At 39.9% G+C, this 72,089-nt stretch overlaps 2 protein-coding genes and 1 pseudogene across 2 annotated transcripts; all 3 read left to right on the top strand.

The window, feature by feature from the left end:
* Window positions 1-26,352: 26,352 nt before the first annotated feature.
* Window positions 26,353-26,901, top strand: LOC119733062 (alpha-protein kinase vwkA-like). The gene has a single exon (XM_038206642.1). The coding sequence runs from the start codon at window positions 26,353-26,355 to the stop codon at window positions 26,899-26,901; it is 549 nt and encodes a 182-aa protein (XP_038062570.1).
* An 11,627-nt stretch (window positions 26,902-38,528) lies between these two features.
* LOC119733061 (caspase-8-like) lies at window positions 38,529-42,701 on the top strand. The gene is made up of 3 exons (XM_038206641.1): window positions 38,529-38,633; window positions 40,756-41,027; window positions 42,301-42,701. Exons 1-3 carry the CDS (start codon window positions 38,540-38,542, stop codon window positions 42,658-42,660), a joined length of 726 nt encoding a protein of 241 aa, XP_038062569.1. The 5' UTR covers window positions 38,529-38,539; the 3' UTR covers window positions 42,661-42,701.
* A 6,260-nt stretch (window positions 42,702-48,961) lies between these two features.
* On the top strand, window positions 48,962-66,856 carry LOC119733414 (annotated as a pseudogene).
* Window positions 66,857-72,089: the final 5,233 nt, after the last annotated feature.

Raw genomic sequence — 72,089 nt, 5'->3', positions numbered from 1 at the left:
AGAGACGGCAGTACAGTAATAAAAGTGAGTACAATGTGTACATTTTTGTAAACAGGAATAACGGGCAAGGATCAAAAAGGTTACAATACATGGAAAATCATGAAATTGACAATCTCTAAATTTGGTTACGTTGGACCTCCCCACATTTTGACTCGTGGTATTTAGACTTGGTTTGCTCGGACTCGGCTAGTGACTGACTCAGACTAGCTGTCGGACTCAAATCGAGTCCAAAAATGGAATGTTCAGTCTTGAGAAAACCTTTAAATTGTTTCAAATTGTTCCGTCTCAGTTTTCTGATCACTTTAAATTCTTGCTTTGGAAAGTCTCACTTAGATATGGCATTAGGCTTTAGATTAAATGCTTCGACAGTCATTATAATTATTTTCAATCAACTTGATCGTGCGCCCTGAAAATTATTTACCCACTCCCAGCTATGTCCCAGTTATGCCATCATTCTACTATTGACTATAGTGTACGATATAATTGTTTATACAGACTTGGTCGATATATTTATGTTTGCTGTTATAATACGTCTTCACCACTGGACTCGGACTTGGCTCGGACTTGACAGTTTGGACTCGGTCTTCAGCCGCAACTCGGACAAAACTCGATTCGTACTAGGCTTCAAATTGGACCTGCTTGGACTCGGCTCGACTCGGACGAATTAGACTCAACTACATCTCTGGCAAATACTGTTATGTTTCGAAAACAATAGCGTACATGAGCAACCAAAATTCCACATGTAAAAATAGCCCTTTTCCAGCAGCTTCGCTTGAATGATGGATAGTATTCAGACCCGTACTCAGGAAAACTACCTGAATGTAGTCTACAGGGGTCTCGTGTTGTGCAAGTTCTTTGCCTCAGCTGATTCTGAAGTGTTGCTTCACGAAGATTAGCTGCCCTGCCGTGTATGCTTCTATAAATAGAACACTGGAAAAAACCCGGCAAGTACAAAGTTGCAAAAGGCATGCACCACTTTTTTTTAAAGGGGTGATTTTCAAACGGATCATCGTAACTCACAACAGTTCGAAACATTTCAAAAGATTGCCTTGGATTGGGAGATTTAGTATGTTTAAAAACATTGTTCATATTTAAATGATTTTGTTGCGAACAAAATAATTGAAGTTAATTATGGTCTATGGCAGTCTCTGTCCAGAATGATGTTCATAAAATGAACACACTGTTTTAAGTCTGATAGTGTTCAATACAATACGGAAAGTTGTTGTGAACTTTTCATCCCCACCGCCCAAATGGAATTTTCAGTAATAGAGATTTCAATGGACCCAATTAAAGTGAGTCCGGTAACCGACCACCGCACAAAGCTTCGAAATCAAATTGCACTGAACACTGTGATACACCTTTTTTTTAAGTCCGAGTTCTTTTTGTCTTTAAATCATCAAGGTACCGGTGATAAGGGCCTATACTCCGGGAAAGTTTTTCACGAGACGTAAGTTTCACATAATTGGCTGTTTAAACAGCCTTTGTTTTTGTTGAGATTTTTTCCAGTCATTTTTGCCATTGCATTTGTACACCATTTGTATACCTGGCACACACTTAGACCACAACCAAAGTGTGCTGATCATCGACGTCCTCATGGCGTCTATGGCGTCACAGTTAGTGTTCATATTTTGAAGGCCTATATCTCCAAAACTTCTTGTCCGAGGTGACTTCATGTTGACGTCATCATGGGTCACGGGACGTCACGTTGAATATTAATAGATGTAATCTTTGAAAATTAATATAAAATCAACTGTGAGAGACCTGAACATGACTTTTGTGGCAATTGAAAGAATAAACCAGTGTCTTCATTTTCGATATTACATGCAAAATCACATGACCCTTCCTTCCGCTTGAAACCGGAAGTGCCTTGTATTTTAAAATTAACGCTGAAGTCATCAAATGTTAGAGCTAGCGTCAGGTTGAAAAAAAATGTTTAAAATGAATAATCAGTTAATGAATTTGGCGAAGTTTGCTGAAATCATTTGCATAGGTGACGTCATTTAAGTATCAGATTACAAGCAAACAAAGATTTCTATATCTAACTTTAAAAATTAATATAACATCAACTGTGAGAGATCTGATTTTGCTTTTTACGGGATTTGATAGAATAATCCAGGATCATCATTTTTGATATTACGTTCAAAATTACGTGCAATGTTATTAATTAAACTACAGGTCCGATTGGGTTGAAAGTACCTAGACCGGGATGTGTTGTAGATGTAATTTGGTGGGAGGTTAGGATGACGTCTACACGTTACATGTGACGTCATAATTCAAAGTTCTATATGGGAATATAATCACTACTTATATGCCAGCATTTATTATAAACAGAACTACACATCCTTCCTGGATTGAACTTATAGAGGAATCCCACAACGACAAATTTAGCGTCGATCTGCGCACTTCCGGGTTTGAAAACTTGGCTGGCTGTGTCAGCAGAAACTACGCGTTTACCGTCACATGCACAATGTGCGCTCCCTTCATGTGATCTACGGTCTGTGTTTGCTATAAAGTACAACTTAAAGTATGATTGAATCTTGTCGAGATACATATCATAAAAAGTAGTGTTAATGAAAAAAATGTCAGTCTAAATCAAAACTAAAAGTCTTATTTGGAGTAAAAAATGCGTACGTTTTCGTGAATCAAACGTCTACATTCATCATGCTCAAGATCTTTGACTTGTGCTGCATGTAACACGACATTCAAATGAATATTCAAAACAAAAGGGATTTTTTGTGTATGGTTGTGGTTAACCCGTAAAAGATGAAATTGAGATCCATTGATAGCGCCACGTGTTCTGCGTACCCAAAGCCGTTTCAAAACATTCGAAAGTACCCGTGCGTGTGTCTTTTTTTTATGTTTTACCATTAAGGTCACTAATGCGGCATGATGTCTGTCCTTAAAGCCAGAGTCCACCATTTGCAGCTATCCAAAAAGTAACTGTCGTGATTATTGTTGAAAAACATACTTTGTTGGAAGATAGTAAGGGGATTAAACACGAAACACTCACATCGCGCCGGTTATGGAAGGATATCGTGCCGCGATACACACAAATCGCGCCGGTTATGGACGGACATCGCGCCGCGATAAACACACACCGCACCGCTTTCCGGACATCGCGCTGCGATACACAAACACCGCGCCGGTTATGGACGGACATCGCGCCACGACACACACATACTGCGCCGGTTTCCGGACATCGCGCCGCGATACACAAACACCGCGCCGGTTATGGACGGACATCGCGCCGCGATACACTCACATCGCACCGGTTAAGGACAGACATCACCTGCATTAGTGCCCTTAATGGTACACCATAGTTTCTTCTCCTCACCATGAGATAAGTTGCGTTTTCTTTGAAACTTCTGCTGTGCGAATACGCAGACAGCGCTGATTGTCTGCGTAGAAGTAATTTTAAAACCACCTGCGCGCGTTTTTATGAATAAAAACGCTAATTACATGAAAGACTGTGCTGTGATTGACACCTAATGTTTCCAACAACTTCCATTATTTTCACATCGCGAAAAGATCGTCGCCATTGTAAAACATAGAGCGAGGAGCACAAACACGGTGTGACATTGTGACCTATACGCCCACTGATTGGTCGAGCTCCAGTATGACCTGCTTAATATTCATACGTCACTCATTGCACGTGAGCACGTGCTATTCACAATGTTTTCACGCGTACATGTGATTGGAAGTCATGAAATCTCGCAAAATCTTCATTTTTCAACCGATGATTTTAACCAAACGTTAGAAGTCTCCTGCACGTGTTTCAAATGAAAATGAAGCGTATACTCTCTTCTATCTACTAAGCCTTGCTGTTTCTTTCGGCCTTTTTTAAGAATCGAATGTACACCTAAAAACTATCGGCCCTCAATTTTGTTGATACAAAAATAGGATTTTGTTTGACAGGCCGTAACAACACTTTATATTTTTCAAAAGCAGTTATTTTTGGTATCAAAATAAAGCACACGATATCAACTTTGCACTTATTTAGCCATCTTGGCCAAACAGTGCAAACAGTGCATGTATCGAGGCACTTTTCGTGTTTTTCTGTATTCTCGAATTAATCTCGTATAATCCCGCGTACGCAGACCCAGAATACCGCGCGCATAATACCAACGTATTATTTGAAGTAGCAGACGACATCGTTGACAAACGACAAACGTCATTTTTACTCACTTTACAGGCCAACATTTGGTATGTTTCCACCACTGCTGCCCTCGCAACTATGCGCACGCAACATTTTCCTACACTCGGGAGTAGTAAGAGTATCACCATATGGAGTTGATTGTCTCCTTTATTTTTTTTGCGTCGTGCATCAACACTGCTCTTTCGCGCCGGGCCGGGACCCATTGAACTTCATTATAAAAAACAGTAAAAACCTAATGATATGCTTGCTAAAGATATTCACTTGCTGCACGGAGCAAGGAAAAACAAAAATGTGAAATCTCGAAAATTAATTTATATTTGTTTTCCCAATGCAATAAGTTTTTACGATGAATTATCTATGTGTTTAATCAATGACCTTTTTTGAGCCACGGTATATGAAAGAATACTTCATGAATATTCAATACATATTTGAATAAAAGGTGAATATGCAAATTTACATGGTACTCTCAAAAGAGGTTCACAGTGCCGTTTCGTTGGTCGCGTTTCGGGGACATCCCATTACCATACTGGTCATAGGCTGTTTCATTTTCTTGAATGATTTATTTAAAGAAATTAAACTGCCAACTTATTTTCACATGAGGATTATTGGAATTATCGTGCATGCTGCACAGTGCGAAAGCTTTGAAAAGTTTTTCATATGCATAGGGCCTGATTTGTTAGGCTTAGGTCTAAGTATGCGTGCTGGAGCAAAGCCAATGCAATTCACCCGAGAGTAGAATGGAAGTGACTATCTGATGACGCGCACAATGGATGCATGGAGTAACGTCGCTGAAAATAATGAAAGGTCGACAAGCACTCACTTGTGTTGCAAATTGATGCACTCTCTTTATGTCAATTAGCTCGCCGGCTTTGCACAATAAGGCTGTGTGTAAAGTAAATTGTCTCGGAATACATGGATGTTTCACATTTGTGTAAAAAAAATGGGTGGTTTCGTCACACATTTTCGTCTGTTTACATGCCAAATACATCGACATGTTACGTTATATGTTTATTATTTTTTAAAAAGTATATTTGATGATTCTACTTACACATCCTTACATTTTCTAAAGCATAAGTGATTGAATAATTATGAGGACATAGTAACGATCCAAAATGGCTATTATTATGCCCTAAAATTGCGCGCATTTACCTTGTCTCCAGATATCATCAAGTAATCTTGCAAACCTCAGTGTTGATGAGCTCCAAATTCAACTAGTTGCTTACTTTCACAGTTACCCTACTAAACATTTAAGCCCAGAAAACAAGAACGGGGGAAAACATGGTAACCGTTAATTGGGCTAAATAGTAGGTGAAGGGTTGTCTAACGTGGAAGACCTGAACAAGTTTCAGGAAATTCCCAAAATCATAAGTAAGAAAACATTTTGACGTTGACATAATTATTTTAACAACAATTATCTCTAATTTTGGGCGATTTTCTTGAACTTGTTCAAGACCTTCGCCTAATTTTTAGCCTAATTGAGAGCAGTTTTGTAACCAAGTCATTTTTTCCCAAGTCAAGTCAATTCTAAAGTCATTTTTGTCCCAAGTCAAGTCAAGTCTCAAGTCAAATTTTTTTAAGTCAAGTCAAGTCTGAAGTCAAATTTTTACAAGTTTCTTTGAAGACGATTCAAAATCTTTGAAACCAAAGGTCACCACCTTCAGACGCAAACTTGTCGGGGCAGACATGTTGACGCACGAAGCCTAGTCACGCGGTAACGTACGTACGTACATGTACACATGTACATGTGTGTTTGAGGCGTTAGTTTGCTCTAACGGTAGCATGGTTCCCGTCTGAATAGTCGCTAACATGCAGTGTGGGGCGGCAAGATGTATGGGAACCAGTTTACATAAGCGATTGCCGAAGTGTTCATTATGTTAGGAGAATTTAAGTACAGTTTTTATACTTATAAAACATTCTTTTTCCATACACATTTTTTTGTTGAGCAAAATGTCTTGGAGAATTTTTATCAGTTTTTAAATTCTTCTGAAAAACATTTTTTGAAGGAGCAAACCATTTCCAAAGCATTTTTTGCTTTGTAATGTGAATTCTTACCTCTCATAAACTATATCATAGTCGTTGTTCTAGTCGTTAAAACCTTTTGCAACAATTTTTTTGTTGAGCAAAATGTCTTGGAGAATTTTTATCAGTTTTTAAATTCTTCTGAAAAACATTTTTTGAAGGAGCAAACCATTTCCAAAGCATTTTTTGCTTTGTAATGTGAATTCTTACCTCTCATAAACTATATCATAGTCGTTGTTCTAGTCGTTAAAACCTTTTGCATCAACCTCAGTGTTGATGAGCTCCAAATTCAACTAGTTGCTTACTTTCACAGTTACCCTACTAAACATTTAAGCCCAGAAAACAAGAACGGGGGAAAACATGGTAACCGTTAATTGGGCTAAATAGTAGGTGAAGGGTTGTCTAACGTGGAAGACCTGAACAAGTTCCAGGAAATTCCCAAAATCATAAGTAAGAAAACATTTTGACGTTGACATAATTATTTTAACAACAATTATCTCTAATTTTGGGCGATTTTCTTGAACTTGTTCAAGACCTTCGCCTAATTTTTAGCCTAATTGAGAGCAGTTTTGTAACCAAGTCATTTTTTCCCAAGTCAAGTCAATTCTAAAGTCATTTTTGTCCCAAGTCAAGTCAAGTCTCAAGTCAAATTTTTTTTAAGTCAAGTCAAGTCTGAAGTCAAATTTTTACAAGTTTCTTTGAAGACGATTCAAAATCTTTGAAACCAAAGGTCACCACCTTCAGACGCAAACTTGTCGGGGCAGACATGTTGACGCACGAAGCCTAGTCACGCGGTAACGTACGTACGTACATGTACACATGTACATGTGTGTTTGAGGCGTTAGTTTGCTCTAACGGTAGCATGGTTCCCGTCTGAATAGTCGCTAACATGCAGTGTGGGGCGGCAAGATGTATGGGAACCAGTTTACATAAGCGATTGCCGAAGTGTTCATTATGTTAGGAGAATTTAAGTACAGTTTTTATACTTATAAAACATTCTTTTTCCATACACATTTTTTTGTTGAGCAAAATGTCTTGGAGAATTTTTATCAGTTTTTAAATTCTTCTGAAAAACATTTTTTGAAGGAGCAAACCATTTCCAAAGCATTTTTTGCTTTGTAATGTGAATTCTTACCTCTCATAAACTATATCATAGTCGTTGTTCTAGTCGTTAAAACCTTTTGCAACAAGTTATAAGTACACAGCATTTAAACGATATGAAGCAATGTTGAAGATACATATACATGTATGTTATCGGAGGATGATCAGACTATGCACAGAACCACGCGTGGCAGGTACAAAACTCCAGGTTCCGCGTTGAGTAGGCCGTCCGAGCTCAGCTTGGTGCGCGGTGGGATTTACGGACTTCTCTCCAGTCAAATTTCAATCAGTCATCAACCGATAATAAACTGGTGGGTGCACCAAAAATGTTTTTTGTAACTATGACAAAACTATTTTGTTAATGTCAATTTTGTCAAGTCAAGTCAAGTCACGAGTCTTTCTTTGTCAAGTCAATTCAAGTCTCAAGTCATTTTTTTCCAAGTCAAGTCAAGTCTCAAGTCGGAAAAATAGCAAATCGAGTAGTCAGCAACTCGAGTCAACAACACTGTTTGAGGGACACTTCATTCCTGCCCCCCGCCTTTCTTTTTCCGTTTTGTCTCAATATCAAGATGTTATAGTTTTTTATTATTATTTTTTTTTTACAAGATTTTCCATTTATTTTTTGTTAGGGTTACTGTGCCAGTAAGTAACCTGGTGAATTTGAAGTTCATCAATACTGAGGTTTGGCGAGACTACTTGATGATACCTGAGGAAAAGGTAAATGCGCGCAACTTTATGGTAGCCACTTGTATGATGTCCTCATCATCATCCAGTCTCTGATATGCTTTAGAAAATGTCATTTAGGTAAATATGTAAGTTGAATGCCCAAAATATATTTTAAAAAAAATAATAATAATACAAATATCCCCAAATGTGGTAATAAATATATTACGCGGCAGGTTCTAAAGATTTATGCAAAATAGGCACCCTTACCAAAATAATTTGAGGTGTTACCCATTCTGAATATCTTCTTTAGGGCTATAAGAATCTTTCTGAAAAGTTTGGTGCATTGAAACAGTCGGTCACGATTCCGACCATAAGCCACCTGACTAACGAGATTTTTTTGTCATTACGAACACCATCGACGAACGCCTTGACCAAGTCTAGTTCCGGTGCGGCAAAAGCAAAGCACAGGTCGACCTGAGGCCGGACTTGTCCATCCTCTGGTATAATACTCTCCCACCAGATGAAATAAAAAGAGCCTTGCTATTTCGCATACCTTTTCTGGTATTTTACTGGCACTCGCATCCTTAACTAATTTCCCTCAATCTCAACTCTTTTGTTAACATTTCCTTTCCCTTAGTCAAATCTACTGCCTTTGACAAATGTTGTGTCACTATTAAGTTGTGGATTTTTGCCCAGTTCCGAAATGGTGCGTTACACTTTGGCAACATATTTAAAGAGCCGTGTTTTTGGTTCTCTTTTCCAGAATTATTTCGTTCCAAGAAAACATGGGTAATGACCAAAGCAACCGCGCTCCAGTGATTGGATACAAGGATACCTACGTTGAGTTTGATAAACAAATGTACGCTGAAGGTGAATTCAGACGGGTTTACCTGGGTACATATCATGGAGATGACCGTGTGAACGGAAAACGGTGCGTGGTTAAAATCAACAAAGTACCTTATTCTTTAGAGCTAGAAGAGTATACCTGGCAAGCTGACCGCCGTGCCTATGAAAAAGCTGATGAGATGGCACAGTTGTTTTTAATGCAACTTATCAAACGAGCAAACCAATCGAGTTTGTTAAACCGGAATTCACCAATATTGATCCCAGTGTCGCCTCCGATTTTCTTGGTTACCAACCATTTGGTAAACGTGAAAATATGCCTAAACAAGTGACGGTTGCGGTCGAGAGGTTAATTGATGGAAACTATGAAAAATTCGTAAGCAATGTTGGGATGATGCGCCCAAAGAGAATTGCCACGCCCCCTGCGTTTTGTCATTTCACTTACCATGTAACAAACGGTGAAATTCTGGTTTGCGATATCCAAGGGGTGCGCACTAACTCAGCTTACACTCTGACGGACCCATCTGTTCACAGCGGCAGCCCAAAGCTGTGTTTGTACGGTCTTAGTGATTTGGGAATATGTGGTATACTGAAATTCTTTAACAATCACACATGCAATGCATTGTGTAAAGGGCTCAAGGTACCTCAGGTTGTTAGTCATACAAAAGGTGCAATGATGGAACTCGAGGAAATTGTAAGTCAAAAATTCACAGGTGCCCAGGATTTAATGCCCACTATTCAGATAAACAACTGTGGCGTACCCAAAGAAAAACTTGAAGAATTACAAACAAATGTCGAGATTGAAGCAGTTTCGTTCCACTGATATGCCAACACGTATAACCGCAAATCTCTATACATGTCTTTAGACATTTGACAAGGTACCTCGGCGACTTGTGAAACCGTTTCGGGGATGAAAAGGAATTCATATCGTTGAACGGTTGAGGATCTTCCTGTGCTCTAGTGGCCCGTTGGCAAGCGACAAAATCAAAAGCCACACAATTGCAAAAACATACTTAGCCTACTTTCTATCACTTACTTACTATCAGTTACAAAGGATGATACTTTGCATGAATGGGTAATTGAGTATTCTTCGCATGAGTGTGTTTAAAACTAAGCATACCTTATTTTTTTGAATTGTTTTATTGTGTAGTCACTGTCATAAATATTTTGAGATTGATACTTACCTACACAATTATGCATCCGGAAATATGCCCTAGAAAGTGCTATATAGTTTGATTCAAGAAGACGTAATATGAGAATGGTCACATTTTACGAAATTTTTTTTTTAGATTAACCCTAAAAAGGCCGGGTTATTTTGATCATCTCTCAGCCGGGGAAGTGGGCGGATTCCGCCCCCACCTAAGATCTCGTCCATCGAGTGTCGGAAAAATTTGAAACTCGGTACATGCATAGAGCAACACATCATAAACATACCCCAAAAATGTCATGACTATAAGTCAAAGGTTTTCGAATTATGTCTAATTAATTCTTCATATGTACGAATGGTAATTGTGCTCTGTGTACACGACGTATATGGGCAAATTCAGTTTTCACGGCGCGTAGCGCCGGACAATTTTTATGTTTTTGGTATTTATCCGATTGTTATGTTTTTGGTATCAAAAGATGCGCAAGGTTCGAGGCTAAAAAGTCGAAACAGCTCGGGTGGCGAAAATCCTCTTCTTTTTTTAAGGCTATCGTGGAAAAAGTTGGGGGGGGGGGCGGACCCCGGCCCTTTTAGGCTTAAAATTGAAAAATGAATACTGCAATGCGATGTACAGGTTGGTGAAGACATTTGATCATAGTAAAGACCATTGCATTCCATTGCGAAATTCAGGTGTTTTTTTTTTTTTGAAAGCTGAAATCCTTTGTAGCGTTTATTCGTAAATCTTTAGATCAGTACCATAGCGGTTAGGTGAGGACAAATAATTATAAGATCATTGCATTACATTAAATAGTAAACAGCTATGTCATACATTTTTATAAAAAAGAAGTACCTAGATCAGAGACTGCTTAAAAACTGTATGGGTTGAGCCCTCAATTATTGTCGGGCCGTAATTATTTCATTTTTAGATAACGTATTTATCCATTGGTATACTTGGATCGTTATTTCATTCTATGTCCTAATCCTAATTTAAGTGGGGAGGGGTTGACTCGATAATGATATAAACTTTTTAAGAACAGTTAAGGACTCCTTTGCCATGGTCACGAGGTGACCATGACAATTTTGGATATAAAACTCAATCTTAAAAGCAGTGATCTGCCACAAACAATGTCAAGAACGGTTGCTAAGAATCCCAGCCTTATAATGCTGTCGAAGAATTTCATAGAATAGCAACTGTATGCATGAACTGGCAGGAAGAAAAGAGAACTCCTGGGCTATATTCTGATGACAATGACTTTGAAATATCCACATCATACAAGTGTTCAACATAAAGGCTCAAGTAATAGGGCCAATGACCAAAGCAAAAATGCACACAGAAAGCTCATTATAAGAGCAAAACATGCTCATAAAGAGCACAATACAAATGCTCATAAGAGCAAGACAAAAATGCTTATAAAAAAGACTTTAGAGTACAATATCACTTAGGTACGCAAATTAAGTACCGACAATTGCAGTACTGTATGGCAAGATGTTACAAACTATGAAAGCCACCAGGATATCTGATGAGAAAAGCACCCGAAAAGCTCACCATGGAGCAAAAGACTGACCAAAATCAGTCAAAAAGTGTGCTTAAAAGCTCCACCGGAGCACAAAGCCACAACGGGCCGTAATGGCAAGGAGTTTCACTTATCAACCTGGAACCAGTTTATAAAAAAAACTGTAAGGGCTCCCCGGGCTCCACAGTATGTTTTGTTTTTGACTGAGAAACCAACGCACGATATAAGCTGGTAAATAAATTGCGGAGTGACCAGAAAAGGTTTATTGCTTTATTCTTACAAATGAAAGAACTGAAAAGGAGCCTCACTGTAGGCCTCAAATAAAGTAACATAAAAGAACGTTTAACAAGTTGCTGTGAAAAACATGACCACATATCAACGTGGAACCGTACCTCTCGCCATTATAGTCGAACGAAGTGACATTCCCAGGAGTCTCATTGGTGAAATATTTGTGAATGCAATGCAAAACGTAGGCCTATAGTTGTTGAAAATCATGTAAAAAAATACAAAGCACCAACCACGGACATGTCAAGTGCAGTGTGATTCGAAGTAGGCCTAGGCTGCTAAGCTATTCAGTCGGCATATTCGATTGTATTTTTTGCTTGTGGTTTCGCACAGGCTAATCTTTCATGCCTAGTGCCTTTCAATAAATGATAAACAAAACTCTGAACATTGACCAATAATGTTATTAGGCCCATAACTGCATAAGAGCAATGCTTCAAAGGCCTACAGCCGTATGGGCAGATCATGTCAGCACGAGTCTTGTGCCGTGCCGTGTTTCAACTAGCCAGCAGTTCGGCGGCACGGCCGAAGCAAACGTATTCAATACGGAAACAGCACGTTGGCACTGAACAAAAATTGCCCCAAAATACGGGCTGTTATTGAAAACTCCTCACCTCAAATTCCACCAATCTTGGCGCTATCCAAGCCACGATGAACCACAGGGGAGAAAACATCACAGAATAGAGCAGGACAGTTGTAGATTTGTGTAAAAACACCTTCAGTTTCGTGGGCAAAGAAATGTGCCTTTTCTCTGGTCAAGAGGTGGAATCGAGAATGACGCGACGCCAAACTACTGCGTGCTATTTACATGAACGCGGAAGAACTTTCCACCAATGACCGCCGAATATTCACGCGTTCAGCGTGTGACGTAAGCGTAAACATCCACATACGGGATCTTCTCAAAATTCTCGAGGTGTCAGCGAGTCCATAAACCTGATTAAACTGCGCTTTATCATCATTTAATTATCCTGCTGTCTCAGAACAATTATAACACTCAAAAACTTATTTTCAACACATCAGACCTCATATGAGTGGGTCACACAAAAGTGGCGGCAGATGAAACTTTCTTTCCTTTGGTGGTAGGCCTTCGTGTTGTTGCAAGGATTATCCCCCATCAAACAATTTGCAGTCCAGTTTTCAGCCTAATAATGTGACAGATGACTCAAGCGAACTCAGGTGTGAACTTTCAGGCTCTTTTTATTTGTCCCTTGATCATTACGTAAGGCAGTCAAACCGCTAAACATTAGTAATGAATAAATGTTAATAATGACGAGGTCGAGGCATCTTGTAAGGTTAGTGTTACCCGTCAATATTTACTACATGTCGTCCGCAGTAAAGATTCTCAATGCTTGATACATGAACCTAAAGTTTGAGCTGACTGGGAATTGCCGTTCTACACACATTTCCGTGTTGCCCATACCTTGGTCTTATTTTAAAAAACACAAGATATTGCTCAATGCTTTCTGGCCCTCTCCTACACTAACAAACTAAATAAAAAATCTAAGAGCCAAACGTGCATATATGAAAAACTGAGTGAGATGTATAAAAACAAAAATCAATTTCAAAAGAAGATGGTTTTCAATATACAAGTACATTACATAAAGTACCATTTGTTCTGCGTTTCTAAATAATGTAGAGATGTTAAAAAAAACTTATTTAATGTCAGCTAAGTGTTATCTGTTTCAACAAATTCTGATATATATTACTATGTTGTATACAATTTGTAAAACCTTAATTAATCATTTCTATTAGTTACCATGTTTCATGTAGTTAGAGGCTGCCAATGCAGTGCATTTTTTTGCCATATACATTATATCGACACATATTATTTCCTTACCTTGATGATTTGTTTGGGTCTAAACAAGTAACTAAATGACACACTTGTTTGTGTTTGTTACTTTGTGTGTCCATTTCCTAATAGCGAGTTTTTGCACACTTTATTAACAACTTTTCTTCAAAAAGCTTTTGACAGTCCTGACCTTGAATTAACCCATTGTCACCACTGTCCGTGATAGTTGTTATGTGGTTGTCTCGGAATTAGGCAAGTTAAAAGATAGTTATCATTTTTTTTGTATATGGATGTTATTTTATTTTCGTATGGTCGGTAGATTTGTTGGCAAGTACATTTGCAGTGCATTTTGATAAGTACAACAATTTTGGTCCACTTTCTAAAAGATTGAACTGTAGTGGCCATCCGCATCCACAGCGTGTAATCATGGGGGTCATGTTACCTCACGATCTGTGGAATTTACGGAAATATATAAAGGACGCAAGAATTGGAAAAACAAAATAATGAAAACAAATCTCGCCGACGACACAATACATCACTGTGATTAGATGATAAGTCTTCGCAGCGATGACCTGAATGTACTTATAGGCCCTAAATGACATACAGAAAGTGACCGATTTAAAAAGCAAAAAATACTTATAACTCGTCGTTGCAAAACAATAAAAAAAACGAGTAACTGTCTTGTTATGTACGGCAACTCCAGATTCGGTTACAAATCAATGCAGAATGTTCATCATTTGATTTTTATTTCTCTCTCTCTTCACCTATGTTTAAGTGCTTGGTACGTGCTGATTTTTTTTGTTTTTAGGTTTTCTGCATATAACACATCAACACACCACAAGAATCTGAGATACTGGACCAAATGTTCATATACAGTGAAATTTTGATAAGTCAAACCTCAAGGGATTAGAGGAACAGGTTCAGGTTGACTTAAGCGGAGTTGTTAAGTTACACATGGTTGTATATCATTCTTATACTGCAGAGGGCAATACATTAATTTCAGTTACCATAGTTTCACTTATCGTGATTTCACTGAAGTATAATTATGCAGTGACTGTTTCTGCGCATGTGCGCCTGAAGTTGAATCGGTCTATGATATGGTGTTTTTATACCTGAGTAATAATTTCACTGTAATCTACCCTTCACACCTAGAGCTAAATCATTTGTCAGTGTTACATTTTGTGACAGAATTAATGCTGTACATTTGGTGTTATTACTCAATGTTGGTTAATGCTTGTAGTCTTCCATGTAGCTTCTTGTAGTCGTAGCGCAGTGTTGTGATTAGCTATTTCAGAGGACCCTGTGATTCTGCCAGTAATTTAATTTCAGAGGCGTAGTCCCTAATTGTTTATGTTAATGGTGGCTATGCATTTAGCATCAATTAAGGTAATAACTAATTGAGTACAGAAATGATGTGTTTAACGGACTGCTATTTTCTCATCAGTGGCTTTTGCATGCCCCCATGTCTCTGAATAAATTTGAATTTAATTTTCAAAGAATGCTCAAACATCTAAGAAAGCCAGATGTGCTAACGTGTACATAAACTAATGTTTTGTTTTCTTTTGTTAAGAATTCGGGCAAAACCGATCCCGTTTCAAAATTGTGTTGATAAATCTTCTTTCTTTCTTTCTTTCTTTCCTTCTTTCCGTCTTTTATTTTTCCGGGCAATAATTCTTCATAGGCTTTCTTTTAAACGGTTTATTATTTAAACTTGTAACTTTCAACCAACATCAACCCTGATTCATAGGTGTGCATATTTCTTTGATGTCATGATGACGTCACCGGGTACCAATACAAGAGATTTTTGTTGAAAAGGGACATACTTTCTTGAACTTAAAACTTTTTAACACAATTTTTAATCGTGTTCATATTTTGTTAAACGATAGATCGTTGATTGATAAACACGTTTTGTCCTGCACGTAGAATCGCTTGACCTTCATTTGGGGGCTACCAGAAAATCAGAGTTGGGTGAATTGTAAATGCAGACAGAAGCTTCAAAATCAAAACGAACGAAATTTATTCAAAAAGATTTACGTGTTGGTGATAAAACCTGGTTGAACTTGAATCTCAGTCCAAAGATATGCAATGATTGGAGACATCATCATGAAGGTATCGGGTATCTAACAACAACCAATTTAAGGTCAACATTTGACTTATTACTTTGATTTAGGCCTGTAACCTTCCGGGTACTTTTTTGAGTTTTGCTGTCAGTTAGAACGATTTTGGATTCCAGGCACAAAGTCATTGAAATTTTATTTTCCGTGCTACTGGAAGCGCAATGAAAATTGAATATAATTTGAAAAGGAATAAACACTGCCGAGTGATCCAACATGATCAGTTTTCTTGCTTTCAGTGTTAAAATTCAATTCCTTTTGATGCGTGTCTACCGACCTGTTCGTACACTGTAAAAATGTTGGGCAAATAATTCGTTGGGCAAAATATAAACAACGCATAAACCAATATGTATGGGCAATTTTGCCCCATAGTTGAACTTTTCGCCTACCGTTTGCCGAGTAGTTAGCCCATTTTGCCCATTTTTTTTTTACAGTGTAGCACCAATAACGATTTGTGGTGTGTTGACATTGGACCTCCAAAAACTGTGACGTCATCAAACTGGAAGTTGGATGTTATTTATACATACATTTAAACATCCATTATTATTTGAATGTATTTTACAAATTATTCTTACTTTACGATGAATGTGTATCTTTTCTTAAAGGGGCACTAGGTCCTGAAATCCTCAAAAATGTTATGTTTTGGATTGTTCACTTATCCTATTTCAAACATGTTGTTGAAAGGAAACCAACCTAATGTCTTACCTTTCCCGGGAAGAGACGAGAAAAACCGGGTTGTTTACATCGGACACGAGGGGGTAAGAATAAGCTTTCCTGTCGTTTTCATTCAATGTCCGATATACACGTTGTGTGTGCGTGCTCGCAAACAGCTAGCGATAACCAATCACAAATGCACCCAAGCCTAGCACCAAAATAGCTCGACTTCTTGGGGTCGCTAAAGTGGACCACGAACGTCGTTTTTGCACGCATAATATAGGAATAACACAAAAACGCCCATATTTTAAAGGATAGATGTATGGATGTTCATTTCCTACTTTGAAATGTTCTTACCGATTAACATTATTTCGTTAAAGCGTTTTGTAGCCCAAGTGGGCTGTTCAAGGACGCAATGTCCCTAAAATCAATGTTCATTTTGCACATTGTGACTGAACACGTAATCACTCCGCAAAAACAGTGTATACGTGTATTCCGTATATGGAAATGTATCAAAACCCTGAGGATACTTATAATTTTTAATTTAAAGAAATGGTTCCAATGCGAGACGGAATTTTGTGATTTTATTTCGGTTCTTGGATGACTGTTCTGACAAAAAAATCACTAAAATTCACTGGGCAATGTCCAATGAAATAGTTTTCTGCCTGATTACTATGCGTTTGTGACTCAACAAACGGGAATCCCTGGTTTCATGTTTAGTTGCACCTTTGAAATATCCACGGTTGTGTGGTGAACTGAGTGTGCCCGTAAGCACTATCGAAAATAATAAAGAAAACAATTGAAACGCAGAAAAGTTGAAGACGGAGAAGAAACTTTCACTGAAGGAATAAAACTCGTGACAAGGATTATAGGGTCAGGTGTGTTTATTGAGAGCACCAACTAAAATCACTTGACAGAGAGAGAGACAGTGAACGGAGAAAGTAATTTAAAATAATCTTAATGATATCAACGGGTTATAAGTGGGGATAATGTAATTAAAGTTAATTGCGATTCTAAATCTGGGCTTACATTACTTTCATCTGTGAAAAAGAATATGTCCTCATTTTCAAAATAATGAGAAAAAAAATGAAACACAAAGAATAATATGAAAACCATTAATATGCATGTATAGCTATAGTAAAACTAGAATAAACAAATTAAATGCAACAATGAATAGAGAAAAATGCTGATAAATCGGGCAAATAATGAGAACACCTTATGTGTGACATTTAAACAAATAAAATAAGTATAAAATAAGCGAAATTGTTACAACCGAATTACTACAGGAACTAACTACAATATAAGGCTTTATAATACAAAACCAAATACTCATTGTTTCTTTGGCGGATCAATGTGGGGAAAAAATGATAACAATATTTATACATGTATAGTTATACAATTGGCTAATCAAGCACACATGTACAGCATGACAAAAGTGAACATAAATGAGGTAATGAACAGTTTTAAATACTTTTACTACATACTAATAACATGAATCGGTAGAAAAACCAAGATGGATAGGGCGGTAGACTATTTGTCCGCTTCTTGTGCGAGTGAGAGGAATACCTATCCCAGTTTTGGGTGAGTGTGGGATGGAGTAGTGGAGGAAGGACGGAGAGGAATCAGTGGGAGGGGTAAGTCGGGTGGATCAGGAAGAAAGGGTGATTGGGCAGGGGGTACTGTTGATGTTGGAAGCGGTAGGGAACCAGAGAGTGCAGTGAGCTGAGTATAAGGGTTGAAGGTTGGGTGACATGTGACTTGGCTGGCGATGGTTTGGGAGGCACAGGTTGTATGAATGAAACATCTATACCAGTGGTCAAAGATCAGTTCGCATAAAACAAAGTGAAAGGTGACTGGCACTACTCAAGGTCAGTTTGGGGTAAAATACACACGGGACACTCACTCGATCCCGTGCCCATGGTTACAACACGTGGCCACAGACCATAGACATGATCGGACAATCTGTCACACAGTGTGTGAACACGTTGCCACTCATTTTTTTTTAGAGTGGAGGATGGGGAAGCTAGTTCGGGTTTGTTTGCGGAGGGGTTCGCATTAACGGCTACTTCTAGCCGGCGGCACCACACAGTAAAATCTTCCGTGCCGTTACCGGAAAACGGGGCCGAGAGGTCAGCCTTAAAATAATGTAAAGGAGATGTGGAACTAGAGGGCTGGGTGGAAGGAGGGGCCATGGCTAGGGAAGTCGGACAAAATCAAATAATAACAAAAATACTATATCAGGGAACAACTAAAGGGAGTTGATCAAAACTTAAGATACAACAGGAACAAAAATACAAGTAAAGATATCCAATGAAATGAGGATAAAAACAAATATATCGGACGTAAGAATAATTAACGAATCACTATGGAAAATAGCAAAATCTTGAAAGACAAACAATTGAATATAAAGCAGAGCTAAGGAGTAACGTCAACAGAAATCACAAAACACAATATGGAAAAATGAACAACAAATCAAAGCAAAACAATCAAATGGTATACAACAAGATTATGGGCAAAAAATACAATGTAACTTGCTATTAGGATGGCAGCTTGGCTCGCCAGGAGATGTTCCGGCAGGAGAGCAGATCGACGAGCAGAGCAGGAAACGAGAAGACAGGAATACAGTTCGATGATCAGGAACGGGTGACGAATTACGGGAAAGAAGAGCTGGATGAGATGGTGGTCGGCGACCAGGAAAAGTTCAGGAAAAGGAAAGAAGAGCTTGGCGAAACCGTGTGAACTAGTGCACTGGTGTGTGAAGCAGGAACACTCAGTTCAGAAGACGCAGGAAACACTTCGGCCAGACGCAGGAAGAGCGGGACGAAGGTGGCTATAAGCTAGAAAAGTTTGAAGAAGGTGGCTGGATGGACGCAGATTGAAGATGGCGGCGAGAAGCAGGAAAATTGTAGAGAAGTCGCCAAGGAAAATATGAAGATGCTGGAACAGTTTGAAGATGTTGGCTGGACCACGCGCAGGAAAAGTGGAGATGTTGGCTGGACCAGGCGCAGGAAAAGTGGAGAGATTGATGCTAGAAGACAGGACAGGCAAACGGCGAAAACTTGTAGGGGTATCAGGGAGTTTATACCTGACATACAATGAAGGAATGGACGAAATGAAGAAAGTTCTAGCCAGGATGACGACGACGACGACTGCAGGGATGTGGGAAACAGATGTTCTGTTTCGTCTCTTCAGCAGCAAAAAGTTCAACTCACACAGAGTTACAGAATAAAGGGGCTAGAAGATGAAGATGAAGATATGGAGACAGATGTAGATGTGACGATGCCTTGGGCAGGTGAAAAACCGCTGCTACCAAATGTAACAGATAGAATTTGGTTCATAGGTGGTGTTGTGTACCAGTCCTAGAGTCTTGGTTACATGGATGTATAGAATGATGTGTCTCCTATAGTAACGCGTACACTGTAGCCCGAGCGGACAAAATCATTAAGTTGAAGACGGAGGTGTGTTTATTGAGAGCACCAACTAAAATCACTTGACAAAGAGAGAGACAGTGAACGGAGAAAAAAGAAAGTTGGAAAGTGAGGACTGAGGGGGAGAGGGGCACATTAAATACAGGAATGGAACATAATGGATTGTGTGTAACTGTAAGTGAATTAAACCAAGGACAGTAAATACTAAGAATCTAGGATGTGGTTTTACAGGTCTACGACCGAGCCCAGTGTGACCACACAAATAGAGACAGGGTGTCTCTGTCGACCACAAAGTAAGATCTTAAGATATCAACGGGTTATAAGTTGGGATAATGTAATTAAAGTTAATTGCGATTCTAAATCTGGGCTTACAGTAACACCATTGACTTCCCAAAGCAGTGTAAAGTGTCAAAGTAATCAAAACAACTACCACACTTTCAACACTTATTTAGATCAAATTTAATAACAAGCATCAAAAGTTCATATAAGGTGTTTGCCCTTCATGGACATAAACACTGTATACACAGTGTGTAGCCTCCCGAGTTGGGAAAAAATCACTCTGTGGGACTTAAACCCACGACCTCCTAAGGAACAATGGCCGGCACAAGAGACTACGTCCAAAACGTTTTCCTTTCAAATGCGTCCGTAATTTCGAAAGGTACCTTGAAGGAGATGACGTCAAATTCACAAGCAACTCTGGATTCACACACGCCTTCAATCATTTTACTTTTCACGCATCACAAGGCCAGATGTTGGTCAGCGATATGCAAGAAGTGAACAGCTGTATACGGTACACGTTCACCGACGCAGCTATTCCTAGCACAAGTGCAGAGCGTGGCGTCTGTGGCCCAACTGATTTAGGTGTATTCGCCATAGTAAAGTTCTTCAATAGTCATGAGATGCAATGAACCGTGTAAAGGGCTGAAAAAAACCCAAGAATCACTAAAGTTGCACCGGCTGAAAAGGCAGTTCTTGATAACATGATAAAAATTTTAAACACGTCATACAAGAAGTCGTCAACGCGCCACGTTGAAAGTCGAAGAAATGCATCATAACCTAAATCTGGGGACAATCACAGACTAGAGGTTGTAGGAACAACCGTACGGTGTTGGGCTGTGATTACCACAAACTTCGCCACACACATCATTGCAAAACGCATGTTTAAATGCATGTTTGACTTTGTCAACATGCCGCTGTAGGGTGCTCTAACATTTTATGACGTCACCTATAATATTTTTGTGAATACAGCCAAGGCAGAGACGCACATCGTTGAAAGCAAGTTGACATTTGTTGCCATATTAAATTTTTTAGGCACTTCCGGTTTCAACCGGAAAGAAGGTTCATGTGATTTTGCACTAAATACCAAAAATGAAGACCCTGCAATATTGTATAATTGTCACAAAAACAAAATCAAATATCTCACAATTGATTTTATATTGATTTTTACAGAATAAATCTTAAAAACTTTATTCGCGTGTAATATGATACATAATGACGTCATCGTAACGTCATTACCAGAAACGTCAAGAGCTATATTAGTTGTGCCATATGTAGCCAAATCTTGATAATTTTTGAAGGTATAAAGGTATTTTCATTGATGACGTCATCAATGTTTTTCGCGCACGTCTTGTCTGCATTGATGTCATTATATATATATTAATTTTGAAGCGATTGATGCAAATTTCGCCACACCCATCAACTAACAATGCGTTTTGACATTTCTACTTACCGCTAAAGGGCGCTCAAACATTTCATTACGTTACCGATTTTTTTTCGGAAAGGTCAACCTCGCCAGAGACTAACATCTTTGAAAGCAAGTTCATATTTAGGCACTTCCGGTTTCGACCGGAAGGAAGGGTTACGTGTTTTGGCACGCATTAGATAAAATTTCCCATGAGGTGAACAATTCTCTTAAGAAAGGCCACTCGGATTTAGACGCACCATTTTGGAGAGTTTGCCCTGGGGGATTAAGACTCTTAACCGCACTTATCCTATAATTGGTTCCCGAAAGGAGCGAAGGTCACTCTGCTTAAGAGATTTCTAGCATAATATTTTGTTCCTAAATTCAATCTAAAAGTATTATCATGATGATATACCTGAAATGTTGCTTTGTTTTATATGTTGAACTGTGAAAATCGGTGAATAAATGGCCGAGAACGATTTTTTACTGCTATGCTCGCATACATTTACCACAATCGCCAGAAAGTAGAGTCCCAGAGAGCAGTGTGGCTGACAGATGGTAGTTTGTTTAACTTTGAAGTGATTAACTCGCTGGGATTGTGGAGCAGGGAGCCTGAGCATTGTTTACTTAAGGGCTCCCCAGGGGCTCCCCATGGAGGTCCAAAATTTTGTTTGTGACACTACCCACTTTCTTAAGAGGGCTGTTTTCGTCATGAGGTATCTCACGGTTAATTTTATAATGAATTTCAAAGTTTAAATTTATATGTTTTTCAAGTAGCGAAACGTGACCCATGAAGACGTCATAATGAGTTAATTGCAAAAAAGCACATCTTCAATGGGTTGTGTGATACATGATTGAAAATTGAAGTTCATATATGTTTCCATTTGGACAAACAGTTGTGGAGAAGAATTTGTCTTGAAGAAACACAATAATAGTAAATTCTTTGAATAACAGTAGGTGTTGGGCTCATGGCCCAGCACTTAATTAATGTACCGACTCTGACTAGATGCAGAAACTCAAAAATACTACAACGAATCGGGCAGGTGTGTGTTCCATCATGTACAAGGGTGAAAATACGTTCCTGGATACAATAAATCCAATTGTCAAGTCCATGCTGGACAAGGGTTCTTCAACATACTGTATCTTTCTATTGAGTATTTCGTATGGCTCAGATTCAATTTCAGATTAACGTTTTTCATTTTCATTAGTTATGCACATAAAAATCAAACAATAGAAATTATTGCCATTGTGGAAACCAATACAATTTTTAAATTATGTTTCGTCGTATTGAAGCATCTTTGTGATAATCACCTGAAAGGTTGACGGTTGCAAACAGCATCCGACAATAGGTGGCGCTCTTTAATGACATGATATAGTGTAGGTAGCCCCAGTATACACTGGGCTGTAATTGGCTCTTAATTTTTTGCAACACATTGATTTTACTCTAGTCATTAACAAGAAGCAATTTATCCGGAGTTATTATTTGTTCAATCATCGACATTTTAACGGCATGATCGCCTTCATCAACTTACGATTTTTTTTCGAATAAACGCGGAGCCCCTCTTTAATCTACACAGGCCTGAACCTGGTTGGGATTGTTTCCTACCGTAACGGCCCTAAAGTGAAGGTTTAATACGATAAAAGTCGCTACGCGGACAGACATGTGCCAGAAGATGCCTGAGTGGTTAGCAATGTTTTTGATGGGAAGTAAATATACAGTACACAGTATTTGTTGTATATACACCCCTTATTGGCAAATATAGGAATGAGGAACCAAGGACACCAAATCTTCAGACAACGAGAGTACAATAATATATTATTACTTCAAATGTTCTATGTCCTTTTTAACTGTATTCAATTAAAACTATGCACCAATACAGTACATAAAATAAATAAGTTGCCTCCACAATAGAGTTCAACACACAGAGGTTCCCTATTCCTTGTCAGCCATCCTTGGCAATAGACACAACGGCTCATTCCCTACAGCCTCCATCGAAGTGAACACAAGATGGTACAACTTCTAGATATACGACTTCCGATACACGCAAGCGGCGCGTCTAACTATGCATTTGGGTACTAGACTATTAATGCTTTTTGGACTTATCTATTTTGAAAGGGGTATTCCTGGTGGAGCCACAAAGCATCTTGACAAGCCTTGATGCCCTCGTTAAAATAAGCTGACTAAACTAAAAACCAAAGCAACAGGGTACTTTTTATAAAATTAAATCTCATCCAACTTTAAAACTTGGATAAAGGAGGACCCTGCATCTCCGTACTAATAGTGATACAAAAATAATTTAAACTGTTAGACGAAAAGTGAGCTATCGAATCCAACATTCCACGAAGCTTTCCTGATGCGTGCGATGAACTGGGAACATCACATCTCGGGCCTCCTGACTATTAAACTGTACCCCAAGGGTAGCCATTTACCCTACGCGGAAATTTTCCAACTACAACCGCCTCTGATATGGACCAATGGTCGCCTATATCTCGAGCTCGGGGGACATGTAGTGTTCAATAAGCTTGTACATTATAATTAGTTCCATGTTATGAGAACAGCCTGGTGCCTGATCGTGCTTTAAATCAGTGCTAAAATTAGGCCTACATCAGGTTTGCTAAAGCCACACGAACGGGGCAGTGCATGCAGCATGGCAAATTAGGGCGAGTTCACAATGCAGAAAAACTTTCCCTCTGAAGAGTGCAAATTCACTCTATCCCAGTTAAAATTTAATTATAAAACAACGGAAACTACGGACCAGACGATTTACAATTAATCCATTCCATCAAATAGACATCGAATGTTCACTCCAAATCGTCTGTTTCATTTCCCCCTTTGGAAATTAGAAAATTGAGGAACAAACCAAACCCGGTATGTTTATTGGCAACAGCGGAAGAAATGACGTGTCGGACGCATTTTCCGCCATGCGCCCGAAGCTAGCCCACGAGAGCTTGGCACACGGTTAATTGATGCGCGCACGCCGTTGGCGTTTATAGTCTTGTGTCCAGATCAGTTTTTATTGGATATTGAATTGGCTACACGATGTCCCAGCCGAAAATGACATGTCGCGTATAAGTGGTTTTTTTTTACGAGACTCTGGAACGTGGCTTTGTTATTGACGCCACAGTTACGGGTCAAGTTCATATACCTTACCCAACCTTAACCACGGCCCAATTTCTTGGCTCTGTTAACCGTTAACGAACAAAATTTTTGCTTATTGTCATTGCAGAAAATTGTATGCTTGCGGTGAGCGTATTTCAACGGATGGCGAAAATATTGCTTGTAAGGCTGTGTCCGAAACGAGCTTCCAGAGCCACAGCTACGTCTATTGCCAGCGCTTCCCCGCGTATGTCCAATGGGCGCAGACAGCTGATCGGGATGCAGCCTAAGCAGCCTAACTAAAGATCATGCGCTTACAGGCTGGCACATAACTTTTCTGCTGGCGCGGTTAGCACAAAATAATGATCGTAAGCGTAGAATTTTGTTGCTAGCAGGGTCATGAAATTGGGCCCAGTTGACTTGACTGATTCATGAATAATTTGTAAAAGGACTAACGGATTTTAATAGCGAAACTGATTCGTTGGGAAATCACGTGCAAGATGGAACATTATATAACCGTGCTTACCTTCACTACTGCATACTACGACGCTTTTTTACGCACGCGCATTTTTGGAAGTGTGAACTCGTGTATTCTCCCCTTACAAATATGGGGCAAACAGTGCGCATGCGCTTCTTATACAGGCAACTACAGTCCATTTTCGGTCTGTCGTTTAAAATGGGACACATAAAAGGCTGCCAGAAAGTTGCAGAAACGTTTGTTGCATCTTCTGTGATACTATAGCTAAAATTACGGAGTTTTGTTTCGGAAAGAGAATGCGCATGAATAAAATTTAGGCAAAACAGGCCCGCACCCATGACGCGACTACGGCAAGATGATTCCCAATCAGTGGCCTGCCCTCTATATTGTTTACACTGTCAACCAGCCGTATAGTATGACGTCAGTGATAAAACAAGGTCTATGTCGGAATACTGGCTTGGGAATCCCCGTAAGATCTTGAGGTAAGTTTTAGGAGCCGTATAAACGCAAATCCTAGTGCATCCCAGATCCACAGGCAAGCTGACGTTGGAGTAGTAGTCAGCTAACGCAGAGCGCAAGTGTCTGACTTTCTTTGAAAGGTGTCACAGAAATATCTTTGGAGGTGCAAAGTAATTGGCAGGTACAGTTTTTTAAAGTGAAAATGTCTTAGCTACGTCACTTCTTTTTGGAAATCTTTTAAATGCAGGTCGAACGAATTGAGTCATTCACGGTTTCAAGTAAATTTACGTGACTCCTCTTTTTTCACTGACTAACTGACTAACTCAGTGAATAATGACCAACTTTAACGTCTCTTTTGACGTGGCCTGATTGTTTGCTGGTCAAGAGATCCAGGCGAGGCGTTCCCTTGTATTGGATGGCACCATGCGTAATGAGCTTAAGCCGCTCAGACAGAGTGAATAGCCATTTTGAATCGATTCAATAGAATATAGTATTAATCTTTGGCTTACAATGTATGTCTCGTCTTCTTTCAGGTGAATGAGTCTAGCGAAAAATGGGTACCGGTATTTCTCAAAGCCACACAGAGCCCTTTAAATGGTCTGGTGAAGAGGTGTTTGCGAAATTTGAGGACAACTGGTTTGCCGAAGGAACGTACAAACGCGTCTTCCATGGCAGAATAACGCCCGTCAATGACCGGAAGTTCAATTGCGGTGAGCAGTGTGTTGTGAAACTCTATAAAGAAAGTTTCTGTTTCAGATCGAAAGAATACACTTGGAGGACGGAACATTGCACCTCCGAGAAGACAAAAGAAATGGCTGAGAAGTTCAACGTCAAATACAGCGATAAAGGCATTGCAACGATTGAGGTTCTTATTCCTACCATTTCCAAAATCAAAAAATTGCTCCATACAACCTCCCTAGGTATGCGATGACCCCAGAGGGTGCATCTGTAACGATTGAGAGTTTGGTTCAGGGACGGTACGTCAAATTCTTAAACAATTTTGGTTACGTGAACCCCAGTGAAGATACCCTTGTTCCAGAAGCCTTCTCCCACTTCACGTACCATGAATCAAACGGCGAAATCCTCGTGACAGACTTACAAGGAGTTTACAACCAGACACGCTACGTCTTCACTGATCCGGCAATTCATAGCATTGAGATTCCCAGGTACACGTTCGGCCACTACGGTCCAACCGATCTTGGGGTGTTCGGCGTGATGAAGTTCTTCCAAAATCACAAATGCAATCTCTTGTGTGATGGGTTACGAATACCTGAGGTTTCAAAAGTTTCAGATTATTGGAAGGAGGATTTACATCGGGTCACCGACTCTGTCGAATTTAAAAGTGATTCAACTTACACGTACGAGTTGCAGAATGTCGGACTGCCGGCCCAACGCATACAAGAGCTGCACAACAACGTTGCCGAAACGCTTGCTTTGAGTGGACGTCATGGTAAGCAGTTAAATGGCACTCGGTAAGACAGTTTGGAATGTGAGATATGTGCAGTTGCATGAGCAGAAAATTGAATGTTTAAAGATTTTATCAAAGGTGTGGGTGGTGGTACAGGATCAGTATTTTTAAAAATATAGACCCCCTTTTTTTTTACCTGCAAGGATGGAGGACACCAGACTAAACCCAATATATCTCGTCTTGAAGATCTCTCCTACCGGCCGGTGTGTCTAATTACTTATAAATCCAAAAGTTTTACCTCTAAAAAAAAATTAAAAACAAAAAAAAAATGATATGTATAAATGATGAATGCGATCAAGCCAAACGTTAAAGGGTATTCTATATGGAATAAAGCCACACTACGTGATTACGTCCAGCGATATGAAATACCGTACAATCGAAATGCTCCTCTTTCTCGAAAAGTCTACATCGACGGGATAAAAAAATACGAAGCTCAAATTAAAAATTTGAGGAAAAAGACACTACATGAGCTCAAACAGATTGTAGGCGATTACGATCTATAATTTGCACCGACAGGTTATAATGGTAGATTTTTGAAAAAGAATTTGCTGTCGGCGATTCAAAATTCTAGGCAACCCGAAGATTTTCAAGATGCTGAGTTTACACTGCTGAGAAAATTCAGGAACTGATTCCTAGACTTTTTAACGACGATTTAGTCAAGTTTTTTTTGATACGCACAAAGATCAAACTGTGAATAAAATCAAGTCGAAATTGAGAGAGCTAAAAGGTTTAAAAGTAGAACTTGTGATCAAAATAAGATATGAAAAAAAAAACCGGATGGTACGATCAAAACGATTAAAGCTATTCATTTCAGCGATCAGAGAGTCGTTTTAAATCAAAATCAAATAAAACAGGTTTCAAAAGAAGACATCGACCAGCTATTTAGAAAGGATGAAAGGATGATACGAATCAAGGATTGGGTGGGGTTTTAAGAAAGGTAATGGCGTTGTACATCAACATCAACAGGTTCGGAAATAGACCTAACAAAATGTATCAAACAGAAAAAGGCGATGATAAACATTAAACACAAAAACGTGTCTAAAAACTACAAAGCAGAGTCACGACGATCTGTTTTTGTTTTCTGAGGGCGACAAGCATCACTACTGCTGGATGAATAATTTTTCGAGATTGATTTACAACGTTACAAAACACAAAAGTAAAACAATATTTCTGTCGAAAGGTGCCTGTGCCATTATAGAACGCAAGTAAAATTAGATAGACACATGACCGATTGTAATGTCAAAGATTGTATTTCGTACCGCTAAGCGAAAATACGTAAACTGAGAGTGGATAGTCGACGAAAACGATGTGCCAATATTAGAATTTAAAAAATAAAGGTTTAAACAAAAAAGCACAATTTGTAGTTAACGCCAACTTTGAATCAATATTAGATAAAACCGGAACGACAAAAAGGAAAACACGCATAAGATTAACATTCACAAAGCTAGCGGTTATGCGTTGGTATTAGTTAAATGCGACGGTAACAATGTGTATCAAGATACTTATAGAGGCAAAGACGCTTCAACTAGATTTATGAAAACGTTGTTAAAATTACAACGCGATATTTTTTTGCCTATTTAAAAAAAAAAAACATTAAATTTAACGAGCGAGCTAATGAACATCATGATAAAACAAACATGTGTTGGATTTGCGAAAAACCAACATATCCCAAATACTCGAGCAACTGTCAGTGCCAGAAACCCATATAACCAAAAACAGAAAACGAAATAAAAGAATATCAGTGCAAAAACAAAAACGGATTTTCACAATAGTCTACATGTCTAACGTGTAAAAAGAAAATCAACAAATTAAGAAGGGTAAGAGATTGCTGTCACGTCACGGGTAGATAGAGAGGTGCCGCGCACGCTTACTGCAATATAAAATTACAAGTTGAACCATGTTTTACCCCCATACTGGTCGTCTTTCACAATTTGCAAAATCACGACGCTCACCTGATTATGCCAAGTATTTCAGAGTACGATGATGAAAAGGTTATCGCTAAAAACTCGGAAAAGTGTATTTTGTTGTCGATTGGAAATATGCGATTTAAAGATTCGTTTCATTTTATGGGGTCTTCGTTGGATAGATTATCTAAAGCTTGTCCAAGAGAGTCAGCTAAACTAATCGTCAAAACATCGACACGTTGTTACAAAAAGGAATTTATCCGTAAAAATACATGGACTCGTTCGACAGATTTCAAGAGACCAGCCTACATCGAACAATTTGACAGCAGCCAAAAGACGAAAATATATCACGAGGGGACTACGACTGAGCTAAACTGACGTGAAACGAGTTTAACGTCAAAAACGTCGGGGAATATCACGATGTATACTGGCACACTTTTACTCGCTTGCGTATTTGAAAACTTTAGGCAAACGTGTATTACAAACTATGCGTTAGATCGAGGTAATTACTACACAGCACCAGGAGGGATATCATATGGTGGGTATAACGAAAACCCTGCCTCTTTTTCTAAAACGGTTGTTACGCCCCTAAAAGGGTATGTTTGAGATGATTCCATATCTGGATTTTTCCCCTCATGAGTAAAAATGTCTGTGGGACGTTTTATTGGTTCATGAAATATGAGCGCAATTTTTCCCAAGGTGGACATATTAATTACCCCTCCCTCTTTTTTTAAATGGCTGCCACACCCCCAAAAAGGTACTTTTGTGGTGGCTCTGAAACTGGAAAACACTTATAGTCTATATTATTTTGTTTTTGTGAAGTTTCCTGCTTTTGTTACAAGTAGGAACAACCGTTTTCACTGCGGGCATGATGAGTCCCCCCATTTTTTTCAAATTGATGCCACGCACCTAACAGGGAGAAAAGCGTAGTATGAACGAGTCCTGTTGATTACGTCGCGACTTACTATGTTTTGTTTGCTGCCCACAACGACGACTTTTGCACAGATTGCACGTTCGGGTCGAAACAGGACCTGAAAAAAACAGCTCACAAAAGTACCTTTTGTACTCAATTCATGACAGACACAATAGTCGTTTTTATTTCATCACACCTTAGGCTACATATACCCACAAAATGACGGAAATGTCCTCGAGCATTTCACAACCTCTTTAAAAGTAACGGAGAAATTAAGTCGTGCACACCACATTCACGATTGGAGTGTTTAGGCAATCAAACCGTGGACGAAAACTGACGGATAGTACAAACAAAAGAGGGACAATATGACGTCCACGGTGGTAGGTCGATACACGACAGGGTGGCCATGATTGTTTCCCATACCCATTGTGTAATGTAAATGTCAATTTGGTTTATTGAGAGTCCCAAATTTTCAGACTCGGTTTGCCTTGCCTTTTGCCTTGTCAGTGATCCGTTGTGGATGTTCTTAAAATTCTTTTAAATATTCACAAGTTAACCTAACAACGAACAAAATGTTAAACAGTTTTTCATAAACCATTGACAAATAGGACCGAGCCTCCCATTTGGCCGTTGTTGTTCCATAGAATCATTGGTACGCAACCTGAAGCAGTAACTAATGACCATGGGCGTCGCGAGGGGGGGGGCAAGGGGGGCACTTGCCCCCCCCCCCCCGGAAAAGCAAAAAAAAAAAAAAAACCGAAGAAAAAAAAAAAAGAAAAAGAGGCGCGAAGACAAAGTGGTGTAAATTTAATGAGTTGGGGGGGGCAAAATGTCCCTGCCCCCCTCTAAAACTGATAAATCGAGAATGTGTTGAGAAATACAAGCATTTTTTGGCAAAAAAAATGTTTTGCCCCCCTCTAGAAAAAATCCTGGCGACGCCCATGCTAATGACCCTACCACGATGCAACAAGAGGCTCAGGTATCCGCCCCTCCAGCTGCAACAGGTAAGTAGTAGTTGGACCAGTTGCTTAGGGTTAGTTTATGAGGGTGGGGGGAGCAGTTCCCTGCCACCTTCCTCACTCACCGTCCCACCTACCTCGCCCCAAAAGATTTCATCAGTCGTTGCCTGGTTTCAAATTCTTTTATTAACGGTCAGGGTTTTTATAAATTTGTAGGACTATCGTCATTGAAGGTAAAATTGACCATGTTGATTTTTTTTATTTGAAGCAACAAAAGTGCTCAAAATCTAAAAACGGGTTCTTAACACAGTTCAATGAATGCTGTATAATTCAAGAAAACACAACACTGTGGATCGAGATTCTGATTCAAAGGTTGCAGAGTCATATTTTGAATTGCGCCCTCTCGTGACACAATCTCGAAATCAGCATTCGGGACATGATTCTCATTGTGCTGCGTGATGTCACATATGGACCGAGAATAATACCAGCCGCGCTCCCATGTGCGTTGTGTCAACGCTTACATCCATTCCTGGAGTCCCCCAAATACAAACCGACGACAAATGAAAAATTCCAAAAATATGTTTCTGTCTTTGAAAAATGACCTTTTCTTGTTTTTTTTCCAAATGACATCATACACTATAAGGAATCATTTCACAGGGAGTTTAATGTCCTTTAAAGTTACATGAAATTGATCCCCATGTGAAAGTTCTCCTGGATTCATAACAAATTGGCGACGACATGCCTGATTCAGAGCGATTCATCTTGACGTATCGAAATAAGTAAATCGTTACATATTGCACCAGTGTGTCGATGTCTGACCACTCTAAGGAACGGAAATCCAACTAGGAGGAACCGCGTGGTCCAGGGTTTATTGGAAGCATTGAGGCATCACTCACTCTCTCTACCGCATAGACAACTGGGGTCCGTCTCGCTGATCTACTGTGTCCGCGGTTTTTAGCCTGGTTCCAGAGCCTGTCAACGTTGCTGGGCGGTCCCAGTTGGTCGACCCAGGATGTCCTTGGTCAGCCCCGGGGTTGACCAGCCAGGTCCTGGGGGAATACTGCCTCTGCCATGGCGATGTTAACTGCCTTCTTTGCTGGGGTATTGTCGGCAAGGCGGGCAGTCTGACCGAAGAGAGCCTCTCTGCGGTTTCGGACTAAATGTCCAATGATTTATTTTTTTTTGGGGGGGGGGGGTTGACCTCTGCATTGGTGATATGGTCATACCAACGGATTCCAAGGATGATCCTTTGGCATCTTTGATGGAAAGGCTCGAGTCTGGAGGGGTGTCCATGTGTCAGAGCCGTATATAAGAACTGGGATGACACAAGTCCTGTATATTGCTATCGAGGTAGCGAGTTTGAGCTTCCTCAACTCCACACTCTGTGTAGGCTATTCATGGCTGATGAGGCGAGACCTACTCTCCTTGCTGCCAAGGTAGATGAAATCGTTGACTGCTACAATGGATTGTCCGTGCAGGGCTATGCTTGCATTCATTTTTCCCCGGGTATTTCTTAGAGTTTGGTTTTCTGCCAGGAGATCTTGAGACCAAGGTAGGATGCCTATATTTTTTTTCTGGCCGAAACAGATCGAGCGTGTTGCTGATGAAGTTGGTTGTTTGGCTAATTTTAGGCATTCCACGCTGCAAACGAGGTTTTCCATAATAAAATTGCAAATAAAGACAAAGTTAACGTTTTCCTTGCAATGAAAGGGCCTTCGAAATAATGACAAATTATGTCAGCACAGAAGACACCTCAGAAAGAGACTATGATCAGTTTTAAACGAAAATCCTGTTTAACTACTACGCATCAACATGGAATCAAATTGCACTGAGAATATCATGAAGCGACACCAAGAGCCAAATGAAACAGTAGCTAACTATATCAATGAACTCAATGCGCTCAAAAAGCTGTCTCGACATTGTAGTTATGGGACCGAGTTGGAGATCAATCGCGTAATACATTATTTATGGAAGGACTGTATAACAGGCGGATCTAGGCAAAGTTGTTGACCAAGCGGAACGCGCTTACATAGAAAGCAGCATATGCGAGGAGGCCTGCGCAATGGAGATGGCAGAAGTGTACATAGTGTAGCAGGCAAGAAGCCCAGAAATCAGCAGGCAAATCCAATTTCAGGAAAGTCAAGTGTTGCCGCTTTCTGGGTAACAACACCCTCAGAGATGTCGGCATATGCAGTTAACGTGTTTAGGCTGAAAAAGGTCGGTCACATCAAAAAGGCATGCGACCCAAACCATGAAGGAGGAGAGCATCGGGACAGAACCAAGCTGAGCCAAGTAACAGTAAAAGTTGTGGACGTGGCCTTGGCGGAGGATAGAGTCGCGGTGGAAAGACAGCGCAAGATCAAGAACAAGCCACAGCATGACGGAAAGAGGAGACTATTTACATGGAACAAGGAACCTTATTTGCCACGGACAATGTAGTTAAAACAGTACATGTACAGGTAGTAGTAGTACTGGTAGCGTTACCGGTTATGTTCCAGCACTAGAGGTTGAACTGAAAGTCTGTGGTACACCATTTACTTTCACGGCGGAAAACTAGGTTTACCCTACTCCGGAAATCAGGTTTAAAAACATTTTGTAAGTTTATCGGTCGCAAAATGAAGAGGAAAACTCAAAGAAATCATGACATAAAATTTGGGTTGAAAGAGTGTTAACAGTGCGAGTAAAATGAAAATTTTCTCCGTTTTTTCTTTACTACACGAATGCAAAGGAATGTCCACAGTAGGTATGGAAGAATGTAAGTCTATGCGAGGGTTTGGTTGTTGTGTAAATCGAGGACACACATGTGAAACATCATAGAGTAATGAAGGACAAGGGGTCAAATTGAGGATGTTTTAGATGTGGAGCCATCGCAAATTTACCTTTTTAGGGGCGTGGCATCCATTTTAAAAAATGGGGCGGGACGTGTCGCGCCCGCAGTGAAAACGGTTGTTCCCACTCGTCAAAAAAGCAGGAAACTTCACAAAGACATAATTATATAGATTATAAGTGTTTTCCAGATTCGGAGCCGCCATAAAAGTACCTTTTTTGGGGGCGTTGCAGCCATGTTAAAATAGGGGGGGGGGGTAATTATGATGTCCACCTTGGGAAAAATTGTTCCCATATTTCATGAACGAATAAAACATCCGACCGACGTTTATGTTCATGAGAAACAAAAATCCAGATGTGGACCCATCTCGAACACACCCTTTTAGGGGCGTGGCAACCATATTAGGAAAAAAGGGGGTGGGTTTTTTATTATGCCCACCATGGAAATATTTTCCCCACATTCTAAGAAAAACGAAACTTTCCACAGACACTGACATTCATGAGAAAACAAATTCAAGATGTGGAACCATCGCAAACACACCCTTTTAGGGGCTTGGCAGCCATATGGAAAAAAGGGGGCAGGGTTCTCATTTTGCCCACCACTGCCAACTATGTGCCCACATCTCATTAACGAATGAAGCTAATTCCCACTGACATTAATATTCACGAAAAAAAAATCAGACGTGGAGCCATTGCAAACACACCCTTTGAGGGGCGTGGCAGCCATAGTAAAATGGGGGGGGGTAGTCATGATGCCCCTATTAAAAAAAGTTGTGCCTACCTTTCATAAACAGATTAAACTCCACACAGACAATATATTTATGAGAATCATTCTTTTTTCGAATGTGAAGCCAACACAAACTTACCCTTTTAGAGGCGTGATATATATTTAACAAAAATTGGGGGTGCTACTAATCATTTGCCCACCATCGTAACTTGTACCTACCTTTTATTAATGAGTAAACTTCACACAATCTTGGTGAAAGAAAATAGATACAGATGTGGAGCCACAGCAAACTCATCCTTTTGGAGGCGTGAGGGGCCTACTCACTGTGCCCACAATTGCAATTTTTATATTTTGTTGTTAATTTCTTATAATGTTGATTGGCCCATAACCAATATTACTTTATTTGGTAATATCAAAGAGCATGGGTAAGTACCGGTAGACTAACCAGCTATAGGGTTCAACGTGTGTACATGTACCTATATTATCATGCACATATACATTTCAGAGTGATTTCAAAATTATAAATACACAACACACAATGGCAGCCCTAAACTCTAACATTTAACGTTTAAGGGCCAAGGAAATACTTTTTAATGGGGGTGGGGGTGGGGTGGTGGTGTCATATGTCACTTGGGGCGCTGTTTAAAACAATCACATTTTATGGCCATTTCAATAGTTTTCGTGTACCGGTATACGTTAAATGTGAAATAAAATATTGACTTTCATTCCAATTTTTTTTCTTTTCGTTATCTGTTCTCTTTTTCTCATGGTGTGTGTGTGGGTGTGGGGGGGGGGGTGGCAAAATCCCCCTACCCCCTACCCGTTGCGCCGCATTGACAGCAGGTTGGTCACAACACGATGTACTCTCCTCGCCGTGGTGGGCACGTCCACTATGACTTCACATTCAATGAATCTGTGTACCCCCACGATACAACCCCCCCCCCCCCGTTTTCTTAGAAATGGTATATCAAGCTCTGATGAGTGTTTTTTTTTACCCCAACCAAATCCATTACAAACATCAGTAGCCCTGACAACATTTTATACTTTATAAAGGTCTGCATATGCCTTTGGATCTGTCCCAAAAAAGGCATGGGAAACACAATGTATTTGAAGAAGTAACACAAGAAGACTAACTGAGGTACTCCAGCTTAAACCCTAATTAAAAAAAATACTGCAGTTGAGAGGTTAACAATAATTCTACATACAAACAGAACCATATAACTGCGTTAATATAGATGAGGCAAGAATGCGTGGTGTATTAAGAAAAGACAGGGTTTGCCAATAATCACTTCCAACTATAAGGCGGCCCTACTCCAACACATTAGAAGACCTATTTGAGATGGATTTTGTCATATGAAAAGCGATCAAAATTTTTCACGGTGGGCGTATTGAGTACCCCCCATTTTGAAAATGGATGCCACGCCTCTAAAAGGGTAGGTTTGTGATGGCTTTATGTTCAGAAAAAGAAAGATTTTCATGAGTATATTGGCTGCGTGGAGTTTAATCCGTTTATGAAAGTTGGGCACAACTTCTTTTAATAGGGGCATCCTGACTACCCCCCCCCCATTTTACTATGTCTGCCACGCCCCTAAAAGGGTGTGTTTGCAATGGCTCCACGTCTGAATTTTTTTCTCGTGAATATAAATGTCAGTTGGAATTAGCTTCATTCGTCCATGAGATGTGAGCACATTTTTCTATGTGGTAGGCATAATGAGAACCCCGCCCCTTTTTTCAATATGGCTGCCACGCCCCTAAAAGGGTGTGTTCACGATGGCTCCACATCTTGAATTTGTTTTCTCATGAATGTCAATGTCTGTGGAAAGTTCTATTTCTCTGTGAATGTGGAAACAAAATTTCCATGGTGGGCAAAATGAAAACCCCGCCCCCTTTCCTAATATGGTTGCCACGCCCCTAAAAGGGTGTGTTCGAGATGGCTCCACATCTGGATTTTTTTTCTCATGAACATAAACGTCTGTGGAACTTTTATTCGTTCATGAAATATGGGCACAATTTTTACCAAGATGGGCATAATAATTACCCCCCCCCTTATTTTAAAATGGCTGCCACGCCCCCAAAAAGGTATTTTTGCGGTGGCTCCAAATCGGAAAAACACTTATATTCTATACAATTATGTCTTTGTGAAGTTTCCTGCTTTGGTGACAAGTGGAAACAACCGTTTACACTGCGGGTACGACAAGTCCCGCCCCTTTTTTTTTAAATGGATGCCACGCCCCTAAAAAGGTAAATTTGCGATGGCTCCACATCTAAAACATTTTCTCGCATAAATAATAAACATCTGTGCCAAGTTTCATGCTTTTATGCAAAAGTGCACAATTTTTTCACATATCCGCTGGACTAATGTATACAAACTATAAGACCTCACTTTTTGGTTAAAGGGAATATACATTATTTAATTTTCAGAAATGGATGGAATTGGGGGGTTGGAAATATATAGCAAATATAGTTACACTGACTTTTTTGAGGTTTTGGGTTCGAAAATGCTAATAAAAACCAAGAAAAACAATATTTTCCTGTAGTCTGGTTCCCTGACTCCATATAAGAAGAAACAGAGCAGTTTACATACAATGGGGAATAGTAAGGTCAGGAAACCAGTCTAGCTGGCTTGTACCTGTTCATAGGTGTGTAATCGATTGTAAACAAGTGCGATGGTCAATTGGGGCCAGTATTTGAAAAAAAGTCAGTTTTTTCCAACGCTGGTCGGCCGATCAGCGTTGGAAATTGATACAAAAATAACACTTTTCTTGGAAATGACAGTATACCAGGTGCCATGATTTTAAAGGATGCTTTACACTGTCATTCACTAACAGTCCAGCAAGGTATTTCAAAATGATTTGGTAGTTTTATTGTTTTATGTTTGCAAATGTTGTATTTTCCCTTTAAAACAAATTGTTACATGCTTTTTCTTGCAACTGAGGGCACTCTTGTCGTGATGTCACTTAAGGAACATACTTTTTCGACAAGGTTTTCTTTTATCCCCATGGATTTTTAGCCAACAGTGGGATATTGCAACAGTGTATTCCTTGGGTGTGTGTGTGTGAGTAGGTAAACACCGGCAATCGTGGACGTAGGACAAAAGAATGTGGGCGCAAACAATACGTCCACGATTGACCGAACGTCCACGATCTCAAATCGTGTACAAAACCAATGAGAGCAGTCGCTAAAAGATTAGAGTACAAACAAAGGAAAGAGGATAATGGACAATGGGGCGTCCACGATTGCCGGTGGCACATGAAAATCCGACTCCTATGAAAATCGGACCCCTTTTTTCCCTTTAATTGGTTAATCCCTCGCACGTGACAGGTCACTCTCCCCAAACGATCCTAAAAATAGCATAGTATCGTACTCACGCGTGCGCACTACTACCAATGAGTCCACATTTCATGGAGGCGGATATTCACGCTACACCGGCATTTACACACGTGTGTGTGTGTGGGTGTGTGTACAGGCATTACATTCACTGTGTGGACTTCCGAACAAAAGATGTCCACATAAACCAGGTAGAGGAGACACTGTGCGGACTTGGGCAAGTCCACACAGTGTTTCCCCATTTCTGGAAAACAGGTTTAGAGGCATTTTGGGGTTAGGTTTATCTGTAGCAGAATGAAGAGAAACACTAAAGGGAATCATAGAAAAAAAATTGGGTTGAAAGGGTTTTCACAGTTTGAGAAAAATGAGTTTTTTCACTGGTTTTTTTTAACTACACGAAAGTAATTGAAAGTCCACACTTGGTATGTAACGTAAACTTGTGTGTGTGTCTGTGTGTGTGTGTGTGTGTGCTCTTTCATTGTATTACGCTCGAGGACAGACAACAAAAGGAGCACAAAGGGGCCGTTCATCCTCGACGACGGTGCCTATTGTCCTCGAATGCCGGTTTGTGCGCTTATTCTATGGTTAAGGTTTAGATAAGGGAACAAAGGAAAACACAAAGCCGATCCTCGGAAGCATAGACAAAATGACTGGGTGTACGTGTTCATCTTGTGAAACCGTGGACGAAAAATACGAGAGATTTCAATAGAAAGCTTACTGCCCCAGTATATGATAAAACCATAATTATGGTTATTCACTTCACAGATATGATCATACTTTTATTTTACCTTTGGTTTTTACCCGTTTTTGGCAGACCCTGCTTAATCGTTGTGCAAAAACATTCCGCTGAAGAAACTTTTGTTGTTTAAAAATGGAGCGGCTTGAGTATGTAGCACAGCGTGCCCTCGTTTACTAATTTGTTACATAATTGTTTAACATTCAATATATATTCTCCGTTTTTCTTCTTTTTCATCTTTACTAGAATACAGGATGGATCGGAACCCAAGGGGGCTGTGTATGATCATCAACAACGTCGACTTTGAGGGATCAGACGAACCCCGCCTAGGAAGTGATAAAGACACAGGTTTGAGATTCTGTTAATCTGTTGTTTCGTAAAGGTGTTTCTGACTGAAGAATATCCACCTATAATTTTGTGTAGTTGCTTAGATTTACCATGATACAATGCAGTTGGTGAGGAATAACTGAAATGCATTGCGTTTTAAGGCCACAGAAGTATATGAGTGAATATAAAGTCAGAAAATAAAGTTTTAGATAACAGTTTAAGAACAAGAACATAACAGTTTAAGAACTTTCTCGGCATCTAATACATTTGTACATATGCCTTCCAAACTGATACCAAACATGGGCAACAAGTAAAAGGACCAAACTATTACACTGGACAAAGATTGGATATCGGAAACTGATCATATACCTTCATGCCTCGCGTGTTAAATGTAATGTATTACTATAGATACATATATGCAGGCATAATCAACTTATTAAATCATCATTTGTCATTTGAAGCAAACTAACCCTTTGTTAAGATCAATATATAATAAACCATATAAAACATATATATCTCACCACATTGGCAATAATTTGGCTGATGATCAGGGACAGTGGAAGGGTGTACAAAGACTTCCGGTAACATTCAGTGCGTTCGATTACTTCCCCCGCCCTTACTCGTGCAAGCGCGACAGCGTTCGATTTACCTCTAACGTGACTTCTTGCGCTTTAATTCTCGCCAAGTAACCGACTCGCCGAGTCGGTTACTTGGGTAAGTATCCCATAAGGCCATGCAACGTCCGGTGGGCGCTTCAGGCCGTGTCCGAAACGGGCTTTCACGGAGTATAGAGCTACAAACCCTATGTAGAGCTACAAACCCTATGTAGCTCTATGGCAACCTGACGCCATTTCCGCGATTGTGTACAAAGTCTGTGGAGAGTCAGGAAATTATTTTCTTAACAAAATGGGAAAATATTTTCCAGACCCAGATTCATGTCTTATCATCATTTTCGCAATGAATGACCGTCATTAAGATGATATATGAAGAAAAAAGTGGCGTCAGGTTGCAACATCCCCCCCCCCCTCGAAAAGCAAAGAAAAAAAGGGAGAAAAAAAACAGAGTAAAAAAGAAAAGAAAAGAGGCGAGAAGTCATATTGGTGTAAATTTAATGGGTGGGAGGGGGGGGGCAAAATGTCCCTACCCCCTTCAAAAACAGATAAATCGAAAGTATGTTGAGAAAAACAGGATTTTTTGGAAAATATGTTTTGCCCCCCCCCCCCACTAGAAAAAAAACCTGGCGACGCCCATGTTTCCAGCTTTTGCACGAAACTTTACCCGAGAGCGTTCGTTTATTTAGCTCCACTGCGCATGTCTGTCATTACGCGAGGAGCAAGGCGCGAGTAAGCTGGGGGAAGTAATCGAACGCACTCAATGCAACAGCCATCGTTGAAAAAAAAACTTAAGCCGCACTATCTACGGTGTCTGATGTCTGTCTGTGTGTCACGTTCTTTATCAAAGGTCTTAAGAGTGTGCCCAAAAATTCAACGGTTAATGGAGAGGTGTCCAGTGTCTATGCAGGTCCTATGCTGTGATTTCACTGTCTGAAGTATATACATGTATATGCGGGGGAAAATTGCATGCGGGAGTCTGATTAGCCAATCAAATTTCACAGATTATTTATGTTGAGTACGAAATTCAACAGCCGTCCGGTCTGTCAAATCATGTACTGTGTATGCATAATGTATTACTGACCTGTTGGCTTTTGGATGCCGTACTCAACATAAATACTTGGGGGCGGCCTGTGATTAGCTAATCACACTCCCACATGCAATTTTGTCCCGCATATACTACGGCCATATAACCCAGGCGCGTACGTCTTGCCTTACATGTGCGAGTGAATTTTGCCTCAGTGCGGCATGGGGAAGGAGGATTTTTTCATCATTGTTTTTGGAAAATCAGGACCGAATCTACCCGCTTTTGTTTTGACCCATAATACGTGAGTATGTCAAGAAGTACCAGACAGAGTTTAGGGACAAACTGTACAGCGGTTTTTTTTTTTAGCACAGGCTGTATTCTCATGTACATTTTTGTACGTTGGTTGTTGTCGTGTGGTACGTATAGGCTCCACCCAGCTGGTAGGTGCCACGCATTTCACTGATCAGGTGACAACTGCCAATATCATCTTTCGTGTTATGTGCAGGTAAATTGGAGCATCTGTTCAACGAACTTCATTTCCAGGTGGAAGTCAGGAAGAATCTTACAGCCAGTGACATGCTTGATTGGTTCAAAAGAGTCAGTCTGCTTAGTCACAGTGACTATGACTGTTTTGCATGTTGTATCATGACACATGGGGCGTTGGGTACAGTCTCCGGCACGGATAACAAGCTTCTGCAGATACAACAGATCCTAGGACTTTTCACAGGAACTTCATGTGAGAGTCTTATCAACAAGCCAAAACTGTTTTTCATACAGGTACATTAAATACCAGTGTGATACTTTGTCTCTTTTTTATAATGCATTGCAAATGTATGTGACGCAAAGTTAACAGTCAATGGAAGTAGATGAAAATAGAATTGACCATCCTGCATTTGCTTTCTATCAATCATATGTTCATTGCATTATATGTATGAAGGCCATGCTAATATCTGTGTATGGCCTGGTTGCTCTTACAAGAGCTACCTAATGGGGTATTCACAAAAAAGGATCAATGGTACCCCAACCTCGTTCTCAGGGTGTCGAGCAGTACGCTCCCACCACTACCTGTTCTTTCACCCTAGTATAGGATCATTTGCATATCCAGATTTTTTTGATACGTATACATATGAGGAAACATCTGGTGCCTGCCAGTGCTTTACATCAGTGTTTGGTTTTGCACGTGGTGTCCGGGGTAAAAACAGAATCAATTCGTCGCGGCGTGAGTAACGAAAAACACATTTTTATGCCCCGTGGCGTAGCTCAAAAGGCACACTGTTTCCGACTTCTCCTTCTGAGTGTGTGTATGTGGGTGCTCTTTTTACGGCTCTTTGAAATGTTGGCGTACGAAAGCTGTTTCCAAAGCTCAAATTCACTCTCGTCATCTTCATATGCTGTTATTGATCATCTTGACATAAACGTTCATTAAAGCAATGTCAATGAACATTCTTAATGCGAATAGAGTATGTAAGTCTCACCAGTCCACGTTCACGTTTAAGTGAACATCTTGGTAACAAACACAGACAAGTCTAGTTGCAGACCCCGTGTTTGGATTTATCCAATTGTTATTTGCTGTCTCAAGTGATCGATTGAACTGAAGTTGAGGTCAACATCAATCATTACAACAAGTACACGCGCGCGCGTGCAAAATCGCCGCGCGCGTGCAGCTAGTTCTTTACACACGGTACTGCATGCTGATTGGCAATTGGTCATTTGTTTACTGCGTGTGCACGCGGCTAAATCAGGTCACCGCGTATTCACTAAATGTGTATTCATTACTTCCCAAACCAGTGCGCGCTGTAATTGGTTGTATGTAAATGAAATGATGATATCAGAGCTCATTAAAGTTTGTCACCTCGCCCGTGCGAACTTGTTATGTTTTTTATTTTGTTTTTTTTAATTCCCATCTATATTGCCCTTGATTGGGTGGACCAGTCTGGACACAAAAATATGCAAAAAAAGACGTTTCACACATAGCAGATCCTGTATTCATGGTGCCCGGATTAACTATATTAGTAATGAGTTCTGTTGTTACTGGTGTGTTTTATTCCAGGCTTGTCAAGGCAGTAGTCATCAAGAAGGAGTACAAGTAAGAACTGATTCTGGGCCTTGTGGAATAGGTGTTGGCATACCCACAACGATACCCAATGAAGCTGACTTTCTGCTGAGCTACTCAACTGTAGCAGGATATGTCTCATACCGTGATTCAGCACAAGGTTCTTGGTATGTCAATGCGTTAGTTGATGAGCTATCCAACGATCACAATAATACTCATATTATGGACATCTTAACTAGAGTGAACAACAAAGTGAGCGTAATGAATGCCCATACAGAATATGGCATCAAGAAACAGGTGCCAGCACCCACCCATACATTAACTAAGGCTGTGTATCTGCGTAGTCTGGTTCAGTAAATCCACCCTTATATCTGTAACTTTATAAAAAGGAAGAGGTAAAAAAAACTATCACACAACACAGACAGTTATACAGTCACCGTTTTGACGAATTACCATTTTTTTCGATTTTGATTTTTTCTTACTATTTTGCTTTAAAACATTTTACTTAACCATTTTGACATGTTTATGTAAGCATGACATCATTGAGTTCCAAATAGCATTAGCAAGGCCAGATATCTCGAAAATTGAGTTTGGCGTTTTCACGAAGAGCCACATACATTTTGGCCCCTTGAACGCCTACAAAACATATTGAACAGAAAGGGCTAATATGTAGGAAACGTGAATGTTCGTTTCCACGGAGAGCGACATATCTTTACTAAATAATACAATAGTATTAATTCTAATTACAGGGTTCACGTAAAAATTCAGCTCTCGTTGAATCATGTGAAGCTTTTTTACTGCACAAAGTTGTTGCAGAGTAGTATTTATTGCAGTTTTAAAATATGGGAAACTTCTTTTGCGATTATCTCGAAAACACTTTTCTTCAAATCAACATATTATATATATATATATATATAGCATGTGGCTGTTCGTGAAACGTTGACGATATCAGTACGTTATTCTTGTTTTTGCTGTAGGGTACAATGTGGTTATTTTATTTTCTTGAAACCAAAAACACAAAAACACACATACACCCCCACACCCACGCACACACGCGTACACCCACAAGGCAGCGAATTTGTGGTCATAGGCATAGAAGTGGGGTACTTTCTTTGTTCTCGTGTACTAAAATTTTGCAACGTCGCACACTAATGTCAAAATGCTCTTATTTTAACAAAAATTAATTTCCTGGGCTAAAATTCGGACTTAATACCCCTTTTCTAAAATTCTTCCATTTGCAACTGATCAACTCACCTTGCAAATTCCTAGTTTTTGAGTAAAATCCATATATCTATATCGTGAAAAACTTGTGGGGTACCAAAACGGTACCCAGCAAGTCGGTGAGCATTCCTAGTTGGGTACCTCCTATTGTTCTGGTACACCACAAAGCAGTGGTTGTACACGCATGCGTGGGTGTGTGCGTGTACATTGGCACATCATATGACTTGCCAAATTAGAAACAATACAAATTTTAAATGAATGTGGTCTGACGTTGCGAACTTAGCTAATTCTTCTTCAGAGGCTAAAACAGAAATACATTAACATGGGGGTGCACACAAACATGCGGGGCTGAAAGAAGAAACACAAATGGAGGATTAGGTGGGAAAGGTGTGGAAAGATGCAGTGGAGGGTGGATGAGAGAACAAAGAAACAAAGGGAGATGGCAAACCCCAAGGAATCTGGGGAGGGGAGGGACCAGAAAGGGGAAGGATCAAAGGTCACAAGGAGTGGGAACGGACAAAAGAGTGTGAGAGTGAAGGGGGATGATGCGGGGGAACAGTATGGAGGTGGAAAGGGATGAAAGATGGGGGGAAATGGGTAAACACAAACAAGGAAGACCAGGTGGATTATCTTTAACAGAAGACATTGGAGGAAGAAAAGGATTAATCATTTCCAAGTTAGATGTTGAGAACATGTGGTTGAATAGTTCGAAGACGATTCATCCACACTTTCTCTCTGCTGAGGCGAACTGAGTCCTTGCGATGGCCAAGAGATTCAATGCCCTGCAAAATCATATCAGAAATGGAGTGGTTAGGCAGGTTGAAGTGATGACCAACAGGGTTGTCTAGTTTCTTGGTGTTGACTGTTGACCGGTGGGCATAGAAACGCTTCTTGAGCGTATTCTTAGTCTCACCTACACACTGCACTCCACAGACCCTGCAAGGAATGAGATATATGACATAAGAGGTGTTACAAGTGATGTTGCCAATGGTTCTGTGGGTAGTGACAGAAGAGTGGCCAGAAAAGGAGTCAGACTCCTGGATATGAATCTGGCAGACAACACATCTGGAACTGCACTTGAAAGTAACATGCTGGGTGGGAGGGGATGCATCTAAGGATGGGACTTCAGCTCGAACAATCAAGTCCCGTAGATTTCGAGGACACCTGTAAGCCAATGTGGGGCCGTTGGGGATGGCGTTGGCAAGGCGATCTGAAGTATGGAGGAATTGAAGATTGTCATTAGTGATTTTGCGAAGGGGAGGGAGATTGGGGTGAAACGTGGTAACCAAGGGAATCATGAGTTTGGCCATGGCATCGGGGGCCTTTCCCGTGAGAGCTAGATTTCTGGGGATAGCTTTAGCTCTGGCAATGGCACGATGAACTTGACGAGAGCTGTGACCCCTGGCCACCAAGTTGTTCCTCAGTGTCTGTGCATGGCGGGAGAAATCGGAATCATTAGAACAAATTCTTTTGAGTGAGTGCCTGGCTAAACGCTATGCTAGTTTTGCAGTGCCTGGGGTGACAGCTGGAGGAGTGGAGGTACTGGTGGGTGTCTGTGGGTTTGGAATACAGGTCAGTGGTTATTGAGTTGCCTTGCTTGTGGACGGTGACATCCAGAAAGTGGGTTTGGTGAGCCGAGAACTCCGAATTTGATGGTTCTGTGGAAGGAATTGATGTGGTTAGTGAAGGTCAAGAGGCTGTCCTCATCACTGGTCCAGATAAAAAAAAACATCATCAGTATATCTCCACAAGATCCAAGGGCGACATGGGGCCGAGGCAAGAATGCGTTCTTCGAGGTCACCCATGAAGAGGCAAGCCATGGAGGGGGCCATGCGAGTGCCCATTGCAGTGCCGTGTACCTGTAGATAGTGTTCACCAAGGAAGGAAAAATTGTTCTTTGTTAGTAAACAATACATGCAATTACAGTTTGGGCATCTTGTGTGGAGAATTGTTGGACCAGGCACAGGGCAAAGACACTAAATGAACCAAGAAGAACGGAACTGCAAGCATAATTTCATTTGTTCCCATTTACAAAGATTTATTGCTAGTAAATTATTTATTAATTGATTGCGATTATGAAATAATGAATCTTCAAATCTCGGTCGGTTCGTTGTAAATTGAGAAATTGTTAACCGAGACCTTCAACTGCCAGGTTGAAGTTGGAATTCATAGTTTGATATTGGAATTAGTTTCAAAGCAGTTTGGCATGAACTAAATATTAGTGCCAACTGTTCATTGTTTTAGAGATGTGAGGTTATTATATTTTGGGTTATATATGTTGATACTTGGATGGCCAAATACTTCAGTGACCAACTGAGTGACAGAGCTAGGCAGGACTCATTGAGCCTGACCGCAGACTATAGGTTCCTGATACCTCGTTTGCCAAGAATAGGTTGAAGTCTTCTGCCAGAGTAGACTATTAAGGTTTTAAGTAGTAGCGCCGCATATTTCACGGATTCAAGAAGAATGCAGTATTTGCTGTTAATCGTATCATTTGATTGAATATCATAGATCAATCATTGATTTGATGCTGGGGTTTTCAATGGTGTTTTATAATTCTTTATTTGTTCTTTAATTCGTCTGATGTAAATTCTTATATGTTTAGATTTTATGAATAGTGCTTTTTTGTGTGCAAATTGGGAAGAGGAATTTCACTTTTAGTTGTTTTTGTTTTAATTGTTTTAATATTAAGTGTTTTAATTGTAAAAATTGAAATATTGAAAACTGAATTGAATTGATGTGACAACACATGTAATGTTGGCTTTAAGAGTATATGTGTTGTAAGTAAGCTTAGTAACTAGTTTCTCACTTTTTGGGATTTGAATATAACTTTCTGAGACTTTAAACCTTATATTTTAGACGCATTTCGAGAGTTATGGATTTACATTTTGTTTTCAATTGAAACTTGATTCAGAGATTCTGCTTCTCATATCTAGTTTAAAAAGTCAAATATTTAATCTGGTACGTATTTCACCTTCAATGAAGCTTGAATTACTCGTTTTGAATAAACATGTACGTTTACTTTGGGTGTATATTTGATTGCAGTTTAGTTTGTGTGATTGTAAATACGATTCTTTGGGTTGCTGTTAATCAAATTATTTGAAAGAGAAATTGAATTTTGTTTGTCCTTTATTTTGTGTATTTCCTGTCCGGATCAAAGCCGTGTCATTATAAGGTTTAATGTAATACTGTATAACGACTTCGGGGAAAATAACAAGCAGACACGACGTACAAAGAAAAACACTAATTCAAAATTATGCTAAATGTTGCTTGATGTTGATGTTCCTTTCATGATACGCTATGTGCATCCGTGTGTGTAATGCGGGTCGCAGTTCGCAATCTGCAAATTAAAAAAATCTCGATTTGCCCAACTACTTAACATTTTTAAGTTGCTTGGTGATGGTGTTTCTTTTAGGATACATGTAGTGCATCCATACCGTGTGTGCATTGAGGGTCGGAGTTCGCCATCTGCAAATAAACAAAGTTCACTATTCGCCCAAACTACTCAAAATCTTTATCTAAGTCGGTGGAAACCCGGACATGCATAAATGTCCATCAAACGGATTATCGTCTACACAGCTGCCCAGATACCACGGATATATGCGGATTTCAAAGATTGCTCTCAAACAATGTTTCATTTATTACATTGCATTAAGATGTATACATTTTGTTACAATGTATACTTACTTAAAGAGTGGTGAATTCGAATTTGATATTGTGACAATATTGGACAGGACAAATTATAAAGCAACTATTATCACATGCTGTCGTTGAAATACTTTAATTCTGGAAAAGTCTGCATCTGTGTTGTATAGCTATTTAAACAGTCAAAAAATAATTAATACCCCTCCTGGGAAAATGGCTCTGCTGTACAGTAACCAGATAGATTTAACTGTTCTTATAGTAAAACCGGGTTAATTGATAACTGGTAGTTCATCCAGTTTATAAGGGGGTTGGAATTCCAAAACCCGTGTCAAAAGTAGAAAACGTGCAGGAAAGAGCAATAACCCGGTCCGTCTGCAAGATGGGTGGTTTGTTTCAGGCCCTGCTAGTTATAGTCTTTCTTCAAGGATGCCACTGTGGGGAGGTCCGCTCGTCCCATGTCAGAGATTTAACTTTATCTGTGAAGGTGGCTGAGTCTCAGGTCAGTGTCAAGGATCTGAAATACCATTGTGCATTAACATTGGTTTTTCCGAGTTTTATTTCGATATATCCTGATGCATTCTTGTGCAGGAACACCTTATATGTAATATCGTTGGGACAGCCAAACCTAACATCTCCAAAACGCAAGCTTCTCACTATAAAAGACAGTCATTGCTTTACCCGCTACTATTTAAAGAGGTTGTGGAATGCTCGAAGACATTTCCGTCATTTTTCAGGTATATGTAGCCTAAGATGTGATAAAATAAAAACGACTATTGTTTCTGTCATAAAATGAAAACAAAAGGTAATTTTGAGAGCTGTTTTTCAAGTCCTGTCATGCCTGTTTCGACCCGAACGTGCAATTTGTGTCGTTGGGGCAGCAAACAAAACACAGTAAATCGTGACGTAATAAACAGGACTCCCGATGCAGAGTAGCATTAACGAGTCCTGTTTATTACGTCAAGATTTACTGTGTTTTGTTTGCTGCCCGCAACGACGACTTTTACACAAATTGCACGTTCGGGTCGAAACAGGACCTGAAAAACAGCTCTCCAAAGTACCCTTTGTTCTCATTTCATGACAGAAACAATAGTCGTTTTTATTTCATCACACCTTAGGCTAAATATACCCCAAAAATGACGGAAAAGTCTTCGAGCATTCCACAACCTCTTTAACTGAACCAGCCTATTGACTAAGCACTGTAAGCACAGTGTCGAGTGGCAATCCAACCTGGGTAAACTTTGTCTAGTAAACCCTTGAATAGCATAGAGTACACAGTAGGCCTATTTTTTTATAAACATAACGCCAGGAGAGGGCAAAGTCCATAACCAAATATTGGTGACCCGCTCTGAAAAATAACTAGTCTGATGTCACATAATTTGAATCAAGCTTTTGAGATTTTGAAATGGAAACAGTGAACATTTGATCAAACTTGAGATTTTTTGGTTTTGTTTTAGTTTGGTTGTTTGGTAGTTTTAGTTTAAATGTCTTTAAAAAAAATGTTCGAAAAGAACAAAATGTGGATTGTTGATGATTTTTTTAGTTAGTTACAGTATATTTGTCATTTTTAAGCCCTGTTTTCTCCATTGAGACTTTTCTAGTTTTTGTGGAAATTGACAGAATGAAACAAGCACAACAAAGCAGCCAAATGTCATAGAGAGATCCATGACATACCAAATGTAACCTTATTTCATTCTCATTTCATTAACGTAGTTACCTCAAAACGTGAGTTTTGCGAATTCTGACTCAAATTATTGCAGAGCGGGTCACATTTAAACATTTCTTTCCACAGGACACTGTTGATGTTTCACCTAGTCAGCATGATGAACAACCCGCCATTAAGTCGCTGCAGTGCTCAGACTCTGGTAAGCTTCTTTTTCTGTTCAATTCAGATTATTGTTTTTGTCAATTGCCTTACCCAAACTACGGTGAATGGTTAAAACATCCCTTCTACTATTCTACTCCCATTCCATTGGAAAGTAACAGCTCATTAACACTAACCACCTATACATACAGCTAGCCATTACCCCATCACACCGGAGGTGCGGTGCCACTGCGGTGCTTGTACGGCATAAACCGCAGTGGCACCGCCATGATCGCCGTGGTTTCGCAGTGGTTCCGTTATTGATCGCCGTAGCACCGCAGAAAACTGTCAAAACCGCGGACCTTCGCGGTGGCACGGCGCAAACTTTGAACATGTTCAAAACTTCCGCAGTGCCACCGCGGGTTGGGCCAATCCGCAGTGGGATTGCCGCGGCACCGCCATGACCGCCGTGGCACCGTACAAGGACCGCGGTAGGACCTCTATCACCGCCGTGCCTCCGCAGTACAACCACCGTGCAATCGCGAAGGTCCGCGGTTTTGACAGTTTTCCGCGGTGTTACGGCGATCAATGACGGAACCACTGCGGAACTACGGCGATCATGGCGGTGCCACTGCAGTTTATGCCGCACCGCACCTCCGGTGTGACGGGGGTATGACGGGTAGGGTAAAACTTAGCCCCATAAATGTGGCCTATTTACTGGACTGCCGCCGTAAACATAGGCCACACATCCACATGTACAAAAACGTGTCGACTTTGCCAAATTTTGATTTTCACATTTAGGCTTAGTTTGAAATTTCATGTTGAAATTTTGATACGCAAACGTGTAAAAATGAATCTGGAAATTTCACGAAAAATATACATCTGAAAAAGGCAGCACTTTCTGATTAGCCTTTAAAGAGGGTGAGTATGCTTCTAAAGCAAAAAAATCCTACAAACTAAGCCTAAATGTGAAAATCAACATTTGGCAAAGTCGACACGTTTTTGTACATGTGGATGTGTGGCCTATGTTTACGGAGGCAGTCCAGTAAATAGGCCACATTTATGGGGCTAGGTAAAACTATGAAAAACTACTGCCAGTGTCACTACGGTGCTGGCGGTTTTGACCAAAAACCGCAGTGGCACCGCGCCTCCGGTGTGACGGGGTATAAGTAAGAAATATGTGTCGTCGTACCGAAGGATACAGGCACCGCAATTAAGGTGGCTAAACTCGAGCCCATAACGTGAAAAAAATATTCCTAAGGTCGATTTCCAGGACAGTGAGACTGTAGCACACATTGTACTATAACAAAAACCTGACTACACTTTGTGACATGATGAGGTTGCAATATACAGTTAATAAGATGGATGACGTTGCACAAAATTGGACAAAAATGTATCTTTTTTTCTCATAAGCAAGGTCAGTGGTGGGTATGATTTTTTCTTTCTATATCTGATGTCAGATAGAGGACATTTGTTCAATTCCCTGCTTTTTCCCTGCATCTTTGACTTTAATGTGATATTTGTTTTGATTGATATTGGCCTAGCATCCTCTCCTGTTATTGTGGAGACCTGGCCCGATCCAGCAGTCACCAGAATTCCCACCTTCGCCGATTGGACTTTTCATTTCAAATTCAACCAAAACGTGAGTGTGAAAAACTGATCCTTCTATAATATCCATATTTTCGAGCAGAAAGAGCGCTGTAATGGGCGACGCCAGGAATGTTGAGGGGGGGGGGGGTGGTTGGGGCAAAGCACATTTCCCCCCATATCGTTTTACTTTCTCTAGCATGTTCTCAGTTTATTTATATTTTTTCGAGGATGGGTGGGGTAAATTGGCCCACCCTAACCCACTAACACCCCTGCAGACGTCCATTTTGTTAAATGTGTATTACATAATGTTTCCCCCCCCCCTTTTTTTTGTTTTGTTGATGCTTTCCGGGGAAGGGGAGTCTCTCCCCCTTGTCCCCCCCCCCCCCTTCTTGACAGAAACAATAGAAATATCTTCTTTATTGAAGCATTTAAAAGATGAAGTTGTTTGAAAAGATTGTTGTCAAAAAACATTCGATATAGCAATTTTGCGTCAGTCACGTCTTTTGTAACCGTCAAATGGGCGTCAGCGCAGTCTTTGTATTCACTGTTTTGGGGACTTTTGTTGAAAACATGGTGCACTCTGCACAAGCTATCATGGCATAATTGGGACATAATTTCAATGAAAATGCCCCCTGTAGCAGGCTTCCACGTGGTGGCAAAGGTGGCGGCATCCGTCAAACGGTGCACATACTTAAACATATCATTGAACAGTGTGTTGCAAACGAATGTACGCAGAACTTAGTGTGTTAAGCTCGCTGCACACGAGAGCTACGTGCCGAGCAAAAAGTCATTCGAGGCAAACAGATAGATATTTGCCTCACGGCCTCGAGAGGCAGAAAACTCAGTAAAAATTTACCGCACACGGTGATATGAGCTACGCTGCTGAGCAAACGGCCTCGAATGACTTTATGCTCATCACGTAGCACTCGTGTGCGGCGAGCTTTACGGAGATATAGTGAGTTCTGCCATAATCCATATTGTGCAAAATTGAATGGAATTCCGCACACAGGTGAATAGGGCGACCAGACCTGCTTTTGTCAAGGTTTACTACAGGGTCGGCGCATGGGTATTTTCAATCGACGCCTCCGCTGGTGACAACGTTCATTTCCCTGCCCCAGACACATTGCAAGTTGTTGTACCCGCGAACTTGAAAGCGCTGCTAGCTGGAGGGCAAGTGTTTCATGTGCTGTTGGATGAGGGCGTAGTGACCGGTCCTGGGCCATGCTATGTTCCATCAGCTGCCGTTACGGACCCCAATTTCTACAAAGTATTGTACAGTGGCTTGCCAGATCGTAAGAACATTATACCATTTGTAGAAGTATGCTTATATCGGTTTATTTTTGACAAGAGTGAAGTGGGGTACAATTGGTTATGTGCAATAAATATAGTTTTTGTGGTGTCCATATGCATGTAAATTGCACGAGGCTTATTCTTGACTTTACTGCATGTTTACTTAAGGTGACTTAACCACTCAACCTCTCCAAAATGATCAGCTCCTTTAGTTTTTTGCTTGATATGATTTGTTTCAAAGACTTCTTTTGTCCAAAATGTAGCTAACAAGAATGAATTGTGTTTATCTTTATATTAAGTCGCACCATTTTGTGGCGCTTTTGATAACAAAATAATGTTGTTTCTGTACTCATGTAGGATACTACGATACTCCGTACAACACAACTTCAGCGCCACCATCAAGTTGCTCTGACACAGGTAAGCTACGGCTGCTTGTAACGCTGTAAGCTTGCGAAGGGCGCCCTCACTGTTGACATGTTTTGATTATTTAAATCAATCGGGTACAATGGAAGTACTAAGACTTGACTACTCATGCGTTAGAGGAACACTTTGACACGTTTGTTACGTTTTATCCTTCCGACTACTTTTTCTTCATATTGTTCGAAAACGATTTGGGCCCAAAGACTAAAGCAACATGTCATGAAAAAAAATCTTTAAAAAGACTACTAGTGTGTGGGAGGGTGCTAATGTTCTAAAGCTCATGCTTTACTCTAAAATGCTTTTGCTATTAAATAAATCTAAGATGTGGTAAACATAACGGCCTACTGTGTCCGATACAGTGCTAAAAAAACTTTACTTAGAAGTTATATAATCCTACCTAGAGTAAATGATGCCAAGAATATGTCTTATAATTATGGGATTCAAACTGTATTTTTGGATGACTGTTGGAAGCTGTGAAATAATTTCCTTTACAGAACGTCCCACTGTCATTCAGTCTTGGCCAGCTGATGGATTTTACTCTTCACTCAGCATAGCTAAACTAACCCTCAAGTATGATCGAGAGGTTAGTATCAAATTGGATTACAGGTAACAATTAACTTTTGTTTGCATTAATTGGTGATTTCACATTTTTTTTAAGAACGCTGGGCTTATACTACGCTTGTCAGAGAGCTTGTAAGAAACTAACTACGTGCTTGCTTGTTGGAAAGGATCCTTTTATGGAATAGCCACTTGCAAGACAAGCGTTATACGATATGTGCGGCGATTAATTGTGCAAAACAAGACTCCGCCATGATCTCCAGATCCTAACCATTCAGCGAGCGCCTTCTATCGAGTCTTCGGTGACCCGTTGTTTTGTTATCGAAGAGCGTGGCAGATCAAGTGCAAATCAACAGCTTGGACCGAATGTTTGCTCGAAACGAATTTACAATTTCTAAAGTTAACACCAAATGGCTGCTTACCCGGATAGCATTAAATTTACATGTTCATATATATCAGGCGTTCTGTGCACACGTGAATATCTGAGACTAATGGCCTGCTTACCAGTTCAATTGTCTGCAAATTAGCAGTTGGCACTGCACTTGATGCTCTTGATGTAATTCCCATTACACGTATTTGACACCACATGAAAGATTAATGACGAGTAGTAATTCATATTTTCCGGGGCCACATTTTGCTAGAAGAAAGAAAGATAACAAGTTTTACTACTAGTACGTTATTTAACTATTGTTTGTGGACGAGCCATCTGTCCAACAAATGTGTCCTTTAAATAACTACTTGAATTTGTAATTGTTAATTGGTTTTTGTTATGATTTTGAAGAATACGTTTAAATAACTCAACCATTAACATTCTTTTACCATCGCTGTATCTTATCATTCTAATGCTGGAAAGTTGTGCCCTAAATGAACTGAATAAGTCAAAAGTGATCCACTGAATTGCCACTCAATCAGTACATTTTGATTGTTCCCATAGTCTTTTGCTAACATACTGAGGATCGTGTATTTTGGTGTATTTTCTTCCAACTATTCATTAGGTCACGGTGGCTCAGGGCCTAACAGGTGTTTACATATACAGACGACATGCTTGGCAGGCTGCCCAGAACTGCAAAATCGTCCAGACGGCTGTAGACACAATAGAAACAGACTGTTATTCGTCGATGAATTTGGATCTACATGATTTGGATGGTAATGGAGTGTTTACCATTATAATGGCTGAGGATGTAGTGACTGGTCCTGCCCCTTGTAATGCTCCTTCTGGTTGGCTTGCTATCACACTGTACACCGGCTCACCACCAGGTAGGTATCTGTTTTACACTTGACTGCTGTGGTGTGGAACATTTTTTTTAAATTCTTTGGCCTCTCTGGTGATAAACTGCCATGTCACATTGCGTGTATAGCAGTCACCAGTTGTATTCTGATACCATGTGATGGTGTCCACCTGCCTTGCTTTGTTGGAAGTGTCAAAAACAACAAAATCTGTATGTAATGTTACTACTGTAGATTCTTTAGTACTTCTTCAGGGAAAATAATCCGCTCTTCATAGATTTGGAATATTTCTGCTTCCTAATACAAGCCATGAGAATTCATAACATCACACGTTATCTACACGATTGTTTTTATGGGAGCTATAGTAAGTGCAACATTCGTTCCTACATTCCATTATTAAGCGCATATAAAAACAACTATATCACACATCAGGACGGTAGGCCTTTTATAATTTTTCGAATAGGCAGTTCGGGTAATAACGTGGGGATACATACAGGCGTAAAAAGTTATTCACATAAGTTTATTTGTTGCCATGACATAAACGTACTCTTTCAGTTTGATTATGATCTAAATTTAGATGACAGCAGATTGGACAGTGTGATAAATAAAAAACATGGGATGAAATGACTAATAAAGGCGTTGTGTTTTCTGCATCATTTTGACACAGCTACTGATGGGGCCCCAACATATGAATACACCACCGAGCAGTTTGGAGACTGGACCACACCATGGCAGTCAGGTGACAACCCAGGCTTCCAGCCAACAACCGAATATTGGCCAACAACCCAGGAAGGTGTAGTATACTCAACTTCCATGATAATGCTAGACAGAAAGTTTTTAACTCACCCACCTATGTATATAACACTCTAGTAACTTGTTGGAATCAACTTCCAATAGTCAGTTGGCGTAGATTGAATGTTCGACAACATTCTGACTGACTGGTCCAAAGCACCAAACTTGGCAGATATATTCTTATAGCGAAGACTTTAACTCGAAGGAAGGTTGTGAAAACTACTCCACTTTCAAAACAATACACGACAGAACAAACTATTAACTCACCCACCTACTCATACACTGTAAGTTGGTTAAAACACTGTTTGGCAATGTTATTGACCCAATATTGGTTTGAACTTACCTTGTTGTTGGTTTATTTGGGTAACAATTGACCAACTGTTGGGAAGAATTGTGAAAAACGTCGTTAATGTTGAGCATGAAACTCATTCGGCTGAATATATTTATTGCTATTATCACCAGTAAATGAGAAAGAAAAATCGATATGGAAACCATGTAAGCAAGTCCAGATGTCCAAAATGCAGTGAAATGGGCACCGAATCCCACTGAAAGTCCCCTTGTGTGGCTAATTTGGAAGAATCGTATATTCCATATCAATCTGTGAGAACATCAACTACTATTACCATCATCATTAGCATACTCAAAAGTGTCGTTTTCACTCATGTCAGATAAATATTTTCTACATTTAAGACATCTTAATGGGGTTTACTACGTACCTAAAGTAAAGCGGGGACATTCATGTTCAAATAACATACTTGTAACGTTGCATCAGACTAGTAGAAGCACGAACAGGAAAATTCACTTTCTGTGAAATGTTGACGATCATGTTGCTCAAGCAAGGTTGAGAACAAACTTAATTCGTGCCATGTTTCGGGACGCCATGTGATGTTAGACTTATGTTACTTTTACATGTTTAGGCATTGCGATAAACATGTAACATCTAAATTTAGATGACAGCAGATTGGACAGTGTGATAAATAAAAACATGGGATGAAATGATTAAGAAAGGTGTTATGTTTTCTGCATCATTTTGACACAGCTACTGATGGGGCCCCAACATACGCATACACCACCGAGCAGTTTGGAGACTGGACGACGGTGACAACCCAGGCTTCCAGCCAACAACCGAATATTGGCCAACAACCCAGGAAGGTGTAGTATACTCAACTTCCATGATATGCAGGACAAAAGTTTTTTAACTCGCCCACCTATGTATATAACACTCTGGTAACTTGTTGGACTCAACTTCCAATAGTCAGTTGGCGTAGATTGAATGTTCGACATCATTCTGACTGTCTGGTCCAAAGCACCAAACTTGGCAGATATATTCTTATAGCGAAGACTTTAACTCGCAGGAAGGTTGTAAAAGCTACTCCACTTCCAAAACAATACACGACAGAACAAACTATTAACTCACCCACCCACCCATACACTGTAAGTTGGTTAAAGCACTGTTAGGCAATGTTATAGACCTAACATTGGTATGAAATTACCTTATTGTTGGTTTATGTGGGTAACAATTGACCAACTGTTGGGAAGAATTTTGAAAAACGTCATTAATGTTGAGCATGAAACTCATTCGGCTAAATATTTTTTGCTATTATCACCTTGAGTAAGAGAGAAACAAAAATCGATTTGGAAATCTTGTAAGCAAGTCCAGACGTCCAAAACGCGGTTGTCTAAATGGGCATTGAATCCGGCTGAGAATCGCCTTGTGTGACCTAATTGGAAGAATCGTATATTCCAAATCAACCTGTACACCATTAACTATTATAATCATCATCATTGACATACTCAAAAGTGTAGTTTTTCACTCACGTCAGATAATTACATTTAACACATCTTAATTGGGTTTACTACGTATCTAAAGTAAAACGGGGACATTCATGTTCGTAACATTGTATCAGACTTGTATAAGTACGAATAGGGATATTCACTTTCTGTGAAATGTTGACCATCATGTTGCTCAAGCAAGGTTGAGAACAAAATTAATTCGTGCGATGTTTCGGGACGCCATGTGATGTTAGACTTATATGTTACATATTTATCACAATGCCTAAATATGTAAAATCTCATGATCTCATTTATCAGACAAGTTAATAACTACCAGTTAATTTATTTTCTAAATAACCTCGTTATGTAGTTACAGAATCACCGTATAGAGTGCCAGCAACAACTCCATGGCCGGACTGTGCAGGTTTGGGTAAGAGGTTTTTTCCCTTCTAATTTTACAGTTGGTTATCAAAAGTCCTAGCGTTTGATTCCTAGCTCCATTTACTACAAATTTGGGAAACAATCAATATCTTATTTCTTTGTTTCCCTTGATCGCAGGCCCTTAAAAAAATTCTAACGAAATCGTTTGCTCTAACCTTAGGTCTAAGAAACCATATTCCTTCACAGAACTCTGAAATCTGATGAAATGGAATGACATTCTCTCTGATTGAATTAAGTTGCAAAAATGCAAAATCGGAAAACCTATATTACAGCCCAGAATCTGACCCTCACAGGGGTTGGACTGTCAATACAATAAATTCTGAATAGTTTAAGATGGCATGCATGCAATTATACATTCTTTTAGACCGTCAAGCAAAAACTGTTCACGTGGCATTAACAGCTGAACCCAGCTATACACCCCTCCATCATGAACAAAAGTACCAGTAGCTCTTCTCTCCCGTGTCTGTATGTGTGAATGTCACAACTTAAAATTGTCACAGTGGGTACATCTTTCAATTCAGATACCTCTTATCACTTAGCCTCGAGTCATTACTGTGTAGGCATGTCAGTTGTACCCATATTAATACATAAGGTATTGATTGATGTTTCTATAGCATATCCTGCTGTCGTTGAGGCCTGGGCTGACGCTACAGTCAGCCCTTATTATAGCTGGATCTGGAATTTCAGGTTTGATCAACATGTGAGTATACTAGCCAACGAGGTAGTCATGCTCAAGTGTGTGAGGATAGATGATGTATCATGTTCCATGGTTCAAGTAATCATTTCAAAGCTTTTATTTTTGTTTATTTATGCATGTCTGCAGCGATGCAAATAAGGTAGTAATAAATTAAAAGTTCAAGAACTTCCCTTTAAAATGGAACAGAGATGTCGAGTCATCACAAATCCATCACAAGTCTTCCAGTCCCAATTCAGATCACATGCTATATGAATGAGCTTTGACAAAGGCATTCCTTTGTTGTTGTTCATCCGTTATTTCTTGTGACTGGACTGAACTCACTGCCATTGAAATTCAAATTGCAGATAACCAAGGCAACAGGCTCCAGTTGGGTCTATGCTAATTTCTACGAAAGCAGCGGACAGTTTAGATTAGGAATCCCTACCTGGGTTACTTACAACGTCCGATTTCCAGCTCCCGACACGCTACAAGTTCTAGTCCATGGGCCAAGTTACCTTCCCATAGGACAGGAATATTATGTCCTACTTGATGAAGGTGCAGTAAATGGCGCAGCTCCATGCTATATACCATCTGCCGCTGTCACTGATATATACCTTTGTAGAGCTGTGTATGGTGTTGCACCAAATGGTGAGGTTCAAACGTTTGAGTTTATCAGATTACAACGTATGCCTAATCGACTAACCTCATTTGTTTACGGTCTTGTAACCAATGAGGTTCAAACGGTAAATTTGCTATAGCCTATCAGATTACTACGTATGCCTATCGACTTATATCGGTGTTGTACCAAATTGTGAGGTTAAAACATTGAATTTCTTATCCGATAACTAAGTCAATTGGTAAGCTGACCAAAACAAAAGAACTAAATTGAATGGCGTTGTCAATTTTGGAATTTGTTTCACAGCTACTGATGAGGTCCTTATATACACCACTCATGTACTTGAGGATTCAACCACATCATCGGAATCTGACGACCCTACCAAACAGCCTACAGAATTCACAACAGAGGAGATCGGATGGTCTACCCACCAACCCCGAATGACTCAACCACCCCTCTTGCCATCAATGGACTGCTCCGATTCTGGCATGACGGTCTTCATCCCTCGTTCTGTGATTGGTGATGCCCTGTCGTCTCATTTGCATTTTCTTGACCCGGCGTGCGTCGATAGTCATCATATCACCACCCACGTTAAGATTGCAACAACTTACGACCGATGTGGAACTTTCATGGAGGTATATTCTAAAATATTATTATGGTTTCTAATTTTTTTGTACAGCTTTCATTTTAGTTCTTAACGTGCCTTTGTGAAAGTTAACTGCAAAAGTTTACCCAAAAGTCAAATGGGCTGAGCTGAACAAAGAAATTGACTGTAGCGGTTTTGAACCAGCGACCTCCTGATTGCCATTCCGGTGCTCTACCAACTGAGATATCCAGCCTTTTGTTGGTGGTCGATTTCTTTGTGCAACGCATTAAAACAATGTTACAACGCAACAATTGTTGGCGTCATGTTGTGGTCTTTTTGAAAGTTTGGCATATACAAACTGTGAGGTTAGTGATATATACATTGTTTGCTGCAATTGTCGTGATTAGCTGAAAAAAATACCTTGAAATAGATATACCAAGGTTTCATGATTCTATTTTGAAATGTGCGTTAAAACGTTTCCTTGTGGTATGTTTGCAACATCACTTGTTTTCGTTTGTTTTCTGGCAGGTTCATGGAGACAGTGTGATTTTTTCAACGTCATCCACGATGAGGCTGTCCCTGTCGAACCAGGCAGTGTTATAACCCGAGACCGAGATATCGAGATTCCAGTCCAGTGCATCATGGATTTGGAAGGGTTCGCTGAAATAAGGTGGGTCTGGATGAAGTAGGCTGGGTTAGAACCCACGACAGAGAGACTGAAAGATTGAGATTTCTGTCCAGTGCATGATGGACGTAGAAGCAGTGTTGTTGTGGTGTCCATCACAAGTCCTTTCACAAGTCCTTTCATAAAGTTGCTGCGTGAACAATGACAAAAGAATGCTTTTGTAACAGTTCACTTGAGTAACTAGTGACTTGACTTTAAAAGACTGAAGGACTTTTGATGAACTTGTGATGGACTCGACTATAACATTGCTTTGAAGCTAAATTTATTTGGAGTCTTGAGGTTATACCTCGAGACCAGGTGTTTGGATTCCAGTGTAGCACTTACATTATGGATATTGAAGGAATCGTTGTGGGTTGACTGGAATGAAACCGGGTTATAACCTGAAACCTAGATGTTGGGATTGCAATCAATACATCATGGATGTTAAACGGACTGCACAGATAGGATGGATTGGCGGTGCCCATATAAACAAAACCGTTGGTCAAATGTACATTAGACAATGAAGAGAATGCAAAACAAGGATTGAGTTGGAAGGAAGGACATAGGCCAGGAAATAACCAGAGACAAGATATTGATATTCTGTCCAGTGATTCATGAACCTTGAAGGGATTACAAAACTAGGGTGGGTTCAAGTGGGATGGAAATAAGGAAGGTTATAACCTGATACCTAGCTGTTGAAATTCGAGTCTAGTGCATTATATATGAAACTAGAACAGATGTCTAAAATAGAGTTGGGTTGAAGGGGGTTAGCAGGGTTACAACCAACAATGCATGAAATGTCAGTATAATACACTTTTGTTCCGAACAAAATGTCTAGTAAAAACTGAATAATGATCGCCATTGTTTACACTAGCAGACATTTCTGTCCGTAGGCTATCTTAAGCTTTTCAGACTTTTCTGGTTCATAGTGTGAACTAGGATAGGTTGGAAGGAACCATGTTGGAACCCGAGACCATACTGGTTGTTAGTCATGTGATGCATCATGGCCATTGAAGGGAATGGATTGCTGAACTAGGTTCTGATGAGGAAACCAGGCATATGAGGCTAGAGTCCCTGTGATCATATACTTAAGAGGATTTAACTGGGCTATAAGGTAGGTTGGAGGGAACCAATCAAATGGGGTGAAATAACTAGAGACTATTATTATGATTACTGAGAGAACCAATCAGATGAGGTGATATAACCAGGGACTAAGGTATTATGATTACTGAGGGAACCAGTCAGATGAGGTGATATAACCTGAGACTAAGGTATTATGATTACTGAGGGAACCAATCAGATGAGGTGATATATTAAACCAGAGACCAAGGTATAATGATTACTGAGGGAACCGATCAGATGAGGTGATATAACCAGAGACTATTATTATGATTACTGAGGGAACCAATCAGATGAGGTGATATAACCAGGGACTAAGGTATTATGATTACTGAGGGAACCAATCAGATGAGGTGATATAACCAGAGACTAAGGTATTATGATTACTGAGGAAACCAATCAGATGAGGTGATATAACCAGAGACTAAGGTATTATGATTACTGAGGGAACCAATCAGATGAGGTGATATATTAAACCAGAGACCAAGGTATAATGATTACTGAGGGAACCGATCAGATGAGGTGATATAACCAGAGACTATTATTATGATTACTGAGGGAACCAATCAGATGAGGTGATATAACCAGGGACTAAGGTATTATGATTACTGAGGGAACCAATCAGATGAGGTGATATAACCAGAGACTAAGGTATTATGATTACTGAGGAAACCAATCAGATGAGGTGATATAACCAGAGACTAAGGTATTATGATTACTGAGGAAACCAATCAGATGAGGTGATATAACCAGAGACTAAGGTATTATGATTACTGAGGGAACCAATCAGATGAGGTGATATAACTAGAGACTAAGGCACTCTGATTACTGAGGGAACCAATCAGATGAGGTGATATAACTAGAGACTAAGGTATTATGATTACTGAGGGAACCGATCAGATGAGGTGATATAACCAGAGACTAAGGTATTATGATTACTGAGGGAACCGATCAGATGAGGTGATATAACCTGAGACTAAGGTATTATGATTACTGAGGGAACCAATCAGATGAGGTGATATATTAAACCAGAGACCAATGTATAATGATTACTGAGGGAACCAATCAGATGAAGTGATATAACCAGAGACTATAAGGTATTATGATTCTAATCCAGTGCATGGATTTGGATCGCTGACCTGGGTTGATTGAAGAACTCAGGCAGAGTTAAACCCAAGACCTAGATATTATATTCCAGTCCAGTGAATGATGCACATGGATGCTAACTTACGTAGGTTGAAATTCAGGAATGACCAGGCTGTGGTAACCCAAGATTTAAATATTAAGAATTGAGGCTAGTGCATCTTTGACTTTAAGTAAAGGATCACTGGACTCACTGGGGTGGTTTGGAGGAAAGCAGTAAGAGGTGCAACCTGAGACCAAGATATTGACGGTATTGATTTTTCATCTTTTCATAATGCAGTTTCCGTCCGGATACCTCCAAGATCACATTCCGCGAGGATGGCTTCGGCTCCTTCAACTTCTCTCTCAGACTTTACCATGGCAACGATTACACCACGCCCTACCAGCCTGCTGACTACCCCGTCCACGTCGCGATGGGAAACAAGCTCTACTTCGAGGCTCGTACTTGGAGCGAGCCTGGACTGGAGCTGTTTGTGCAGACGTGTCGCGCCACGCCTTCCTCCAACTCGGATGATTTTCATCGTTACACTTTCATCCAAGATGGGTGAGTTAATGGATTCTATGAGTAAATAAAATCGAGTAATGTGTTGTCTCACAACAAGAGCATGTTCAGGCTCACTTAGACTAACTACTAGTTCCTCTGCCGAGGTAGTGTTACCAAAAGAGTTATTTTCTGGGTAGGGGATCAGAAAACGATTGTTGTGTACTATAAATCTTTTGGTCCATGTACATCAATTTAATCATAATCAACAAAAGTCACACACCAGTCGTCACACCGTCAAACACAATCGTAGCCCCGCCCCCACCCCCTTAAAAAATATACCTTGGGGATTTCCCATGGGATCGCCTTGGCGATTTTCCATGGGATCACAATGGAGATTTCCCACGGTGATCCATGGTGTTTTGGACCCAACGTACCACATGGACTTCCCATGTAGCAAGGGATTTGAATGTTTCACCACGGGTTTTATTACCATGGAAAAATGGTGTCCATGGGGCATGATGGCGTTTCTTTAGCTGTGCATGGTGTTCCTATTATATGGGACACCATGAATCCTGTGTTTCCCATAGGCTCCCATGGGGATCCCATGTTCTCGCCATGGGACATTTTTCTCAGGGCACCCACCCCAAGAAAACAACAATAGAAAGCAAAAGGCTTCTTACCATGTTTCTGAACAAAATGGATGTCAACTCATTTTCAGAGTCAAGTACAGGCCTTTTGTCCTATTTGTTTAAAATCTGGGCTAGGAAGTTGTGGTACCCTGTGCTTCCTTTGATTCTACACAGGAACCACAGAGAGAAACAATTATGACCTTCTTGATCTTATGCCCAAGCGTGTAATTGACATTTAGAAGATCTTTTATTTTCAATTAAACTGTCACAGAGTCTTGACCACCCATTTTGCTGACCTTGTATCTAATTTTTATTGTGCAGGTGCATCGAGGACAACACAGTGGTGTTCCATCCATCAGACGACCCGGACGTAGAACGTTTTGAGATTGATGCCTTTGCATTCGTAGATGCCCTACCTCAGCCTGTGGTAGGTGTTAAATCTTTTTGAGGTTTAACAATTGTGCATGAACTATAGCGGGCGCTGTATAGCGAAGCAGCAAGGTCAAAAAAAGAAAAGTGCCTTTGTTGTTTGACCTGTACTGTGCATATGTTGTACTGTAGTAGAGTTGGAGTGGTCTTACATACCAATCAAATCTAGTAAGGCTGGGAACATAGAATGAAACCCTTATAGAGCAGGTTCTAATTGTTTTCTTGCTTGTTTAGTTGCCAATATTCTTATATAAATGACAAAGCGTGCATACTGTACAACTGTACAGAGTGTGCCAAAAGAGTGAAACTGTTGGAAAAACAATGAATAAACACAGTTTAATTGTTTTTTTTCTTTAATGAAATTAAATATTACATTAAAGCCTGACTATACTTCAGTTCACCCCTTTTTACCCCATGCCATTTGGGTCTCTAGATCCAAAAATACAATCCATTAAGTGAAAGGGTGTAAATTTTACTTAGGTCACTCCCACCTGTGGTGTCATTAACTTCAATGCCCATTCAATACATATTCAGTGCTCAACCCAGATTTAGCATGTCCAACGAGTGGATTGGCAAATGGTCAGGCTTTAATCCGATAAAAAAGTTTATTGAAGAAAAAGCAATTAACAGTTTTAATTATTTGTTTGCCTGAATGTGGAATTTTGTTTGACACACTCTGTAGTTACTTTCAATTACATAACAGATTTGGAATGGTTTAACACCAAGGCTTGGCATTCATAATAAAAATCAAATAGAGCAAGTTTCTCACTGTTCTTTGGAAAATTCCAAATCTTAAGTTAATTTCTTGTTTGTTTCACTATGTTCTTATTCATATATCTGCCAGGCACCATGTCATAGACCTACGGTTGCATGTCAGGTTAATTATTTATTTATTTATTTCTTATTGATCCTGGGTGATCCACTGAGTGAGAAAAAAATCACTGATCTTCCGTGGATCCCAGCTCATCACTACTGGACAGCAGGATTTTCAAAATCTCAGTGGGCTCAGATTTAAAAAGCCAAGAGTTTCAAGGGGGGACTGAGGCTAATGATTGTAGTTGATGCACACAGACACAAATGATTCTTTTCCATCTGAATACTAGGGACCTAGATGTTGTAACTTAATGTCTCAAGTTTTATCTAAATTCCAAATCTGTTCCTTCTTTATAGGTGTACGTCCATTGTGACATGGTTCTGTGTAACTCCACTGATGCATACTCGCGCTGTGCCATCGGATGTCCAACTAGAAGCATGAACTTACTCCCCGGTGTGCACAGACGCCATGCCAGATCTGCGTCTGGTTCCCGCGCTTATGCCATCACGCAGGGACCCATATCTGTGATGGAAGATGGGGGGAAAGGTAGGGAAAGGAGGAGGGGTAGGTTATGAAACATGAAGCATGACTAGGGTGGGGATGGGTAGGATGGTAGGGTGTAAGTGTTAGTCAAAATTTTTGGGACTCTCACTACTGTGTTTGAGAGTGCCAAACATAAGATAGTAAAAGCATGCAGTACAATAGACTGACAAATGAAACAACCAGTCCAACACAACACCCCTTTAGTACTGTATCAATCAAACATGTCAAATGAGAAATCCTGTACCTAGTCTATATTACTACACATTATTTACTTCTGCACATAGTCATGCTACAAGACTACTGAAAGTAGGTCTTTTTAAAATAGTTGGACATGTACCTGTCTAGCTTTGCCCTTGAGCTTCAAAATGAAACTACTTAGCTTCACTCTAAGATCCAAAATGTTGACGAAAAAAATTCCTTGAAAATTTGAATTGAGACCTCAAACTTGGTTAGTGAAAAACTGAGGACATAGTCTTTACCTCATGTGAATTTTGGAGAAATGTGTTCACTATAGAGTTAGTATATTATAAGTCAGACTGATTTTGTTTTGCATGTTTTTCTGCACTCAATGTTCAAGACTTGTGTATATTCAGAGATAGTTGTGGGTGGGATAGGGAGGGGCAAATAGATAGGGTGGGTGATATTGGGTAGGTTGGCATGGAGTGGGGTTAAGGAATGAATTGTGTAGAGAGTACTGTTGGAATAGAGGGGTGGAATGTAGGAGATGGGATGGTGTAGGTGGGGTTCATTATTTTGATCTAATATTGGGTCATGATGGCATACATGTATAAAAAGTGTGGAGCATGGTCAGGTGGGGATAGAATACGGTAGAGTGGGTTGGAAAAGTGTATATGCAGGGATGGGCTTTCTAGGTTTGATTGGGATGAATGTAGTGAACATGGAAGTTTGTTTCAATAGAGGGCAGTAGGGTCCACAATTCCCGAGAGGTCCCAAAGTTGGATTCGTGTACAAAACATATGGGAGGTCTTCCTAAAAAGTACAAAGAAAAGAGGGACAACAGAGGGTCCCTAATTGCAGGCAAATACACACTTGGGTGTGTGATTTGTGTCAAGTGCAGATGGGGTGGATATTCTAGGATGGTCAGGTTGGGATGGTAAAAGATGGGTGGGGTTTAAAGGATGTGCCAACAATTCAAAATATGTGCATTACAGTTGAATAGGTTGAGTCGGATACTGGCATTTCTGCTTAAAAAATATTAGCATGTGTACGTGTTTGTTTGTTTTTTTCTCAGAAGGAAGTGAGATGTCGTCCGTTCAGTTGCCAATCCTTCTGACTACTGTCTGCCTATTGGTTGGCTGCGTGCTTGTACTCGGCACACTGACTGTCGTTATGCGTAAACGCACCCAACGACTTCAATTGTACTCGCCACTGGCCACTGAAGAAAACTAGTTACAGGAACTGTCTACTAGTCTGAGTTCATCAAAGGAAATCATTAATCCATATTTCTCAATTATATTTGAAGAATATTTAAGAGAAATCAAGAACAATAAAAGTAAAAAAGTATTATGCTGTTAGGCATGGGTGATATTCAATAGAAATTTTTTTGATGCAGCAAAATTATACACAGTGCAGTCTGTCAGTTAAGTTGTCCTTAATTTCAATATTAACATATCGTGTTCAAATAAAAATAACTGGCTAAGAAGAGTAGTAAGCATATATTTTTTTCTTTAAACTCGTTTGGCAAAATTAATCAGTTTCGATAATTGTGACTAAAGTTTTTTTAATTTAGTTTTTTTCCACATTTTTCTTCTTAGTAGCAGTAGAAAAATGGCTAATTACCCGAAAATTAAAGCATATGCCCTGCCGATTCGGTGAGAAAAAAAACTAGCTGAAACTTGCGACTTGAGTGGCTCACGATTTTTGAGCATCCCTAATGAAATTGAATGAAATTTGTATCATTAGCAATGTTGCATTGATATAGTATAGTCAAAAAAGTTGAGAAAAAAAATTGTCATTTTTTTTTAATTATCGTTTAACCATTAATTTTTCACAAGCTAATTACTCACGGCTTACATGTCAATTGCGTAGAAATTAATAGATAAATAAATCGTCGAATTAATGTTGTTGCAAATGTCGTTTGATTGCTTTTTATTTTCTTTGTTTAAACACATTTTTTTTGTATTTTCACTAATTAGTCGGGAAAAGGGAGTTATAGATCGATTTAAGACTACTTGCAGCTTTAAGGTAAATTACAAAGCGTTGGAGGATATGACTTCGCCCCTTTTTTTCCACTTTGTTCCCCCTCCTATTTGTATTTTTTATTGTGCTTGTCCGAGCCCCAGGGGTGGACCCTTGCCCCCCCCCCCAGCCACGCTCATGCACATGTGTACGTGAAAGGTAATTAGTCATCCTCTCGGACTGGAATGTATACTGTAATTCCCCCCCCCCCCCCCCCTCCCCACACCTTCTTTTTATCTAGCTCAATTTTTGAATGTGCCCAGCCGGCCAAAAATATCTTCCTACATGTTTTGTTTTGTTGCGAACACCCCCCCCCCTCCCCCTTAACAGGGTCATGTATGTCCACTGCACTACACTCAAAACAACCTTTGCCTCAATTATTCGGCATGTGAGCACTGCTCTCTTTATATAGAGATCAGCGCATATGCATGAGACTTTAGGACATGTAACCAGTCTACTTTGTTTACAGTAGGCGCACCGTCGACTACATGCTTTCGGTTAATTAATATTATATACCATGTTAGAATTATAATCTTCAATTTAAAGCCTGAAATTTTTCTGGTACCCTTTATCCTTTTAATTCTCTTAGTGCAACTTGAATTTTACGATTACTTTTTAGGCCTACAGCTCTCTACTAAACTAAGTTGTGGGCAGAGCCTAACAGTCCTACGCACCGACTTCGCCATGGCCTACGTGCATATGTGCGTACGTGCAAAACTCTCTCTCGCCAGCATCGGACCTTTGCATACGTACTCTAAGTTTCACTTTTGTCATAAAGAATTTTATTCATTTCAGTCGTTGGCAGTGATCAATTTGTGGACGCTACTTGTTGAGTCCATGTTCTCAGAACATGCAGGACATTTCTTGAGTATCAAATGTGAATGAATCCGTTGTTTTGAACGGATTTTTGTGGTTGGACTTGTCGAGAACGTTGCGTGCATGAGTTCGTTCACGTACGGGAGCTATTGTGACTCGACGACAATTTCGTGTATTGGGGATCCAACGGCTCTTTCTTGAGCGGGAAAGAATGTGGCAGTCTGACGCCTCTTTTTTTCAATGAAGGTTAGTCATCGCACAAATATTGGTGATAGATGAATCTTGCACTGAGAAACAATTCCAAATTTGTTAGAAAATACTTTGAAAATGCACTGAACTCTCCATATACTTTGTACACAACCACAGAAGTGGCGTCTAGATACTACATTCTTTCCCTTTACAAATGAAACAGGGAAAGTATAAGTCAAATAAAGCTGATTATTTTTCATTCCAACACCCAGTAAATATTGTTAAATACCCAGTTCCAGCCATTAATGGGGATTTAGTAAAAGGAAGAACTAAACAGTACCCACTTTCATTTTTGAATCTCACGTAGTAGGCTAGCGATAGCCAACAGTGTGTTTAATGGAGGTAGATAGGTAATGAAATTGTTCATTTGATGATGAAAGCATTAGGCACAAAAACAGAGTATGTCATGAGAAAGATATTTGGCTGTAGGGCTATCACAATTTGTCCTTTGAAAAAAATATGGGTTGCTCAATTTATTCAACCTATAATTTTTGCAAAGGACTAATCTTCGATAGCCCTATAGCCCAATATATTTCTTAGGACATACCCTGACTGCGTGCCAAATGCCATGCTTTTATCATCAAAGTGAATAGTTCCCCAAATATCTCCCCTATCCGTGCCACTATTTTAGACAGGGTCTTATACTTCTTCCGTAATCAAAGCCACACTGTGATAAATTTCCTGAAAAGTTACTTACTGAATTTGAATTTGACACTATGTAATTCCATATTTTGAGACGTCTTGTCACCATCGTGGGAAAATGTGGAGAGTTTGTCTGAATATGCATGCAGTCATTTGTTTTTCGAGGTCATGGGTCATACATGAACTTCTATAGTTTGAACAAAATACAGGGACGGACACAAACATGCCAAAAAGAAATGTGTTTTGTTTCCACTGACCTCGTACAACTAGTTCACGAATCCATAGACATTTGACAATTGGATGACCAAGTGACAAATGCAGCATACCGGACAATGCTGCTGCATTTTTGTAAATACATGCATACTCAGCGATGTGCTGTACGATTGCAGTAATGTTTCGACGTACATAAAAGGCACTTGTATAATAAAGCGGTTTATTGCAATAATGCATCTTTGTGTTCACTCTGAATTGTTATTCTCCTAATACATCGTGCACTGGGGCAGGCTGGCAAGGGTCACGGGGTCATTGTGCGAGACGCGCGTTGAAGTTGCTACATTGTATACATTCGTGGGATTGGGAGACATGCATAAGATAAGAGCGTGCAGTTGTTGGTTGTTGGACAGGAGACTAGATAGGAGAAACGTGTTTTTGGAGGTTAAAAAGAGGAGTTGTTCCACTCAAATGTGAACACACAGCTGCCGATATATAACTAACCCGGTAATCCTTACTTTTAGGACACCTCTATTTTTTACAAGTTCTGTTCAAAACTGACTTTTGCAGATGACTGTCCAGTACCAAAGTGACTTTTGCAGGCTAAAAGCAGTCTTTTTTCTTCATATAAACTCATGTTAGTTGTAATTTTGAAAGCACTTTCGAAGAAAATGTGACTTTCCTACTTTTTTTCGCAGTCAGACGTGCATGTTGTAGTTCTCACACGCATGAAAGCCCTACATAATGAAAGCCCGATGCTGATTGGCTGCTAAAAAAATTAATTAGTCTGGTTCCTAGACCGAAAGATTCTGACTACTCCTGAATCTTTTGGTCTGGGAACCAGACTAAAAATAAATAAGTTAGTCTGGTTCTCAGACCAAAAGATTCTGACTATTCCTGAATCTTTTGGTCTGGGAACCAGATTAAAAATAAATAAGATGTTTATTTTTTATCAGCCAATCAGCATCAAGCTTTCATTGCATCGAGCTTTCACGTTTGCCATCTTGGTTTTTGAGTCTGTTTTCTGGTTGTCATCGTCGTCTTTTACCCCTGAATTTCCCTCATATTATGGCCCTGCCCTCTTTCCACAAAATTAAACCTGCTGATATTCAAGAAGGTGTCATTGCCAATTGTTCAGATGTGCCAAGAAGTATCAGAATGTCAATTTTGAGTGTCATTTATTCAGCTGTTTTGGTGAGTCTTGCCCTTCCTATATAGGAACGGGGTCCTAAAAGTAAGGATTACCTCTAACCTCTTGCCATTCTTCCCAGGAAACCAAGTAAGTCTTTGAAGTTGACAGTGGTGTTTCAATATTTACAAGACCGCTACACTACTTCATTACTAAATATGTCACCAGAATTTCTGATTTTTCGTTGTGGTTAGTTTCAGCTTTTGTTTTGGTGATTCATTGTTGTTTCAGCTGTGAAATTCAATCAACGAGCGAACGAATTAACTCACAAATAACTTCATTAAGCAATCTCGGGTTCATGATTTGAACAGCGACCTCTAAAATGAAAAGTGTGCCTAAAATGTAATCACAGCAACAGCGCCCTTTGTTGTAATGAAGAGTGTGGGACACCTAAATGTTAAAAACTGCACTCTCCAAAAATGTAACCAAATATTTATGTCTCACATTAATTTGCACAACATTAAATTCCAATTTAAAATTACGTAGACAAGTCTGCATCCTCGTCTCTTAACAGTTCTGTTGTCAGAACCTTATTTTCAGTAGTCGGTTAAATGTTGCGCATTGTCGCAATTTTATTCTGGTAGTTGGGTTCCTTTTGTTTTTGTAACAAGGCACAGCGGATCCAATACAAACTAGACTGCTAGCAGCTATGTTATCCATTGTTATATTATCCAACATAATTCTTTAAATAGTGCTTTGCGCACCCAACCGTAACATAAGTGGACAAGGGATTGGCAAGGAATGACCATTGACATTGTTCCCTCCTGTATCTCCCTTTGCCACAGTACGTACTTTGTATTGAGCTGTAATTTGGTCGGCGAAGCAAGACATGACTCGTGTACATTACTTCCTCTTGTGGGAATGACGAATAAATGGAGAAGGCCTATTATGGCCAGGCTGCTTTCAAGGTACGATTTCTTTTCATTAATTTCTCTTGCATTTTCAATTAATGAGTTTTTGTGTGTTACATGTATTAATTTGCCTGTTCAGATTTGAAATCACACTTTTGTGGCAGAAATGAGCTTATTCAATGCTAGCCCCATAAATGTGGCCTATTTACTGGACTGCCTCCGTAAACATAGGCCACACATCCACATGTACAAAAAACGTGTCGACTTAGCCAAATTTTGATTTTCACATTTAGGCTTACTTTTTACGTTTTTTTTGCTTTAGAAGCATTCTCACCCTCTATATAGGCTAATCAGAAAGTGCTGCCTTTTTCAGATGTTCATTTTTTGTGAAATTTCCAGATACATTTGCACACGTTTGCGTATCAAAATTTCAACATGAAATTTCACAAAAATTAAACATCTGAAAAATAAAATTGGTTCGCATGGTGTCTTTTTGTGTCTTAACCAGAGAACAACCTTTTTTTCTGGCAACAAGGGTTTGCGTTCACGACCTTGTTATTCAGGCCTGCGCCTATAATCACTTTTCTTTGGGATGTACATGAGAAAGTAGTGTGTTTGCAAGAGCGGTGCATTAAAAATGTACAAGCGTCAAGACATTGGAGTCATTTTCTCAACATTTCTCCAGGATTTTTGTTTTTTTTTGTCTAAGGAGAAGCCTAGACTATGAGGCATTTTTTTTTCTATGCACGCAATAAAAACTGGCAAAATTGCTCTCATCCCAAGGTCAAGGGAATAAGCAGGGCTCCTTTCCGCACGTGTGAAGAAATACATGTGTGATTCTTTAATGAAAAAGTGAGAATTCCTAGACAAACTGAGAACAAAATTACCCGAACGTTTGGACCCCTATACATTTTCATTGTACAAGGGCTACATTTACATACATTGTCATTTTTTTGTGTTGAGAAACCAAAACCGCCGATTATGAGATCATATCTTGCAAATTTGAAACAGTAAAAAAAAAAGGAAGCTTTTAATGAAATGTTCTGGTTTAAAGGAACACTAGGTTCTGGAACAGCCCAATTGGGCCACAAAACGCGTTTGAATGAGATTATGTTAATCGGAAAGCACATTTAAAACTAGGATATAAACATCCACACTACTGTCCTTTA

This window comes from Patiria miniata, unplaced genomic scaffold (assembly GCF_015706575.1).
Source record: "Patiria miniata isolate m_02_andy unplaced genomic scaffold, ASM1570657v1 HiC_scaffold_25, whole genome shotgun sequence".
Lineage (NCBI taxonomy): Eukaryota > Metazoa > Echinodermata > Asteroidea > Valvatida > Asterinidae > Patiria > Patiria miniata.
The sequence above is the reverse complement of the archived record's forward strand: the minus strand, read 5'-3'. Positions and strand labels throughout refer to the sequence as shown.

Bases quoted from the DNA above. Each gene is read 5' to 3' on its own strand.
- LOC119733062 (XM_038206642.1), top strand. From the start codon at position 26,353: ATGACCCCAGAGGGTGCATCTGTAACGATTGAGAGTTTGGTTCAGGGA.
- LOC119733061 (XM_038206641.1), top strand. From the start codon at position 38,540: ATGGATCGGAACCCAAGGGGGCTGTGTATGATCATCAACAACGTCGAC. The intron at 38,634-40,755 runs GTTTGAGATTCT...TGTTATGTGCAG, and splicing joins AGGAAGTGATAAAGACACAG to GTAAATTGGAGCATCTGTTC. The intron at 41,028-42,300 runs GTACATTAAATA...GTTTTATTCCAG, and splicing joins CAAAACTGTTTTTCATACAG to GCTTGTCAAGGCAGTAGTCA.